The sequence below is a fragment of the Eptatretus burgeri genome, chromosome 1 (assembly GCF_056783735.1).
Source record: "Eptatretus burgeri isolate ZD-2024b chromosome 1, Ebu_testis_v1, whole genome shotgun sequence".
NCBI lineage: Eukaryota > Metazoa > Chordata > Myxini > Myxiniformes > Myxinidae > Eptatretus > Eptatretus burgeri.
The window spans coordinates 130,487,238-130,550,082 of NC_140961.1; the positions used below are offsets into that span (position 1 = coordinate 130,487,238).

The following is a 62,845-nucleotide window of genomic DNA, read 5'->3' on the forward strand; positions in this document are numbered from 1 at the left end:
TAATAAAGTTACTTATCATGAGTAGTGTACAAAGGGTCAAACATGTCACCCATATTGCAAACACAATGACTTTTCAGTGATGGGATAGCGTTTATAGCGCACCGGCGGAGCATGATGAGCACTAGCGTGGCACGCTTGTACAAGTTAGCTGCTTATGCGACATGGCTATACAAAATGGCTCCCAAATAGCTTAAATATCAATATTATTATCGATGAAGTCCATTAATTGACAAAAAAGAGATAATTTACAAACTATGCTTTCCAAGGCACAAATGAGAGCATATGGAGAACGATTGCACTGTCTGATATTTATCTTCAATTCCAAACAAAACAGCCTTTCAAATGGAGGATCTGCACCTTGACCTTTAGATCATATGACCTCGACCAGCCAATAAGAGAACAGAATTATATTTGGTGTTATTCTTCAAATTGACCAACAGATGGCTGCCCATTCTGGCTGCAAGACATGACGAGGCCCTTTGGCCATCATTTCTGTGTTGCACTGCCATGTTAATCTTAACTGCAAACGATCTTCTTGATGTTTTCATACCTAAGTAGAAATAATCCGATCTTGGATCAGGTGATTTAATTTGCGTATCATATGATAATCTCATCCATACTTCTGTGGGAATTAATCTGGGAAAAATAATATCTATAGTCTATACGATAAGAGAGATGTTTGTTTGTCTGTCTGTCTCTCTGTGTGTCACCACTTTTTTCAGAGATGGCCAAACGGATCTTCGTCAAACTTTCTGAGAGTCGTCGTCAGTGAGTGTCTGTGAGTGTTTTAGGTAAAACCATGTTTTTTTTTTTAAAGTTAGGTCTTTTTGGATATTCCTTTTTTAAAATCATTCCATAGTGTCTCGTCCTTTATGAGCCTGGTGTAGCTTAGTGGTTAAGGTGGTGGCTTGGGATCCATGGGGTCCTGAGTTCGAGCCCCGCTGGCTGCTGAGTTAGCATCAGGGGGGTTGACTCAGCCTGTCATCCTTCCGAGGTTGGCGAAATGAGCACCAGTATACTGATAATTATCCCTGCATGTCGAAGGTGACTAAAGGGTTGACGTCAGGAAGGGCATCCGGCCGTAAAAACATTGCCACAAGAAAGGGTACCATGATTGGAGTCTGCAAAAAGCTGACCCCTGCTCAGGGAAAAAGGCTTTCAAATGGTGTGATGATGATGAGTGTCTCATCCTATGCAGCTTCAAGTAATAAAAACATTTTTTTAAAATGAAAAAGGATGTCGGGATGTTACTCGAAAAAGTATGTAAACAAGATAGGTCATGAAACATTATCATGTGAAACCATCCCTTTATCTTTCTTTGAATAATGGTGGTCCCTAGAAAAGACAAAATGATATTGAACACACACACACACACACACACACACACACACACACACACACACACACACACACACACACACACACACACACACACACACACACACTGTTTTGTCAGGACAACCATTATTCAAAGGAAGATGTGGGATGGTTTCACATGATCATTTCTTGTGACCATCCTTACCTTGTTTACATACTTTTTGGAGGAACATCCCTACATCCTTTTTCATTAAAAAAATGTTTTCATTACTTGTTCCTTCACAAAGGAATGCAGTTTTGCATACTTTTCTTGGAATCCTTTCAAGCTATTAAAATTGTGATAGCAAAGGGTGTTTCACCAAGTAAGACTCTGTGGGATGTTACCAGAGCCATTGCCATTGAGAGAGGCAGCTCGGAAATACGCCATCTGAAGAAGATTATTATATTTATTATTGTTTTTATTATAATTATTATAAAGGTGAAGAATATTTGCCGGTTTTGACCGATATCGGTTTTTGTTTTTTTTCTTTTGCCATCGTCAGGAGTAATGAAAATTGATCCCTGCCTAGACAATCAGCTGAACAGACGAGGTAGGTTCTCATATGTAGCCGAAGCAACTTTTTAGAGAAGATACTCCAACTTTAGTTTTGTACATAGTAATTGGGACCGACATTTTTTTTCCGCACCATCCCGACATCGAGAGTACAAGTACACTCTGTGATGTAAAAGGTAATATTAAATGATCCCTGACCCCATTCTTTAGTGGGTGTAGGGAAGTGTTTTAGGCCCCCACAAAAATATTTGAAAAAACAAAATTTGATTTCTTCAAAATGCCAACAAGTTTAGAACAGCATCGTACAATGCCGGGTACTACACCCCTGATATTATTTCATAAGGAAGTGTTTTCTGCTTGTTTGAGAAAAAAAAATCAACAATGCACTGTATTATAAAATGGTGACAACAGAGGGCAATTAATTGCAAAGTTTATCATTTGTTTGGCTGTGGACAAAAGACCTTCCACACATGTAGTCCTGGAGGCATTTATGGAATTAACATTAATGATCCCATTGGAACTTTGAAACTGAGTTGAATATTATATGCAGGTACCCTGGCAAAATTTTCATCAAATGGAATTCCAATGTATAATTAGCACTACCTGTAATATGAGGAAGTCTTGTGATGGAGGTTTGGAGAAATAGCTTTTGGTTTGGAGAAATGGCCTAAACTTGTGCACTTATCTCCTTTTTTTTTTAAAGGCTCTTTTGATGCTTGAAGTACTTTATTTAATCGAAGCAGAGCAGTACTTCCGAAAAGGTAGTCCAAACTAGATGCAGTTACTAATTTCAGAGACGACTTGCAGGCATCATTTCAAGGTTGGCTGTGTTCTGGTTTGCAGCAGAGGGCGATGTATGCCAGGAAGATGAAAAAGATTTTTGCACAAGCGTCTATCTTTCAAATACCCATAAGAGTCAATCCCTTTATTATAAACCTCCTCCCAATATTCTCACATCCTTCCTTACATGCCTTTCTCCTATCATCCTTCTTCAATTTAGCCACGACACCACCCCTGGCCAAATCATACGAATCAAGCTCTTCATTTTATTGTCAATATTTGTCAAGATAATCAACCGAATCTGAATGTACTTACAGGGACTATGCTCGAACGAATCATGAATGTGTTCAACATCCTCACCACTTGCGCTTGGCCAGCTTGCCCCCCTTCCTTTGCAGGGATGCTACAAGTCTGCATAAACTTTTTCAACCACTCACGAATCGTTTTCTCGATGGTGGCTGCCTACCATGAGTTTGTGGTCCTGAAGCTTCGTTGAACCTGCATAGCTGATAAAAAAAACGAAGCGGCACGCTGTGCACGGTATTTGCAGTAAATGTGACGTCATGTCACAGGAGACATCTGGAAAGGTAAAGAAAGTGCATGAAACATTGAGAAATGTTCTTTCACAAGCAGTAAACCATATCATTATCTTCCCTTTCTTTATGGTTTTATTATGGTTTGAATTTGGAACGGTAATTTGTGGACACCTTGTAGTACTGATGCAGTATAATCCTCTGATTGCTCTGGAAAGTCTTCCTCAATAATTTGAAATTATTAGACTCTCCAGAAGGTTATAGACGGTGTTGATGAGCAGTCGCTCCTATGGTGAAATTTTTTTTTCTCAATCTGACAAGCAGTTGTAGAGGAAAAACATTTATATTCTGGTCAGACAAACAAACAGGCAATCAAACACAGACAGAAAAAATGGACCCAAATGTAATAATACCCTCTCCTCCGGTGAGGGTAAAAATTCAGAAACATGAAGGGATGTTCCTCCAAAAGGTATGTAAACAAGGTAGGCATGGTCACAAGAAATAATCATGTGAAACTATCCCTACATCTTTCTTTGAATAACAGTTGCCCCTCGAAAAGAGTGTGTGTGTGTGTGTGTGTGTGTGTGTGTGTGTGTGTGTGTGTGTGTGTGTGTGTGTGTGTGTGTGTGTGTGTGTGTGTGTGTGTGTGTGTGTGTGTGTGTGTGTGTGTGTGTGTGTGTGTGTGTGTGTGTGTGTGTGTCATGCTCACAAACTTTATAGACACGCTCACAATGTAATCGTCCTTGACATACCTTATAGACGATCTAACATTCTAAATAGTGCGTACTTTATAGAAATATGTGTGGGTTGTTGATGTCACCAACTTCCTAATAATATTCTGCCATTGACCACACCCATATAGGTCCGATTGGCCCTCAGGCAAATGTGTCTAGCGGCCCCGCCCCTATCAGGCTGATTGACAGTCATAGTCCCACCCACCCACCCCTCGATGCCTTCTTCTTCAATTAAAAAAGGAATGCAGTTTTGTGCACCTTTTGTGGAATCCTTTCAAGCTAATTACGATAGAAAAGGATGCTACACCAAGTAAAAACTCTTTCAGATGGTACCAAGTCATTTGCATTGAGAGTCAGATTGAAAATATGGCATTTCATTGATCATCAATGAAATGATGGCATCAAATATGGCATTGAAGATTATTATTATTATTATTATTATTATTATTATTATTATTATTATGATGATGAACAAGAAGAAGATTTTCTGGTTTGACCAATCTCGAATTTTTGCTTTTTACCCTTGCCGAAGGAGAGGGTATTCCATTTGGGACTGTCCGTCTGTTTGTTTGTTACTTGCAAATTCCAAGATTTTTCAAGTAAGAATATAGGTTAGTCGATTTTGTTATTCTGTCTGTTTGTCGCCTACAGGTCACAATTTTAAACCGATCTTCACGAAGATTCACCACATGATAGAGTTTGACATAAAGAAGAAGCCCATTGTTTTTGAGGTCAAAAGGTCAAAAGGTCAAAAGGTCAACAACTAAGGTGGTATTTCTAAAATCTTCAATTTTCATCCGATTGGCCTGAAATTTAAAAGGATTCATATTTCAGGTCACTGAATTTAACAAGCCAATTATTTTTGAGGTCAACAGAGACCAAAAGGTCAACATAGGCCCAAGGTCAACAACTAAGGTGGTATTTCTAAATTCCTCAATTTTCATCCGATTGTCTTGAAATTTGAAGAGGATTTATGTTTCAGGTCACTGAATTCAACCACCAATTATTTTTGAGGTCAAATTTGTTTTATAGATTTTGCAAGTATCGTGCTCTGTATGACGACGTCTTCTTGTTTGACTGTCTGTCTGTTTTTCTGTCTCTTTGTTTGTTTGTCTGTGTTTGTCCGCACAGAACTTTCATGGTTTTCTCCGCAACTGCTTGTCAGATTGAGAAGAAATTTTCAATATTTGTGTGACTTCCCTTGTAGAATGTTTTAATGATAATTATGACGTTATAGGTCACGTGGTGTGGCAGCCAAGTTGGCAAAATGGAAAAACGGAAAAACGTTGAACCTCTCTATCTCTGACACCACACCAAGGAAAAAATTGAAAATTGGCACATGGCAAGCACTCCTCAAGGGGAATTAGTGTGATTTTTAATGACATCATATGTGCTTTCGTTATGACGTCATAATTGCATATGTAGAACATCACATCCGATTAGTATGAAAATTTTTGATGCTCATCTAGGGATAAAATGGTCCACAGAAAAAAAAAATTGATGATGTAATCGCTCATGTGATTTGGCAGCCATATTGTTTGAAGAGGATTTATATTTGTTTACTGTTCGCCAGGATACTTCTGCTAACCACAGTACTTTTATCCTTTCATTTTAACCATCTGTTAGCCAATCAGCTCAACAGGTTTTTTTTTAAAACCTTCAAAAATATTCTTCTCTGAAGTTGCTGAACAGATTGAGGTGAAACTTTACAAGTATAACTGCCTGTGCACGAGGAACAAAAGGTTTACACATATGATGTCATTGGTCACATGGTTTGGCAGCCATATTGCATTTACCCTCAAACCTATAAAAATACACCACTCAAAAGAAGTCCTGGCAAGGGTCTGCAATCTCTGATTGCCCTTTCTCTTGTCTTGCTTGAGCCTTGGTCTGGACTCCTGAAAATGGTCTAGGCAGGGATCAATCAGTTAAACAGAGCAGGTGGGCTCTCATATGTAGCCTAAGTGACTTTTTAGGAGAGATACTCCAACATAAGTTTTGTATATAGCTGGTGGGACCGACATTTTTTTCCACGCCATCCCTACATGGCTCTCTCTCTCTCTGACGCACTCGCACACTCTCTGACAATATAGAGGATAAAGACATCAGTATATATCAGTTTACATGAATTTCAAGGACTTTGGTCGACAATGGACCAACATATTTGGTCTATTGGATTTGAAATTGAGTTTGATGCATCATGAATTAGGGGATTCTGATGGGAAACACTAACATGCCAACCCAATATGGGACTTTCAAAATGATGTATGAATGCTAACTTGGCCTGTGTGTGCGTTTTCAGTTACTCACTTCTGCTCGCCAGGGTACTTTTAACCTGCTGTTTTAGCCTTCTGTTTTAACCTTCTTCTAGCCAGGGCACTTCCGCTCGGCACAGTACTTTCAACCTGCAATTTTAACCATCTGCTAGCCAGGGTACTTTTAACCAGCTTTTTTAACCTTCTGTTTTAACCTTCTTCGAGCCAGGGTACTTTTAACCTGCTGTTTAAACCTTCTGTTTTAACCTTCTTCTAGCCAGGGTACTTTCGCTCAGCACAGTACTTTCAACCTGTAATTTTTACCATCTGTTAGCCAGGGTACTTCTGCTAGCCAGGGTACTTTTAACCAGCTTTTTTAACCTTCTGTTTTAACCTTCTTCGAGCCAGGGTACGTTTAACCTGCTGTTTAAACCTTCTTCTAGCCAGGGTACTTTCGCTCAGCACAGTACTTTCAACCTGTAATTTTAACCATCTGTTAGCCAGGGTACTTCTGCTAGCCAGGGTACTTTTAACCAGCTTTTTTAACCTACTGCTAGTCAGGGTACTTCTGCTGGCCATGGTACATTTAACCTGCCATTTTAACCTTCTTTGAGCCAGGGTACTTTTAACTTGCCGTTTTCACCCTCTGTTAACCAGAGTACTTTCAACCTGCTGTTTTAACCTTCTTCTAGACCAGGAACTTCTGCTAGCCAGGGTACTTCTGCTGAACATGGTACATTTAACCAGCCATTTTAACCTTCTGCTAGTCAGGGTACTTCTGCTAGCCAGGGTACTTTTATCTTGCCGTCTTCACCCTCTGTTAACCAGGGTACTTTCAACTTGCCGTTTTAACCTTCTTCTAGCCCAGGAACTTCTGCTAGCCAGGGTACTTCTGCTGGCCATGGTACATTTAACCTGCCATTTTAACCTTCTGCTAGCCAGAGTACTTCTGCTGGCCAGGGTACTTTTAACCAGCTTTTTTAACCTTCTGTTTTAACCTTCTTCGAGCCAGGGTACTTTTAACCTGCTGTTTAAACCTTCTGTTTTAACCTTCTTCTAGCCAGGGTACTTTCGCTCAGCACAGTACTTTCAACCTGTAATTTTTCCATCTGTTAGCCAGGGTACTTCTAGCCATGGTACATTTAACCTGCCATTTTAACCTTCTGCTAGCCAGGGTACTTCTGCTGGCCAGGGTACTTTTAACCAGCTTTTTTAACCTTCTGTTTTAACCTTCTTCGAGCCAGGGTACTTTTAACCTGCTGTTTAAACCTTCTGTTTTAACCTTCTTCTAGCCAGGGTACGTTTAACCTGCTGTTTAAACCTTCTGTTTTAACCTTCTTCTAGCCAGGGTACGTTTAACCTGCTGTTTAAACCTTCTGTTTTAACCTTCTTCTAGCCAGGGTACGTTTAACCTGCTGTTTAAACCTTCTGTTTTAACCTTCTTCTAGCCAGGGTACTTTTAACCTGCTGTTTAAACCTTCTGTTTTAACCTTCTTCTAGCCAGGGTACGTTTAACCTGCTGTTTAAACCTTCTGTTTTAACCTTCTTCTAGCCAGGGTACTTTCGCTCAGCACAGTACTTTCAACCTGTAATTTTAACCATCTGTTAGCCAGGGTACTTCTAGTCAGGGTACTTTTAACCAGCTTTTTTAACCTTCTGTTTTAACCTTCTTCGAGCCAGGGTACGTTTAACCTGCTGTTTAAACCTTCTGTTTTAACCTTCTTCCAGCCAGGGTAGTTTCACTCGGCACAGTACTTTCAACCTGTAATTTCAACCATCTGTTAGCCAGGGTACTTCTGCTAGTCAGGGTACTTTTAACCAGCTTTTTTAACCTACTGCTAGTCAGGGTACTTCTGCTGGCCATGGTACATTTAACCTGCCATTTTAACCTTCTTTGAGCCAGGTTACTTTTAACTTGCCGTTTTCACCCTCTGTTAACCAGAGTACTTTTAACCTTCTTCTAGACCAGGAACTTCTGCTAGCCATGGTACTTTTCACCTGCCGTTTTACCTTGTGCTAGCCATGGCACTTATAACTTGCCAGCATGAAATCTCTAAGTCAAGTTGTCATTTAAACATCATTTTCAGCATTTAAACGAAAGAGTGGCACATAATGTATCATACGCATGAGTTATTTCTGTTCATGGGCAGCAATGTCCTGCGGTCAGACTCTTGTCATCAAAATTGATTCAGAATCTTCATGTAATTGCAATGGTGATTGTCGGAAAACGATGGTTCCGTCGTTCACACCATTCTTTATGTGCATTGTTTGACTTGACAGATCCAAAGTAGAGACCACATGCAAAGCAAACTCTTTTGGGTAGTTGATTCTGCATAGGTGGATAAGCAAAATCATAGGGTGTTCCTTTGGGAATCTAGGTCGATGTTCTTGCCAGAACAATGGTGTCATTTATGACAAGATTGGTGAACAGAGATACAAATGTGTGTTTATCACCCCTCCTGTATTCTCGTTCATCGGTAGCTTGGTTGAGAGGTGAAGGGGAAGGAGAAATCCATATTTTAGAACATGGAATAGTGAATTTCTTCTCGGGTCACAACAGCTTACATCGGCACATTTTGACCACTCGCAAAATAGGTAGACTATCATGTACATGCATTGATTGCCACCCATGGTTGTCTGCGTGAATTTCATCATCCTTTTCACTTTCACTTGGTGTTATGAACTCCGCAATAGTAGGATTCTCATCTCTCACCATTTGACTTCATATCCCACTCAATATCTCACCAGCTTTGGGAAAATTCGTCATCTTTAGGTCACCAGCGATTGTATCACATCTATCGTTGAGGTGACTTCCCAAAGCATCATGCGGTAACACCAGCCAAGTCATGGTTAAGTGGTGCCATGCGATGCTCGACTCGATTAGAAGCATTCCGCCTTGGCACATTGGTAGCAATAAAAAGAACATTTGGATGTATGAATGCCCACTGTTTACATGTATGAATCTCTGTTCCCCACTGTTTTGTCCTTCCCACGCCCGCCCCTCTTGTTACATGCCCCCTTGCTGTGCGTTGTGTGTTAGCTCCCATACGAGCCTCAAGAAGGTATACAAAAAAAAAAGATCAATTTTTTTCAAGTAGATAATGGTGCACTTGATTGTCTTCTCATACCTGTGAAGATAAAAATTTGAAGACAATCATGTCAGCAGTTAGCAGTGAAACGTTAGCACAAGAGAAACTAGAATGGCACTCGATAGAGTAGGTACCTTCACCAGACTGAACAGTATACGTTTTATATCCCACTGACAGGCCAGACATGGATCTGAACCAAAATCGAATGGGCTTGTTCTTGTTCTTGTAACCTAACCAATTCATCCACCTTTTTATTTTCATCCAAATACGTCCAATTTTTTGAAATATTGTGCTATATATCGTTTTTGGCCCCATCTGTCAATGGTGAAGAATCACTTGAAAACTCGAAAAATTCTCGATTCTGGATCCGGATCCAGATCTTCATCAAGAGCTAAACGATTCTTCCTTGTCACACACCCGACCTGTCCACGAAGATTTGCCCAAATCCGTCTGGAACCTTTTGAGATATCGTGCTATGTATTGATTTTTCGAGCAACTTGTTCAAGGTAGAATGACCGGGTGTGAAACTGAACTGATGATCTGAGATCAGGCCTTTGGAGAAAAGGAATTCAACCACACGTATGGAAATCACAACTGCAGATTCAACCGGACGTGCAAAAATTCCTGAAGCACACATGTAAAAAAAAAAAAAACGTGCAAATATCCCCAGTTCACTCATGTGTTTGAATCTGCAGCCTCCATTTCCACCTCATCAGGACCAAGTTTTCCAAACTGGATCCATCATGTTATTCTGATGTATTGCATCTCTGTGTGTTTGGTTGGTGTTTTCGTCCAATTTTTCGTGTTAAATCGTATCTTGTCCTGCGTTGTAGAATTATTTTGTTGTTGTTCAAGGCCTACTCCTCAGATAGCCATATTTAAGAAATCTGTCTCTTTTGTCTGTTTCTCTGCTTCTCTGAAAAATATGTTTCTTATTCAGCTTCTTCCTCCCCAATGTTTCTGTTCTATTTCCTCTACTCACTTCAAAAATAAATAAATAAACAAATAAATAAATAAAACATGGTCCACCATAAACCACGATCTGGTGAAACTACCTAAATCCAGGATCACTGATCACCTTCACTCATTTGTTGGGTCGCCAAAATAGGTGACCCTTATTGTCAGTCATTCTGACTGTTTGTTTGGATGTTTGTTCGTTTGTCATCAGCATAATTGGTAGTAAACGTGGGCGGATTTTGACCAAACTCGGGTGGTAGGTACATCTTATGACCTGGTGCTTTGGAAATTGTGATGGTTGCTAGGGACGCTTTGGTTCCCTGGCAACAACCGAAAAACTTTCAAAATCGGTACCGTTCACGTGAAATCAATTCCGAAAGCCATTATCCCACATAGGGTTATGAAATTTGGCACGAATGATCTACAGCTGATGCTCTATCAAATATATTCCGGTTTTTATGATATATGGAATACTTTACCCGCAGCGCCCCCTACAATTAGGGTATGCATGAAAATTGGCAAATTGAAGTCCCCCTAGCGACCAGGTGAGTGCATCGATATGAATGAAACTTTGCAGGTTCATGGTACTCAATGAGTACTATAACTTTGCCTCAGGACATATTGACCGATTTCGCTTAGGTCATGGATCAAAGGTCAATTAGTGCAAAAATCGATAATATGCGAGAGCTGGAGGTGCCTTCGCGCCAAATGCTACTCCCCAAGGGTTATGATCAGATGGTTCTGAAAATTCACGTTATTTGTCTGGAATACATTGTGCACAAATGATCGAGCCGGATTTTCGATCTAGATATTTGTTCATCCACAGCATCCCCTCGAACTTTGGGGATTTCCGATTTCAAAACGCATTTTCGGTACTTTTCATTCAAATGGATACCAAGTAGTTATCAGTAGATGGAACTCGATGAGATTTGATATGCATAATCTTAAGGTGATTCCCTATCCGCTATATGACATCCATTTTGCTCTGTATCTTATGGTTTCCATGCTGGGCTACCCATCGCCGCCTACCGGCTTGTTCCTCTTTTTTTCCTCACCTGCAGAACCAACTTCCAGATCTTCTTCAATCTTATTCATCCCTCTGGGTCTTCAATTCAGCTGCTCATCACCATCACAGATCATCCCCAATCCAAAACCATGATCTTTTCTATCCTTGTTAACCTTTAAGAAAGAGACAGGTTTGAGAGTTCTGCCTTGAAGTTGGCCAGATGTTTTGTTTTGGGTTTTATTGAGAGAGGACAGTAGTTCTGGGCTTTGTATAATTATTTGAGGTTGTAGTAGGTGGGGGTTAGCCTTCCAGGAAGAGAAGGCAAATTGACTGAAGGTAACTGCCTCACCACAGGATCATGTTTCCCATGGATGAGAGAATAGGTACGGTAACTGCAGATGAGATGGTATAAATGTGTACATAAGAGAGAGCAAGCTTGTGTGGAAGGATTCCCAGGTATAATTAATATCAGGAGAGGTGGAAATGAAGGACCAGTCTTGACATGAGAGGGCAGCTTGCAGTCCCGACCAGTCAGCTTGGATAAACTGCTAGATTCTATGGTGCTGAGGCAGCTCTCTGACAATAGCTCGAGAGATGCTGACTCTCACAAGCACATGATCAGATTAACCTATTGAAGCACAAGAACAGGAGACATTTGGAGGAAAATTCATCATACCAAATCCAGAAGAGAGGATGTGCTACTGGGAGAAATCCTGGTCAGAAAGTTCACTGATTGGGTGAGATCCATGGAGTCACAGAAGTCTTTTGCTGCAATGTCATGGTTGGGTAAAGAGGTACCAACACCCATCAAGTTTGTGTTCTCTCTCTCTCTCTCTCTCTCTCTCTCTCTCTCTCTCTCTCTCTCTCTCTCTCTCTCTCTCTCTCTCTCTCTCTCTCTCTCTCTCTCTCTCTCTCTCTCTCTCTCTCTCTCTCTTTCTCTCTTTCTCTCTTTCTCTCTCTCTCTCTTTCTCTCTTTCTCTCTTTCTCTCTTTCTCTCTTTCTCTCTTTCTCTCTTTCTCTCTTTCTCTCTTTCTCTCTTTCTCTCTTTCTCTCTTTCTCTCTTTCTCTCTTTCTCTCTTTCTCTCTTTCTCTCTTTCTCTCTTTCTCTCTTTCTCTCTTTCTCTCTTTCTCTCTTTCTCTCTTTCTCTCTTTCTCTCTTTCTCTTCTCTCTTTCTCTCTTTCTCTCTTTCTCTCTTTCTCTCTTTCTCTCTTTCTCTCTTTCTCTCTTTCTCTTCTCTCTTTCTCTCTTTCTCTCTTTCTCTCTTTCTCTCTCTCTTTCTCTCTTTCTCTCTTTCTCTCTTTCTCTCTTTCTCTCTTTCTCTCTTTCTCTCTTTCTCTCTTCTCTCTTTCTCTCTTTCTCTCTTTCTCTCTTTCTCTCTTTCTCTCTTTCTCTCTTTCTCTCTTTCTCTCTTTCTCTCTTCTCTCTTCTCTCTTTCTCTCTTCTCTCTTTCTCTCTTTCTCTCTTTCTCTCTTCTCTCTTTCTCTCTTTCTCTCTTTCTCTCTTTCTCTCTTTCTCTCTTTCTCTCTTTCTCTCTTTCTCTCTTTCTCTCTTTCTCTCTTTCTCTCTTTCTCTCTTTCTCTCTTTCTCTCTTTCTCTCTTTCTCTCTTTCTCTCTTTCTCTCTTTCTCTCTTTCTCTCTTTCTCTCTTTCTCTCTTTCTCTCTTTCTCTCTTTCTCTCTTTCTCTCTTTCTCTCTTTCTCTCTTTCTCCTTCTCTCTTTCTCCCCCTCTCTCTTTCTCCTTCTCTCTTTCTCCCCCTCTCTCTTTCTCTCTTTCTCCCCCTCTCTCTTTCTCTCTTTCTCCCCCTCTCTCTTTCTCTCTTTCTCCCCCTCTCTCTTTCTCTCTTTCTCCCCCTCTCTCTTTCTCTCTTTCTCCCCCTCTCTCTTTCTCTCTTTCTCCCCCTCTCTCTTTCTCTCTTTCTCCCCTCTCTCTTTCTCTCTTTCTCGCCCCTCTCTCTTTCTCTCTTTCTCGCCCCTCTCTCTTTCTCTCTTTCTCGCCCCTCTCTCTTTCTCTCTTTCTCGCCCCTCTCTCTTTCTCTCTTTCTCGCCCCTCTCTCTTTCTCTCTTTCTCCCCCTCTCTCTTTCTCTCTTTCTCCCCCTCTCTCTTTCTCTCTTTCTCCCCCTCTCTCTTTCTCTCTTTCTCCCCCTCTCTCTTTCTCTCTTTCTCCCCCTCTCTCTTTCTCTCTTTCTCCCCCTCTCTCTTTCTCTCTTTCTCCCCCTCTCTCTTTCTCTCTTTCTCCCCCTCTCTCTTTCTCTCTTTCTCCCCCTCTCTCTTTCTCTCTTTCTCCCTTTCTCTCTTTCTCTCTTTCTCTCTTTCTCTCTTTCTCTCTTTCTCCCCCTCTCTCTTTCTCTCTTTCTCCCCCTCTCTCTTTCTCTCTTTCTCCCCCTCTCTCTTTCTCTCTTTCTCCCCCTCTCTCTTTCTCTCTTTCTCCCCCTCTCTCTTTCTCTCTTTCTCCCCCTCTCTCTTTCTCTCTTTCTCCCCCTCTCTCTTTCTCCCTTTCTCCCCCTCTCTCTTTCTCCCTTTCTCCCCCTCTCTCTTTCTCCCTTTCTCCCCCTCTCTCTTTCTCTCTTTCTCCCCCTCTCTCTTTCTCTCTTTCTCCCCCTCTCTCTTTCTCTCTTTCTCCCCCTCTCTCTTTCTCTCTTTCTCCCCCTCTCTCTTTCTCTCTTTCTCCCCCTCTCTCTTTCTCCCCCTCTCTCTTTCTCTCTTTCTCCCCCTCTCTCTTTCTCTCTTTCTCCCCCTCTCTCTTTCTCTCTTTCTCCCCCTCTCTCTTTCTCTCTTTCTCCCCCTCTCTCTTTCTCCCCTCTCTTCTTTCTCCCCCTCTCTTCTTTCTCCCTCTCTTCTTTCTCCCCTCTCTTCTTTCTCCCCCTCTCTTCTTTCTCCCCCTCTCTTCTTTCTCCCCTCTCTTCTTTCTCCCCCTCTCTTCTTTCTCCCCCTCTCTTCTTTCTCCCCTCTCTTCTTTCTCCCCCTCTCTTCTTTCTCCCCCTCTCTTCTTTCTCCCCCTCTCTTCTTTCTCCCCTCTCTTCTTTCTCCCCTCTCTTCTTTCTCCCCCTCTCTTCTTTCTCCCCCTCTCTTCTTTCTCCCCCTCTCTTCTTTCTCCCCCTCTCTTCTTTCTCCCCCTCTCTTCTTTCTCCCCCTCTCTTCTTTCTCCCCCTCTCTTCTTTCTCCCCCTCTCTTCTTTCTCCCCCTCTCTCTTTCTCTTTCTCTTTCTCCCCCTCTCTCTTTCTCTTTCTCTTTCTCTTTCTCCCCCTCTCTCTTTCTCTTTCTCTTTCTCTTTCTCCCCCTCTCTCTTTCTCTTTCTCTTTCTCTTTCTCTCTTTCTCTCTTTCTCCCCCTCTCTCTGTCTTTCTCTCTCTTTCTCTCATATGCTCGAACTTCAAGCTTATTCTTGCTAAAATAGCAATTTCCTTCGCTGATCTATAAAATATGCATCATTACACTGAATGTATTGTCTTGAAGGGGATGTTGTGAATAAACTAAGTAGTAAATGTCATAAGATGTCATCAATTTTTTTTATACTTGTAGCACAGAAAATGATTGCTTGTTCATGGGAATTTTAAGAAACAAAAACAATCAAAATAGTCAACATGCATGCTGCATTCACAAATGGAAGCTCCCAAGCATGTAAATGTTAACCATATACAACGAGAGATTGTAATTATAAACTAGTCGTTAAAATACACCTGTGCAACCGACCCTACCACTCATCCAGTAGCTCTCCCTCCACGAAATAATCTTTCAAATTGTCGATTTAACACTTCACCGTAATGTGACCAATGGGTTTTGGAGTCCACATTTAATCTTTCATTCGTTTTGGCTGCCACTGGTACAGAAGAGATGGCTTGAGGAAGGAAGTGTGTTGGAGAGAGGGGTGGGGGTAAAGGGGAAGAGATGCAGTATTTGGTTGGCTTTCTTTGGTTCACTTCTATTTTTTTGTTAAGAAATGTTTTTTTTTTTTGTTTTAACAAAAAAAGATGTTTTATTGCAGGGCCTAACTCAGGGAAGAACTGCTCAATAACTGCACCGGTGTACCGCGTGATGATGCCAAGTGGTTGTACCGCAAGAAGACTTCTTACTGGTTCAATCTGAGTTTACATCTTTGGTCCCAAATGTGATACATGCCAAAATACTCTATTACCAGAAACAAATTTATGAGGCTGGGTGATAACTACGATATAAATGTGATTGTATCTTTCAAGGAGGTGAGGAGGGCTTTTAGATGAGGTCCAAGTCAGAGTGAAAGATGTGAAGAAGCAGAAAGAAATGCGAAGAGAAGAGAAGAGAAAGCTTTGGTAACAGAGAATATGTATCCAAGTGTATTGCGGGAAGTGCTGGAGCAGATAAGCGAGATGTTAGCCAATATCTTTAACAGCCCATTGGGGTTACGACAGGTACCAGAGAATTGGAGAGTGGTGAACGTAACACCGATAGTATACTTAATAACTAGCAGGGACCCACGGAACATCCATGCAATGTAGAGTGTGACTTCAAATCCTCAACCCTCCCCCCCCTCACAAATCCCAAATCATCAACCACCCCACCCCCATTCCCAAACCCCAATTCCTCCCTAAATCACCACGCACTCCAACCAAACCTTAAGGCGTCAATCCCCTCCCCATTTCAAGCCTTCAAACTCTCTCCCCACCCCTTCCCCACAACTCCTCAACCACCTCCCACTGAAAGTCCTCAAACTCCCTCCCAAAGCCTCAATCTACTCCTCACAACTCTGTCCCATCTTTGCTCTCACTCCCATCCCCCTACTCTCTAATCCCAACTCTGTCCTCCCCTCCTCACAAACGAGCATTCCCATATCAATACAGCGGAATATTTAAGGCTCTCCCATCCTCGATAATGCTATCACCAACTTCACAGCCACTGTGATGGAAACAGCTCCAACATATCATGGCCCATCATGGTCACCTGTCCAATCCACAATCCTGTGAGATACGCGGAAACCCTGTGGAATTGCAACTGTCAAGCGACCATGAGTCTGAAACCAATTATCTTCTTCCTGATGCATACATTGTATAGGCTAAACATCGTGAAAAGTAAATAATGATGGATTTTTTTTTTCACTATGTCGCGAGATTCCCGGAAGTCCTCAACAAATCCCTTTATAATGACGTGTTTTATGGTCCCTGGTCGGAAATAATAGCAAGGACCCTTGGAACCTCCACGGTAAATGCCCTACTTGAGAGAATGGCTCTTAGTTATTTGGGCGGTGTAAAAGCTACAGACCGCTTGTAATGTAAAGCCGGCACCTCTCTTTACAAGGCCCGTGACACCTTTCGGCTCAAAATCCCTTTAACTGTTGCTTTGGTCATTTTACATTGAAGGAAAAACTTATAGGGAGAGCATGGCGATTGTGAATGTAATAGCTCCGAAGATGTCTTTGACATTGAATATCAGTTAAGTTAGCACTTAGGTGGTGGCTTGGGGTCCTAGGGTCTTGAGTTCAAGCCCCGTTGGCCGCTGAATTAAAAATACACCAGGAGGTTGACTCAGTCTGTCATCCTTCCAAGGTTGGCAAAATGAGTACCAGTGTACTGGTAAGGGGGGCACTGCATCAGCGGCATATCTGCGTCCCAACCAATGACGCAACCAGCAGCCACAGGCTGCACTCGATAGAGAGTTAGCACCAACATGGCAGCCGTAGTATCGTCATGCAACTTCAACCAATGGGTGGAAATCGGATGGATGCATGCACGCACGGCTCCTTTTTCAAACAAATACGTTGGAGTTCTATGTAGTTTCTAACGAGGTGGATAAGGGAAGTGCACTGGATGTAGTATATTTAGACTTCCAAAAAGCATTTGATCAGGTACCACATTGGAGGTGATTACCTTCTTCTTCTTTCAAATGCACCACAACGCTCCAAGGTGGCATCATCGGCTGAGGGTGCAGCTGTGCTGCTGATACAATGTCCTCTCTAGGTTATAGCAGGAATTTATAATTCGGCCATGTAATGGTGCAGGCAACGGTTCACCTACTCTTCACGAGGAACACCATGAGATCTTCAACATCCGTCAATTAATACTAGCAGATGGGACACTGCTTAATGACCATCTGAGGGAGAGTGCACACCTACCTTGATAAATCATCCTGCCTATGAAACACCAGGATGACAGTTTATAGCTATGTTGGGATTCGAACGCAGGATAGACAGCTTAGAAGCGAGTGTGCATACCTCTGGGCCATCCGGTCAGCCCAGTTATTATCTAATGTTAGGGCTTGCAGAGTGGTTGGTAGAGTATCTAACTGGTTTGGAAACTGGCTTAGTGACAGGAAGCAAAGAGTGGCTGTGCATGATTGGCTGGGAAGATGCAAGTAGTGGGGTACCTTAAGGATCATCAGTACTGGGACCATTATTAGTGCCCGGCATGTTTCACCGGTGAGGACTCTCGGTTTGTTCTCCGTCCGTCCGTCTGTCCGTCCGTCCCACCTGTGGTTTTCCAGACGTTGTCCCCCCACACCCTTTTTCCATATTCAACTGAAACTTGGTACATGGCTTTATTATGATAAGTTCGAGAACAAGTTCGAGTTTCAGTGTGTTTCGTCAATTTTTCACAGAGTTAAGCCCTTTTTGGATTTAGAAAAAGATCACATCGGTAGGGGACACGTATGACAAAGCAAATGTCTCTCATTGTTATTCATAATTTCCATCAATGATTTAGATAGTGGGGCTTAAAGAGTAGGCTTTCACAATTTCCAGATGACAAACTAAGCTTGGAGGTAAGGTATGTAGACACAGACAGCAGAGAGGGATATGATCTGATTCAGGAAATTCTCGATTCATAGAGGGGGCAAAACATTGGCAGATACAAGGATATATCATAAAGAAGTGTAAGCTGATGAGGATGGGTAAGGATTATGAAAATAGGGATTTATACACGATATACGAGGGACAATCTTGGAACATGGTGAAACAGAAGGTTCTGTGTCGTGGTAATAGATGCAGGGAGTACATGAAGCAGACAGCACAATGCCAGGCAACTATAGGCCTAACTACATCGATTCTCATCGATGAGGAGCAGGTGAGCATATGAGGAGACAATATCTTATCTATATATAATTCCAGCAATCTCTGTGTGTCTGTCTGTCTGTGACCGCTGTTTTTCGACAACCACTGGTCCGATCTAATTGAAACTTGCCATGTATATTGCTCGGGCCCTGTGGATGTGCCTTTTCAAGGTTTGATATTAATTGGACAAGTGGTTCCCAAGTTATGGCCATTTATTTACCAAACCAATGACAGGACACGGTGTTATGACGTCACAATTGACATCACAATTCTTTCTTTCTTTCTTTCTTTTTTGCACATATGGGCACGCGAGAGCGAAGGAACGGCCTGTGTGGTTGTTGTTTCTGGCACAAGGTTTGAAAGTTTTTTGGTTTTTATTGCACGCACGGGCACGCACTAGTATATTAGAAAAGAGGAAATTATATGGAAATCTGATGTAGTTGTTTCAGATCATGAAGGCTAATGGATGGAATAATTGCAGAAGTTTTTGTTGCAGAATTGAGTGATGGTCTTCAGGGGGCCACAGCTTGAGAGTAAAAATGGAATGGAATGGAAAGGTCGTGGCTGCAGAGACAGCGAATGGATTTAAATGGCCTCCGCCACAATGGTTAAAGGGAATCCCCAACGGAGCACCGAGGCCAAACACCAGTCTCGGTGAGGTTGAAATCAACTTTAATAACACACATGGTACAACGTGCCCGGCTTGGCCAAACCTTCCACGATACAGCACCCCTGCACGGAAACCCCGTACACCACGCTCGCACGACGGATTAAACGACGTGCTCCACTGGCGCTCCTCATTTGTCATGTAAGGTTGCTTGTAAGAGAATTCACGTTATTATCTGTTTTGGCGTTGTAATAATGAAAAAACATCAACATGTGCAGTGTAGTAGGTGGTACTACGTAGGCGGTGTAGAGATTTTTTTTAAAACGTAATTCTGTTTTTATTTGATTGCCTTGTAGTAGGTGATACCACGCACACGGTGTATAGATTTTTTTAACGTAATTCTGTTTTTTTTTTTTTTAGTGCGGAGTAGTAGGTGGTCCTACGTAGGCGGTGTATAGATTTTTTAAACGTGATTCAGTTTTTATTTGAGTGTGGTAGGTGGTTACTACGTAGGCGGTGTATAGATTTTTGTTGACGTAATTCTGTTTTTATTTGGGTGCCGTGTAGTAGGTGATACCACACACACGGTGTATAGATTTTTTTTAACGTAATTCTGTTTTTTTTTTAGTGCGGAGTAGTAGGTGGTACTACGCAGGCGGTGTATAGATTTTTTAAACGTAATTCTCTTTTTATTTGAGTGCGGTAGGTGGTTACTACGTAGGCGGTGTATATATTTTTGTTGACGTAATTCTGTTTTATTTGGGTGCGGTGTAGTAGATGGTACTATGTAGGCGGTGTATCGATTATTTTTAAACGGAATTCTGTTTTTATTTGAGTGCGGTGTAGTAGGTGATACTACGCAGGCGGTGTAGAGATTTTTTAAAACGTCATTCTGTTTTTATTTGAGTGCGGTAGGTGGTTACTACGTAGGCGGTGTATAGATTTTTGTTAACGTAATTCTTTTTTTATTTGGGTGCGGAGTTTAAGCTGAATTTTAAATATATAAAGGTAAATGTGGATTTTAATAAACGTGTGAAAGTTTCTAACAGCTAATAAAGAGATTGAACGTTGGAGTGCGAGGGTTGTGGTGCGGGATAAACGGCCGATTGCGCGCGCTGAGCGATATCCGGGCTTGTTGAGGCTTGCCCAAAGTTGGTGTCTTGCAGGAATTATTTTATTTTCCTCGTCGCTCCTTGTCGCTCGTTTTTTAAACCAGACCCTCAACGAACTCTTGCTGAATCTGCACCCTTACGAGTGAGTATGATTGTGTGAAAGTGGGAAACCGCTTTGTGAGAAATTTTACAAGACGTGTGAGGTGATGGCGAAGAGCAACCGAGGAACGGGTCACGTGAATTGGGTCCATTTTGGTGGGAGACCCGTGGTGGATGGAACAATGGGTCCTTTTTCATTGTCTGTTTTATCCCTCCTGTCCGAGATTATGTCCCGTTTACCTTGTTTCCTCTCACGGTTGTTTAAGTCGCTTTTCGTGTCTGAAACCTCTCGGTTCGTCGTTTGGTTTCTCATCCGCCGACGTGGTCCGTCCGTGTCGATGTTTCTTTGTTTCTCATTCACTCCACCTGTCTGTCGTTGGGGGTGGTGGGATCAGTTGGGAGCGTGACCACCATTGGGTTTTATAACTTGGGTCGATCCTCGATGAAGTCGAACTTCAATTGTGTCTTCGTTCTTCACGACCTGCATGAGAAGGTAGTGTTGGTGATGTAATACCTGTGTTGGTGATGTAATACCTGCATGAGAAGGTCGTGTTGGTGATGTAATACCTGTGTTGGTGATGTAATACCTGCATGAGAAGGTAGTGTTGGTGATGTAATACCTGTGTTGGTGATGTAATACCTGTGTTGGTGATGTAATACCTGCATGAGAAGGTCGTGCTGGTGATGTAATACCTGCATGAGAAGGTCGTGCTGGTGATGTAATACCTGCATGAGAAGGTCGTGCTGGTGATGTAATACCTGCATGAGAAGGTAGTGTTGGTGATGTAATACCTGCATGAAAAGTTAGTGCTGGCGATTTAATACCTGCATTCCAAGGTAGTGTTGGTAATGTAAAAACTGCATGAGAAGGTCTTGCTGGTGATGTAATACCTGCATTAGAAGGTAGTGTTGGTTATGTAATACCTGCATTCCAAGGTTGTGCTGGAAATGTAATACCTGCATTCGAAGGTAGTGCTGATGTAATACCTGCATGAGAAGGGAGTGCTAGTAATGTAATACCTGTGCTGGTGATGTAATACCTGCATGAGAAGGGAGTGCTAGTAATGTAATACCTGTGTTGGTGATGTAATACCTGCATGAGAAGGGAGTGCTAGTAATGTAATACCTGTGCTGGTGATGTAATACCTGCATGAGAAGGTCGTGCTGGTTATGTAATACCTGCATGAGAAGGTAGTGTTGGTGATGTAATACCTGCATGACAAGGTAGTGTTGGTGATGTAATACCTGCATGAGAAGGTAGTGTTGGTGATGTAATACCTGCATGAAAAGTTAGTGCTGGCGATTTAATACCTGCATTCCAAGGTAGTGTTGGTAATGTAAAAACTGCATGAGAAGGTCTTGCTGGTGATGTAATACCTGCATTAGAAGGTAGTGTTGGTTATGTAATACCTGCATTCCAAGGTTGTGCTGGAAATGTAATACCTGCATTCGAAGGTAGTGCTGATGTAATACCTGCATGAGAAGGGAGTGCTAGTAATGTAATACCTGTGCTGGTGATGTAATACCTGCATGAGAATGTAGTGCTGGTGATGTAATACCTGCATGAGAAGGTAGTGCTGGTGATGTAATACCTACATGAAAAGGTAGTGCTGGTAATATAAGACCTGCATTCGAAGGTAGTGTTGGTGGTGTAATACCTGCATTCGAAGGTAGTGTTGGTGGTGTAATACCTGCATTCGAAGGTAGTGCTGATGCAATACCTGCATGAGAAGGTAGTGTTGGTGATGTAATACCTGCATTCGAAAGTAGTGCTCGTGATGTAATACCTGCATTACAAGGTAGTGCTGGGAATGTAATTGCAAAGTAGTGCTGGGAATGTAATACCTGCACTCCGTTGTCGTGCTCGGATGTGGGTATCAGCAGACAGGATGAATCAAATGACCCCAAAGGAAAGGGGATTGGAACCTTCCTCAAGGAAGTGGTAAAATTGATCATGTGTGTTGGTTCTTGATTGAAATTGATTGATATCTTGCATCCAAAAGTATTGAGGGAGGTGGCAGAGTGAATGGGATCCGAACCCTAACAACCCCCCCCTCCCCCTTCTCCATCCTCACTTACCCTCCCAATTTCATGACATGTTGCGGTTGTTTATGTACTATCTGTGATGTATCCATGTCCATTGAGTGGATTTCTGGTTGGTGTGCTCTTTGGGGTTGGGGAGTGTGGAGGTGGTGCGGGCATGATGGACCAATAAAAACTAATCATCTGGGTGTCTCATGTGCCAGCATTAGCTGATGGATGTTAAATATCCCACAGTCTTATGCCATTTTGTGCCGGCTCCCCACGCATAATCCAAAGTCCTGCCTGACTAGTTAGGAAGGCAAAGGCAAACCACCCAGTGTGATCTTTGAGATGAGACTGCTTTGGTAGCACAACCTGCCTTGAGTCAGAGCACCACTGACAGACTGCCCCAAACCATATGATACTCATGGATACTTTCAAAGGAAACATCGGCTGCTGCTTGTTTGTTTAAGCTTGAACAAGGGTTATGGAAGTGGCTTCTGTGCTGTCACGTGATTGGGTTTTCGTATATCATGCCTCGCCCGCTAGGGGTGGCAGGAATGTGCTTCTGGTCGCGCAATAAAGCGGAGTTGATGCTGGCACGCTTGCTTCTCGTGTTCTACTGCACCTCGTACACTCTAGTTGGCTGACTAGGATGGTTGAAAACGAGGATGGTTGAAAACGGACGACACCTGCGCCGTGCGTGCCCGTATAAAGGCACCGTGTCTTTGAATTGTCACAAGGTGGGTCATCTGACGCGTGTGTGCCGTGGGGCGCCGGCCACCGTTAAGGTCATGGACGGTGATGTGCGAGGCGACCCGGGGCGGAACCGGCGGCCGTTGATGGGCCTGTTTTCAATTGGCCCGGCGGCGGCGCGCCCGATGACGGTGGAAGTCGAAGTGAACAAAACGCCGATCACGTTCCAGGTCGATACGGGAGCGGCTGTGTCGATCATCGGCGAACAGACCGCGGCGTAGACTCAACGGCCTGAAGCTTATCAGGTCCAACCTCACGCTGTTCACGTACACCCGCGAGAAGATAACGCCAGTCGATGTGGCAGACGTGTCTGTGCGATACCAAGGCCAGGTCGCCACGCTTCTGGTGTACGTCATGCGGGGGAGGGGACCATCTCTCCTCGGCCGAGATTGGCTGGCCCGCATCAGGCTAGACTGGGCCGCAGTTCACCTTGTGCAACCCGTGCCGAGCCGATGGGAGGATCAGTTGGAGAAGATTCTTCAAAGACATCAAGGGTTGTTTGGCGACAACCTTGGGAAACTCAAGGGCATGGAGGCAAAGCTCTTCCTGAAGGAGGGTGTGGTTCCTCGGTTTTGTAAACCACGATCGGTGCCGTATGCCCTGCGGGACAAGGTCAAGGGTGAACTGGATAGGCTGGAGGCCTGTGGAGTGATCAAATGGGTGTCGTGCTCAGATTGGGCCACCCCGGTTGTCACGGTGCTGAAACGGAATGGAGACGTCCGATTGTGCGGGGACTTCAAATCCACGGTTAACCCGGGGCTCAGCGTGGAGCAATATCCATTGCCGTCAATCGATGAAATATATGCGCGATTGGCGGGGAGTCGATACTTCACGAAGCTAGACCTGCGTGATGCATATTTTCACCTGCCGATGGATCCCGGGAGGAGCGAGCTTTTGACAATCAACACGTGTCAAGGACTCTATCGATATACCCGACTCTTTTGGGATTGCTTCGGCCCCAGCTTTGTGGCAGAAAGCCATGGATCAGGTTTGCATTGGCCTGCCCGCTCAGACCTACCTGGACGATGTGCTCATTGCGGGGAAAACGGCGGACGAGCATCTTGCGAACATTGCCCAAGTGCTGACAAAGCTAGAAGCGTGCGGCCTGCGCTTGAACAGGGACAAGTGCGCGTTCTTCAAGCAGCGCTTGGAATACCTCGGGCACATCATCACGCCGGAGGGGCTGTTGAAAGGTCTTCGGAAGGTGGAAGCGATTCAACACATGCCACCGCCTCGCGACAAGACGCAGCTGCGCTCGTTCATTGGTATGGCCCAGTATTACCAAAGGTTTGTGCGAGGGCTCAGCTCACAACTTGCGCCGTTAACACGGTTGCTCAGGAAGGACGAGCGCTGGGCTTGGGGGCCTGCACACCAGGCGTCGTTCGACCGCGTCAAGCAGCTGCTCACAGAGGATACGGTCCTCATGCACTACGAGCCTGCGCGTCCGCTCCTATTGGCATGCGATAGCTCTGCATATGGCATCGGGGCAGTGCTCTCCCACAGGATGGACGATGGTTCCAAGCGGCCTGTTTGTTTTGCATCCCGGACCTTGTCCGCAGCAGAGCGGGGATGTGCCCAGATCGAGCGCGAGGCTCTCAGCCTCGTCTGGGGTGTGCGGAGGTTTCATCAATACCTGCTGGGGCGGCATTTCACTTTGCAGACGGATCACAAACCGCTTCAATTCAACCTGGGACCCGAACGCGGGGTGCCGGTGGTAGCGGCCGTGCGAATACAGCGGTGGTGTCTGTTTCTGGGTGCTTACGATTATGATATTCAGTTCCGAAGCACTGAGAAGCATGCTAACTGCAACGGGCTCTCACGCTTGCCATGTGCAGAGGGTCCAGCTGCGTCTGAGTTGGCCGACCGGGTCGATGTGTTCGCGCTGGGCCAGGTCCAAAGCGGGCCGGTCACGGCCAGACAGGTCGCGGTGGAATCGGCTCGTGATCCGGTGCTTGCCCGTGTCATCTAGGCGATTTCTACGGGGAATTGGAGCGATCTGCCTTCGACACCGGCATTTCAACCTTTCACGTCACGCGCAGCGGAGCTGTCGTTGGTCCAACGGTGCATAATGTGGGGAATGAGGACCGTGATTCCACCGAGGTTCAGGCATCGGTGTTTGGAAGAACTGCATGTCAGTCACCTTGGCATCGTGAAGACCAAGAGTCTTGCTCGTAGCCTGTTGTGGTGGCCGGGGTTGGACAAAGACATTGAGCAGTTGGTTAAGCGTTGCGCCACGTGCCAAACAGATGCTGATAACCCGCGTCGAGCTTCGGGATTATGGCCTGCGCCAGACAGAGCCTGGCAGAGGGTCCATGTAGATTTTGCGGGGCCGGTTAATGGCAAAATATTTTTGATTGTGATCGATGCATTCTCTAAATGGCCGGAGGTTGTAGTAATGCAGCATACATCGGCAAACATTACAGTAGAGAAACTGCGGACGATCTTTGCTAATAAAGGGTTACCGGAGATCCTGGTCTCTGATAATGGTCCGCAGTTCATCGCGGGTGTATTCGATGAGTTTATTCGACATCTAAGGTCCGCACCGTATCATCCTGAGACGAATGGGCAAGCTGAATCGTTTGTTAAGATGTTGAAACGGGCTTTGCGCAGGGGGGGGGGGGTTGCACCTGTGCAAACTGTGGTCGATGTCTTTTAGCTCCATTACAGGAACGCAGTTCATCCTGTCACGGGTGATTCGCCTGCCATTCGTCTCTATGGATGGGTATTGCGGTCCAGACTGGATTTGCTGCGACACCGGGCGTAGTGGCGTGCGCCTGTAATCCGGCTACTCGGAGGCTTGGGTTGGAGGATCGCTTGAGGACGGGGGCTCTGCACTGGGCAGGGTGCAGAGCAGCCTGGAATCATGGCGAAACCCAAATCCTGATCCCTGTGTCGTAAGAGGCGACCAGGGTTGCGTCAGGAAGGGCATCCGGCGTAAAACCTGTGCCAAATCAGTATGCGGATCATAACGGATGATCCGCTGTGGCGACCCCTAACGGGAGCAGCCGAAAGATGAACAACAACTGGATTTGCTGCGACCTGGAGGGTCGGGGAGTGGGGCGGTGTCGCGTCCGACGCGGCTGCGCGGCTTCGATGTCGGACAGCGTGTAATGGTGCGCGATTATTTCCACAGTTCCAAATGGGTGCCGGCGGTGGTCTCTGTGGTGCTGGGGGCCGGCGAATTGCATGGTGCGGACTGATGGTGGGGATGTGTGGAAGCGGCACGTGGACCAAATGCATGATTGCTGTTCAGCGTCACACCCCCCCCACACCTCCCCAGGCCAAACGATGTGGGACCCCCACCCGTAATGTCGCCGGCACCTGACGTTGTATCGCCAGGGCCGGATGTGCCGACGCCCAGGGGTTTTCGCCTGATGCTGTCCTACCCGGGGACGTCTGGCAGGCTGGTCGGCCGGGGGCGGTTGGTATTGCGGATGGCGCGAGTCCGGCGAGGGTGTCACCTCGACCGAGCCGGGATGCGTCTGAGCCTGGACTGTCTGGCGGCGCTTCCCGCCCGAGACGGGTCAGGGTGCGGCCGCGGTACTTGGAGGATTATGAGTGTTGATGGGTTTCAGGTGGCCATGTTATGATTGTCCTTTCATCATTTGACTTGTCATTTTACGAGGGGAGGAGTGTGCTGTGTCACGTGATTGGGTTTTCGTATATCATGCCTCGCCCGCTAGGGGTGGCAGGAATGTGCTTCTGGTCGCGCAATAAAGCGGAGTTTATGCTGGCACGCTTGCTTCTCGTGTTCCACGGCACCTCGTACACTCTAGCTTCAAGTTGTTTTATGGGAAATACGACAAAATTTACAAGGTTGACAGTATAACCCAGACTCTCAATTGGTGAACCCACATTTTAATAGCTTATTGGCTGGTCAAGAATGAAACCCAGATGAGACTGTCACCCTGCTGCTTTGTTCAAGTAATGTGTTGCATCAATCGGTCGGTTGTCCCATCTACCATTCAATGGTGGACATTAAGATCTCATTGCCTTTTGAAAAGAAGAGGTCATTGTGTACTGTCACCCTTGTCAATTTCCAACTTCCTGTTCTAGCTTATGAGGGCAATGCATCAGTGGAACATCAATGACTTTGTTAATCAGGCAGCTTACACATTGACAACCATTGAATCCTTGTCAACTATGCATTCATGAGAAGAATAACTACAATTTGATGGAGATCAGACCAGTTCTGAACAAGGTCAGGTCAAGTACGGGAGCATGCGCCAAAGCAGCGCGTCACTGCATCCACTTTCCGCCGGTACTCCAGGGGCCTCCGTCCGGCCATACCAGAGTATAGTTCAGACATCAGATCGATCAGTTTTGGTGGCACCCCACGAAGACCAAGAATCCTCCAGAGGGCATCCCGATTCGCTGAATCGAACGCTTTACAGAGATCGACATAGGCTGCAAACAGCCCCTGCCGAAACTCTCATCTGCATTCGCTGAGGACCCGAAAAGCAAGGATATGGTCAATCGTTGACCTCTTTGGTGTAAAGCTTGACTGCTCTGGACGCTGGTGCTCAAGCAGATGGTGGCGAACCCAATCAAGAATTATCCGAGCAAAGACCTTGCCCGGCACTGAGAGCAGCGTCACCCCTCAGTAGTTGTTCCAGGTCTTGGCGATCACCCTTCCCTTTCCAGAGAAGGACAACAAGGCCCCTCTTCCAGTCGGTTGGGATGATGTCTGTGTTCCAGTCAGAGCACAGAACTGCATGCAACAACACAACTGCAGCATTTGTACCAGCCTTGAGAAGTTCAGCATGGATGCCACAGGTCCCTGGAGCTTTAGTCCATTTCAACCAGTTCACCACAGCCTGTGTTTTCACAAGCGAAAGTGGACCACAGGTGATTGGAGGGTCAGAAACAGGGATTGTAACACCCCTGACGTCAAACTTGACAGCTGGTGGATCTGCCTGGTACAACCGCTCAAACTAACTGGCCCAGCGGGCCTTCACTTCAGACTCCTCTGTCGAGAGCCTACCACCCTCTGCTCTAACTGCAGTACATCAAGGGTTGGGCTTGGATGAACGCAATGCGCGAATTCCACTGTAAGCAGGACGAGAATCACTTAACCACAGGAGATGCTCTACCCCCTCACAGATTCCTCGCACATAGGCCTCCTTGTCCACCCTAAGTGCACGTACAGTTTTACGCCTCAGCTCCCTGAACAGCTCAGTTCTGCCATTCAGCCTGGCCCTGCGACTCTGATCAATGGTATCCAGTGTCCCTTGAGAGACAAAATTCTTCTTTGCCCTTTGGTGAATTCCAAGACATCCACCGGCAACATCAAGGACGGTGGTCTTGAAGGCATTCCACAACTCTTCAGGACCTCCCAAAGCACCCAGACCCCCCCCAAATCTCCACTCAGCTTGTTCGCAAACTCCTCAGCTACCCTCTCATCCTTAAGCCTGTGAACGTACAGCCTAGGCTAGGATGGTACCATTCTCCAAGATTTAAGGTGCAACTTCAGAGTTGCGACAACAAGCCGGTGGTCAGTATTGAGGAACTGAGCACTCCGGTAGACCCTGCAGTTCTGGATCATCCTCCAGTGACCATCAACGAGGACATGGTCAATCTCCTTTGCCACACCGCCAGTGTTGGAATACCAAGTCCAGCGTTGAGCTTGTGGGCGCTGAAACCATGAACTGGCCACCCAAAGTCCATGACTTCTTCCAAAGTCAAGGAACTTTGTGCTATTCTGGTTCATAGTTCCTGACCCATGGGGACCAACACACATCTCATGACCATCCTTATCAGTTCCAGTCGATGCATTGAAATCCCCCAAGACTAGAAGTGTATCTAATCTCGTCTGGGGCACTGATCAACCACAGACTTGAGCGTGGCGTAGAATGCATCCTTCACGGTGAGATCACTCGCCTCAGTCGGAGCATAAACAGAGACCATGGAAATGACACCGAAGGAGTGACAAATCCTTAGTCTCACAATACGCTCATTGACCGGTGTTACCTCTATTATCATTGGGGTCAGCTTTTTGGACACAGCTACGCCAACTCCTTGGGAATGGTAACCAGCAGAGCAACCAGACCAATAGTAGGTGTAACCTCCCACTATGATCTCGCCGCAATCCGGTCTCCGAACCTCAGAGAGTGCTGCAATACCGATGTTCAGATGATAACAGAGACAGGTGATTATCCTCTCTTAGGGATAGGACATTCCAGGCAGCCACCTGAAGGGACAGCCTCAGGTTAACCCAAGGAGACTGCCGTCTGGTGGACAACACCTCAGCACCACTCTGACACACTCTCCCGCAATCTGACCCGGGAATGTTACCCCGTGGTTTCCATCCTATCATCAAAGATTGGGGTTCCCGAAGGCTTTGCCCCAATCCCGTCATAAGGTGAGCTGCCCTGCTAAGGGAAGCTGCACAGGAGGTACTCCCACGGAGTGGGTTTTCAGATTTCTTTGCGTTTTTGTATTTTGTGGAATGAAGGGTTTTACAGTGGCCGGAGTGCAAATCCTGCCACCAACCTCCTAATAAGAAGTAACCCAACTGCAGGAGGATGTCCGCAGACGCAGTCAGGCACTAGATATGGATGGCCTTTGGCTCACAATGAGCTCCTCCGCCCTCCGCCCACAAGGAGCATACCTGTAGCAAGTCACAGATCTGATCTGGCCCTTGACAATACATCTGAAAAAGAATCAACAGAAAATGATGACTTGATACACTACATGGCCAAAAGTATGCGAACACCCCCCTTCTAATTGGTGGATTTGGCTATTTCATTCTCACCCATCGATGACAAAATCAAGCACATAGTCCTGAAATCTCCATAGACAAACATTTGCAGAAGAATGGGTCATACTGTCGAGCTCAGTGACTTTCGACGTGGCACCATCATAGAATGCCACCTTTCCAACAAGTCAGTTCATCAAATGTCTGCCTGCTTGAGCTGCCCTGGTCAACTGTAAGTGCTGTTATTGTGAAGTGGAAACATCTACGAGCAACAACAGTTCAGCCGCAAAGTGGTAAGCCACACAAGCTCACAGAAGGATCTGCCGAGTGCTGAAGCATGTAGCATGGAAAAATCATTTGTTGCAACACTCACTACCGAGTTCGAAACTGATTCTGGAAGCAACGTCAGCACAAGCACTTTGTCTCGAGCTTCATGAAATGGGTTTCCATGGCCAAGCAGCCACACACAAGCCGAAGATCCTGCACAATGCCAAGCGTCGGCCTGAGTGGTGTCAAGCTCACCGCCATCGGACTCTGGAGCAGTGGAACACGTTCTCTGGTGTGATCACGCTTCACCATCTGTGAGTCCGACAGACGAATCTGGGTTTGTGGGTGCCACGAGAACGCTACCTTCCCGAATGCATAATGCCAACTGTAAAGTTTGGTGGAGGAGGAATAATGGTCTGGGGCTGTTTTTCATCATTCAGGCTCGGCCCCTTGGTTCCAGTGAAGGGAAATCTTAACGATACAGCATACAATGACATTCTAGATAATTCTGTACTTCCAAGTCTAACTTTGTGGCAACAGTTTCTGGAAGGCCCTTTCCTGTTTCAGCATGACGATGCCCCCATGCACAAAGCCTAGTCCGTACAGAAATGGTTTGGTGAGATCGGTGTGGAAGAACCTGACTGGCCTGCACAGTGCCCTGACCTCAACCCCATCTAACACCTTTGGGATGAATTGGAACGCCGACTGCGAGCCAGACCTAATCATCCAATATCAGTGCCTGACCTCACTAATGCTCTTGTGGCTGAACGGAAGCAAATCTCTGCAGCAATGTTCCAACATCTCATGGAAATCCTTCCCAGAACTGTGGAGGCTGTTATAGCAGCAAAGGGGGACCAACTCCCTATTTATGCCCATTATCTTGGAATGAGATGTTGGACGAGCAGGTGTCCACATACTTTTGGGCATGTAGTGTGTGTGGCCAAGAACAGATTGTATCGGAAAACCCTCTACAGTCTACAGGTACGTCCTGTGATGTATTTTTCAATCCAATTACAATCATTTGGACTTGCAAAGGCGAGACATAATTTATTGAGTAATCAATTGAATTGTATTTGCTATTTAATTGTTCTATTTTGATTCATTATTGTTTTAAACTTTTTGTTGTTTTTGTTATTAAAAAAAAAAGTTTTGGGGCAAGAGCTTTCCAATCATACCGTTGTATTATAGTACCTAAAAAGTACTCTCGAGTACTACAGTTTAAATATTATAGTATTACTGCAGTGCATTTTGTAGTTGTACTACAGTAACAAAAACGTATTGTACTCTAATTGCTCTGCAGTTCAATTGTAGGTCACAATGGCTGGTAGGATGGCCAAGAGGTACACACACTCACCTCTAAGTTGTCTCGCCTGGGCTCAAATCCTGACCCAGCTCAAAACCGTCATCCTGTTGTTTCACACCAGTGATTGGTGGTGATTAATCAATGTGTGTCGTCCCTTGCTTGGACATTAAAATGTTAAACTGTCTGTCGTCCTGTCTGCCAGCATTAGTTGGTGGATGTTACAGATCCCATGGTGTCCTTTGCGAAGAGTCAGTGAGGTATCACCAGCATCATGAACAAATTCCAAATTCCTACCGTAACTGCTGCTGGGAAGGCAATGGCAAACCACCCAGTATACTCTTGCTAACTTGTATAACCAGTAATTACTTTGGCAACACCGATGTACTGTAACATGGTATGGTACATCAGAATCAGAAAGTTGTACACTGGTAAATTGGAGGAAAAAAATTAGTTCGACTTCCTTTCTTCAATAGTATACTCTATGTAAAATGGCAACACACTTCACTTCACTAGAATACAACTACATTATCACTGCAGTTATACTTTATTAACTACAGTACCAGTATAGTTTTTCACCCCACTGCAGTTTTTGTTTATACCACCCAAGTCCTAAAACCTTCCCGGACACCCCCACCCCCGTACAAGTTCATAAATTTTTTTTGTCGTCATTCCATCCAGCAGTTTAGGAGTGCATACAAGTCAAACCACAAACAAACAGACCTACAAACCAAACTATGATACTATAGTGAATGGTTTTATACTGCAGTCAATTGTCAACGACAGCAATTTTTTAATATATTTTTTTGGTATACCTTGTCGAGGCTCGTATGAGAGCGAACACACAACACACAGCAAGGCGGGCATGAGACAAGAGGGGTGGGAGTGGGAGGGACAACAGAGACATTAGGAGATCTGTGGAAGGGAGAGGGATGGGGTGGGGAACATGGGGAATACAAGATGGACATTACAGGGACTTTCAGGAAGGAAAGCAGGAAATTTGAAGGAGGTGGGCTTAGGTCGATTAACGGGGGTAGAAAAGATCGAGGATTTGGATGGGGGATGATAAGAGGTGGTGGTGAACAGCTGTTTTGAAGGCCTGGAGGGAAGAATAGGATTGAATAGAGTGAGGGAGTTTATTCCAAAGATGGGAAAAAAGAGGAATGAAAGAGTGAAAGTGAGCAGCGATTCGTGATTTTGGTAGTTTTTTGCAGAAGGGGGTTGTTGGCGGGCCTTGAGTGCCCTGTGGAAATGTTGTGAAGACAAATCGCAGAGAGAGCAGGGGGGCGGTGAGGCTGGAGAGGAGACTGTAGAAGACAGAAAGACCACCGACCTGCCTGTGGTGAGAGAGTGAGAGGCCCAAAGACTCAGCCTCATCGCGGGAGATGAAAATGATCCGAAATGCCTTGGTTTCCACAGCGTGAAACCGAGAAAGGTGCAAGGCAGGAGCACCAGCCCATAGGGGAGAGCAGAACTGCATCAGGCTGCGTATGAAAGCTTTATAGGTGGTCAGGAGTTCAGGTGGGCCGAGGAAGGACTTTGCACGACAGAGGATTCCCAGTCGGCGACTGGCTTTGGAGGCCAGGTTTGAAATGTGGCTTTCCCAGGAAAGGTCAAGGCAGTGAGATCCAGAAGCTTCAAAGAAAGGACTTCCTCCAGAGGATTGTTGAGAAAGTGTTTGGGGGGGGGGGGGTTCTGAACGGTCCTTTCGGAGAGACATAGTGATAGTGTGAGATTTGTCTGGATTGAAAGACATGTTCCACGTGTTGGACCAGTTTGTGATTTTACCCAGATCTGCAGTGAGCGAAGAAGCTGTTACTTGCCGGTCTGAGGGATGACCGATGGTACTGCAGAGGGTGGAGTCATCAGCAAAGAGATAAAGAGGATTTTCCAGAGAGTCTGAGAGATCATTGATGAAAACCAGAAAAAGAACAGGGCCCAGAATGCTGCCTTGAGGAACTCCAGCCTGGACAGGAAGTGGGGATGAAAGAACTCCATTTAGGGCCACACGTTGACTGCGACAAGAGAGGAAGTCTGTGAGTCATGAGTGGAGATGGCTTTGGATATCATAGGAAGAGAGTTTGGTGATCAGGGCAGGGTCCTAAACCGTGTCAAAAGCACGCGATATGTCCAGGGACATGCCTCTGATTTCATGTCTGGCATTGTGGACCTCCATCCATTGTTGGGAGAGCAGAAGCGGCATATCCAGGGTTGAGTGACCTGGTCTGAAACCAAATTGATGATCGGAAATCAAGCCATTGGAGAAGAGGAAGGATTTAATGTCTGAAGCCATGATGGATTCCATAACCTTGCTGATGATTGGGAGAAGGCTGATTGGTCTGCAGTTGCAGGGATCTATTTTTGCACCTTTTTTATGCAGGGCAGTAATGTTTGCTGATTTCCAAGCAGATGGCAGATGACCTTGAGCAAGTGCGAGGGTTAATAGAACAGAGAGAGGGTGAGCAAGAGCAGAGGAGCGGGTTTTTAGGACACGTGGGCTGATGCCGTATAGACCGGTTGCAGAATCTGAGTCGAGGATTGACAGCAAGCTCTCCACCTTGCCAGGAGAAAAGGACACAGAGTCCTGGGACGGTTGGGTGCGACTGGGTAAGGTGGGTAGAGAAAGCGATGGGTTTTGGACACAATATTTCGATGCAAACACCGAGTTTAGGCATTCAGCCTTTTTACGTGCGGTATCAGCAGTGCGGCCATTCGAGGTAAGTGAGGGGATGGAGGGGGAACATACACCAGAAACTGATTTGATTCGATGCCACCAGGATTTTGAGGAGGGAGAGAGGTTTGAAAGTTCAGACTTCAGCTTTGAAAGATGTTGTTTTCTGGCTCTCCTGAGGATAGATACACACTTGTTCCGAGCTTTATGGAAGGAACTGAGATTACCTTCAGTTGGGTTTGCTTTTCCATGAGGCAAAGGTAAGTTGTTTCAGGACAACTGCCTCGCCACAAGCTTTAGTGAACCATGGGTGGGAGGAAGGGTAGGACAACTGAAGACTCGCGGGGATAAATCTGTGCATGAGGGAGAGCACGTTTCTTTGAAAGAATTCCCAGGACGAGTTGATGTTGGAGAAAGTAGAGATAGGAGACCAGTCTATAAGTTTGATGGCTACTTGGAGACCCTGCCAGTCGGCTTGAGTGAAATGCCAGACTCGACGGTGGTGTGGTGATTCTCCAATAATAGCCAGAGAGATGTCCACTTTGACAAGGACGTGGTCAGAAGAACCAATCGGGGTGGAGGAAGAGCAGCAGATATTGTCAGGGAAATTTGTCAAAATCAGATCCAGAAGAGATGGAGTACCATTGGTTGAGATCCGGGTCGGGAAATTGACCGATTGAGTCAGTCCCAATGAGTCGCAGAAAGCTTTTGCTGAAGTGCCATGACAGGTGACAGAGGTACCCACACCCAGCCAACTGGCATGATGACAATTGAAGTCGCCCCATATGAGGAAGAGAGAGTTTGGACGAGAATATGGAAGTTGGTCCATGTTTTCGGATAGTGAGGTGTAGATGGATTCATCTCTGTTTGGTGGACGGTACAGTACACCGTCCTTCCATAGAGATCGAAAGGATACAAGGAAGATTATTATTTTTTGATGTATTTTTGAAGAACAGGTAAGATTCGGGAATGGAAGGTTGTCGGAAGAAATCGTGAAATTAATGGCGAGACAGGGTCATCTCAGTAGAATAAAGATTGTGTGCCGGCAGGAGGAAGAAGAAGAAGAAGAAGAAGAAGAAGAAGAAGAAGAAGAGTAAGAAGAAGAATGATCAAGACTCATGAGTGTATAAGGAGAAAGGTTTTTTTTTTTTGAGGAGGGGGGGTTCAAGACAAGAAACAGTGTTTCGTTGGGAGGGATCGGGGACGTTGGGAAAGTGGGGAAGATAGGAATTGAAGGTAATGGGGAGAAAATACAAATAAATACGATCGTACACCGAGAGGGGAAGGATGGGTCGGCCCCAAGCAACCCGATAAGACAAGGTCAATGAAAACTCACAAAATAGCATGATTTTTGAAACAAAACCAAACTCTGAACACAGTAACATGCAGGTGAGAAAATAAACAGTTAAAACGGGACAGATAACGACCGGAAACTTAACTTTGAGATCGTCAGCAGAGAGCCATGAAAGAGACCTGCCGACGCTCCAAACCCAGAACCGGAAGGTTTAAGAGCTTGTCTTGACTCCTTCATAGATGAGCTAAAATTGTACACCATATTCTAACTATATTTAATTGAGCATCGATTATTACAATGAATAGTCCCAAGCAGGACAGACTCTCATCTCTCGATGGAGGGCGGTCGTAGTTGGGGTGAATTGGGTGATAAATTTGATGGAAATTTAGTGGCCTGTGGGGGCTGAAAGGCCTGATAACGCAATTGTATTCGCGCAGTGAAGTCTTTGAACGATGAGCGGATCCTGAATGGATGAAAAACATTGCATTAGTTTTTGTCTTGTGAAAGGACCCTCAAAGGGTCTAAGAGGTCTGAAGGATGTAAGGGTATAAAGGGGTTTAAAGTGTCGAAAGGGTCTTAAAAGGTCTAAATGTGGTCTAAAGGTCAAAGGGTATACAGTAAGGGGTCAATAGGGGTTTAAAGTGTCATAAGGGATCTCAAGGTCTAAAGGGTATGTTCCAAAAGTATTTCGGGTCTAAAGGGTCTTAAAAGGTCTAATGGGTTGAAAGTGTCGAAATGGTCAAGGGGTCTGAGCAGTCTAACGGGTCGAGAGGGTCAATGGTGCTGAAGAGGTCTGAGGTGTCTATCGGGTCTTAAAGGGGCGAAAAAATGGACTAAAAGGACTGTCTCCTCTCTGCCCACACCCCCTCCCCCTCTCTCCCCTTCTCTCAACTCTCTCTTCTCACCTCCCCCTTTCTTTCCCACTGTCAAAGCAAGAGGGCATTAATGACATTAAAAAATTAATAATAGAATTAAATTAAGAGATTAAAAATTAAATGACAAAACGTCGCTTTAAAATCATTTTAAATTCACCCTTGTATGAGATGATTGAATCTCGCGATATGTGATGGACATACAAATGTAATTTACATTTTGAGTTTAATTATCTAATTATCTCACCACCTGGATGGATTTTTTTTTAAAAGGGCTCCATGATTTTTTGCACATCGACATGATGAATCGTCATGCCGAGTTTCAAAACGATCCGTTGAGCCGCCTCGGAGGGGTTTGGAGAAAAAGGAAAAAAAGTGTTAATGGACCCACTGACTGAGTGTCTGACTGAAGGACATCGTTTGGGTTTTAGAGCTCGTCTTGACTCCTTCATAGATGAGCTAAAAATTGTACACCATATTCTAACTATACTTGAATGAGCATCGATTACTGCAGTTAACTGGAGTTTGTGTAGAGTTGCTGTGATCTTATTGCTGTGTCGCTCTTGTCTGGTCATGATTTTGGGGTTTTTAATTATAATGAAAGACGTTAGCTCATTGGATATCCAAGTCGTCAGAATAATCTGTCTGCTTGAGGTTGCTGGCATTGTACTGGCTCCAGGCAGCCTAACAGGCTGGACTTGCACAGCTCATGGAATTACCCCGCACGCGCGAAGTGAAAAGTGGGGTTAAGCAATTGGTTCACTTTTGTCTGTCCATCCATCCATCTGTCGACAGACGTCAGTTTATGATCAAAATATTACATTTAATTTAAACTGGAGGGGGAGCACTCGGTGGAGTGCAAAACCTCCGCCGTCAATACTGCTTGGTCACTTAAGTGAACCTGATATCCCATTCATTGCAGGTCAAAACGGATCACTCTACTGAACCACGATTGAATAAACAAAACTAGATCGACTCGCATGTAGAAATGCCAAAAAAAAAATCTAAATTTTTTTTGAAAAAAAAAGTTGCAAAATTTCTAATTTTTTTTTTCTCTAACAAATTTTTTTTGTGGTTGGAAATCTCTTAAAACATGTAGAAATGCAAAAACAAAAATTCAAATATTTTTTTTCAAAATGGCCGCCATAGCGGCCATATTGGACTTTGGACCAAGTCCAAAATCTAATGGCATGATCCTTGGACCATACCTAATCCCCCACCAAGTTTTGTCGAAATCCGTCCAAGAGTTTTTCTGTAATACTGTTCACAAACAAACAAACAAACAAAGACAGGGGTGAAAACAGTAACCTCCGTCCATCTTCGATGGCGGAGGTTAATTAAGTTATTCCTCGATCACAAATGGGAACATGAATCCGAAAACGAACCTGTAGTTTAGTAGTACTTGGTCCCTGAATTAGTCTTGATCACGCAAGTGCAGAGAGGAGTGCATTTATATTTATTTGTTTTTTGCTCTGTCTGTCTCTGTCTGTCTGTCTGTCTGTCTCTCTCTGTCTGTGTCTGTCTGTCTGTGTCTGTCTGTCTGTCAGTTAAACAAAACAGAAAATCATTCCAAACAGGAAAGTACTGTTTTTAAGGACATCATAAAGGCACGAAGAATTAATGTAACTTGTTAAATAAGGTGATGTAACAGCCACTGCGTCGATGGTGCTAAACTTCCGGAATTTTAAAAATCATTTTATTTCATTTGAATAATATATTTGAACACTGTGTGGGGTAAGGCATTCGATGAACTCTCTCGTTTGTGTACGCAGTGATATTGATTTGCACCTTGTTTATCACAGATTTCACCAATATGGCTGACGGCACGTTTGAACCGAAAACGTTGGGGCAGCGTTGCTTCCAAAGGCAAGACTTGGTGAGGGTGACATGAGACATTTTCATGCAACATGTTTGGGTGATTCAAATGTCACCTGGACTTGTGTTTATATGAGTTTGCCCTTGACATCCCCATACTCTGCAGCCAATAATTTGTAAGCTTCAACAGGATTGTTGTTGAAGCTTGCAGAAATTCACAATGTAATTAAATCGTTCATTAGCATCATGTAACTCCTGCGAAACACAAGGGTGATTAATATTTCCCCGTACTTTTATTTACATCAGGTAGAATCGCGTATTTTTTATACCTTGTGACTGCAGGTGAAACCGAGCCCTCTACTGCAAAGAGTGCTGCATTTGGGTGGAGCACGGGGTGATGTTTTATCCATGCAACAGGTAAGACCTTTTTGGAAAACCACACACTTCCAAGGTATTCTAGTTTTGCAGTATGCTATCATATTTTGCTATGAATGGAAGATGGTTGTGTACATGATGAGTTGATGTATCGTGCTCGGTGATATATATTGCAGTTAATCTTGGGTCGTAACCTCCATCTTGGTGGAAAACTTGTATCATGATTGAAATCTGGTTGGCTGTAAACAGTCTTTCCACAGTATGTGATATTGAAAACCGGTATTGTCTGCATCCTGTATTTGTCAATAAATGAAACTTTTTTTCAGGAAGCCATTGCACATGCATGCGTGGCTTTGATATAGTTTACAAGCCATGCAAACTGTCAAAAAATCTAACAATTCTTTTTTGTTTCCTGAAGGTAATTGATTTCCTTGGACAATACATCAAGAACAAACACCTTTTTGATAAAAAGCAGCATCATATAGTATACTGTAGGGGTGACCTCCTTGAAGAAGTCTTTGGGGTACAAAGTTTTTCCATAAAAGAGCCCAGGTATGCTTGACCTGTATTGATAATTGTGTGTTTCTGCTGAACTATAATTGGTTAAACATGTGGTGGCTTCCATTCTTGGTGAAAGAAATGTTATTGCAAGCATCACTCCACTATGATGGGGTACTGGCACTCTACACAAACTAGTTGGTGTTGCTGTTAAAGAGAACACCTGGAAATCCATAATTCAACCATGCAGGGTTTAAGCTGTCATTTGCCAAATAAAAGTTAAATTTGCTGAATATGTGTTTTTTTCTTTCAGGATTTTCCAAAAAGCAAATTTGGAAGCTTATTATATATGCACACACCCATACCGTTTTGAGGAAGCACGAACGTGCGGTGTGTTTGTAGGGGTGTTCTTGACACACACACACACACACACACACACACACACACACACACACACACACACACACACACACACACACACACACACACACACACACACACACACACACACACACACACACACACACACACACACACACACACACACACACACACACACACACACTTCAACTGGAACATCAAAGTGTTTTTTATTTCTACCTCGTGTGAAGCAAAAACTGGGGTTAAGCAATTGGTTCATGTCCGTCCGTCCGTCTGTCTATCTAAACATCGGTTTATGATCGAGGAGCAACTTGTTTAAATTGAATGTTATATTTTGAACATTAATCGGAAAACAAACCTGCCATTTTTACCGTGCTTTGTCTCTGAATTCTTACCGATTGCACATGCGCAGAGAGGAGTGAGGTAATATTTTTACACTGTCTAGCAGTCAAAATTTACTAGAACTACGTTGTCGATGGCACACCATCGCATATTCCCGCGCGCACTGCTTTGTCCCATTAACGCCAGGTGAAATTTTATCTTGCAAAATGGATTGACTATTCTTTTCTATTTCATGTGCTTTATGACCAAAGACTTACTATATTTACTAAATCAGAAGTCATTGCAAGCATGTCAACATTTCATGAAACATTAATTTAACACTGTCCAGCAATATAGAACTGTGCATCAATTTAATCATAGGAATGAACTGTGTATAATATTAATTATAATTATTCATAATCAATTAGATAAATACAGTAAAACCTGTGACTGTTTGTCACTCATGGGGGCCACATAAGTTCTTTATAAAAGAATTTACCATGTACAATGGTAAATACACTTTAAAAAAAAAAATCAGCCCCCATGACCCCACCCCCTCTGGCCCGGCCCCTAGGGGTCATATCAAAAATCTGACAGTGTTGTGCACTTCCCCATACATGTATCTACTATGTCCCAAATTTCAAGTTCCTATTTCAAACGGTGTAGGAGTTACAGGGTAAGACGGACGGCGGAGACAATCACAATATACCCGCTTTTCTTCGAAAGCGCGGGAATAAAAATCTTTCCAAACGGGAAACTTGCTGTTTTTTTTTTTTCAGGACGTCGTAAAGGACACAAATAGGCACAAACAACGAACGTAATGTGTTGGATAGGATGGTGTAATAGACACTGCATCAATTGCGGTAAATTCCTGAATTTATTAATTGATATGACTTTTAAAATCTTTATTTTCTTTAAATTGACTTGTGTACTTCAACACTGTAGAACACAAATCGCCATCTTGTCACTTCCAAGAACCTCCAGCTTAGCAGTACTTGGACATGTTAAAAAGGGTGATGTATAAGACTGCTTCAACGATGCTGAACGTGCTGGTTTTTATTATTTTTATTATTTTTAATGATATTTCAAATCATTATTTTATTAAAATTGAAGTGCAGTATATACTTGAGCACTGCGTGGGGTATCATATTCAATGAACTCTCTTGTTAATTATGAGATAGAGGGATGGTTAATCAGGAATTCAAGGAAGTGAAAAAAAAGAAAATAAAAAATCCAAAAAAAGACCGAGACAGGATAAAGTTTAAAAAGTGGTGAGCTTCTTATGAACAGGAACTGGAGGTGGTTGGTACATTTGGGAGGAAGCTAAATGTAGTACAATAATTGGCTTTACATTATGTGTGGTGAAGATTGCCAGCACATGTTTAGAGACCAAATGGAGTTATGTTGAGTAAAGACATTTCAAAAACCATTAATGTTTGAGGATGGCTATTTTACAACTCTTTACGGTTGCTTGGACATGTGTGTGGTATTCTGATTTGTGAAGTACTATTTTAATTTATTGCATGTTTGTTTTCCTTGTCCCAGATTAAACTCTGATCTTGTCCAAATCGTGCATTATTAAGTCGACAGGAATTGTGGAAAACAAATTGCATGCTATAATTTATCCATTAGAGGCATGTTGCGATTATGTCCTGGAGCTGGGTTTGGACAATAAGTCGAGACAGCTCAGGCTCACTGTTTCTAAAGATGCTTTGCAAGTTTGGGCCATCCCATTGCGAACTGCGTGTTTTGAAATTTCCTTGCCATGCTTATTTGGTATGGGACCGTCTTCACATGTAGCGTGTAAAACAACAACTGTTGGATCCTGACATTCGTAGTATTTTTTTAGGAAGTATCCAGATCTTCATAAAAATTGAATCAATTCTTCCTTGTCACACACCTAACATATCCACCAAGTTTCATGCGAATCCATGCGCAAGTTTTTGAGATAGTGTGCAATATATCGTTTTTGGCACCATCTCTCAATGGTGAAGAATCACTTTAAAAATTCTGGTATCAAGATGTGGATCTTCATGAAAATCTAAACAATTCGTCCTCATCACACACCCAACCTGTTCACCAAATTTCGTCTGAATCCATCCACAACCTTTTTAGATATCCTGCCCACAAACTAACAGAGAAAGTGGTGACAACATAACCTCCTTCACCTTCGGTGGTGGAGGTAATAAAACAAGCTTGCTTATAATGCCACGTTGTTTTTACCTCACAAGCATGGCTATCATCTATAGACGACCGAAAAGGCAATAGATCTGTATTCATCAGTTCATGACTCCACAGCCGAAGGTCGAAGGCATTATGTTGTCGAGTCAGTGGGTTTGTCCATCCCTCTAGATATTATCGGATTTTTGTTACTACATAACCTTGTCCTTGTGAACCACTGAGGGGATTTAAACTAAACTTAGCACAAGTATAGACTGCAGCACAAAGATTGACTGATTCAACCTTGGGTTCAAAAGATTCAAGGTCAAATGATTGAAAATCATTTTCTTACCGCAATACCTTGTGGACCAGTGAAAGTAATTTCAACCAAACTTGGCACAAGTATGGACTGAAATACAATGATGAACTGATTAGATTCTGGGATTAACAGGTCAAAGGTCATGTGCCCTATGAAAATCACTTTGCAGACCATAACTGAAGGTGGAAGCAACTGATGTTGTCTGTCTCCTATTTATCTCTTTTGTCTCTCGTGCTCTCTCATGTGACCTTTAATTTTTTCATGTGACTTTCAATTGAGATCAAACGTGACAATAGGTTGACTTGTAACATGAGCGGATGTGTATTAATCAACACATTCACGTCAAATTTTATTTTTTTAGTGATTTTTTTGTTCATGGTCGAGCTTCTTGTAATAAACCATACACTACGCACAAGACGCGTCACATGTACAGGAAACTCACAAATGTGGTAGATTGATGAAACGTGTGCAGTACGCATTTCAAACAAATATTCTGGGTCATAAATTTTTCTTTAATACATTTTGTTTAACACATCCTGTATCAGCTGGCAATTTTACCAGGCTCTGATTCTGTTCAGACTCTTTCCAGCGAAAGTGAGCTGCAGTGGGATGGCTCGAAGCGCGTCACGACACTGACCAACTAAATGACAAGTGGGACTTCAATTATGTAAACTTGAGGTGTAATAAAATGCATTAAATATTACTTGATAAAACCACAAATCTGAAAGCATCGTTGTGCAGATTCTGTTGTTTGAATTTCATCAACACACAAGGATGAGGGAATTTGAGGGGGGTAAGGGTGGGGGGTGTCATGTCAGGTCAGATTAGATCTGTGACTTACTACAGGTACCATGTAAACCTGTACTAACCTTTTCCATGGTCGGGTTGTCGGTGACGAAACTGTCTCCCCACCAAGTTTCTTGGTGAGGAGGGTGAATGATATGGACACCCAGCAGGATGAAGAATAAAACCTGTCAAAGGGCGGAGGAGCTCCTTGTGAGGCAACGGTCATCCATGTCGAGTGCCCAACTGTCTGTGGACGTCCTCCTGCAGTTGGGTTACTTTTTATTAGGAGGTTGGTGGCAGGATTTGCACTCCGGCCACTGTAAAACCCTTCATTCTGCAAAACATACGAAAAACATTTTAAAAATCTCAAAACCCACTCCGTGGGACTACCTCCTGTGTAGCTGACCTTCACAGGGCAGCTCACCGGATGATGGGATTAGGCTTGGGCCAAATCCTTAGGGACCCCCAATCTTTGATGATGGGAGGTAAACCATGGGGTAACCTTCCCGGGTCAGATTGCGGTCGTGTATGTCGGGGTGGTGTTGAGGTGTCGTCCACCAGACGGCGGTCTCCTTGGGTTAACCTAAGGCGGTCCCTTCAGGTGGGTACCTGGAATGTCCTATCCCGAAGAGAGGATGATCACCCGGTCTCTGATATAATCTGAGCTCACGCGTTTGGACATCGGTATTGCAGCTCTCTCTGAGGTTCGGAGACCGGATTGCAGCGAGATCATGGTGGGTGGTTATACCTGCTATTAGTCTGGTCGCTCTGATTGTTACCATTCCCAAGGAGTTGCTGCAGCTGTGTCCAATAAGCTGACTCCAATGATAATTGAGGTAACACCGGTCAACAAGCGTATTATGAGACTAAGGATTCGTCACTCCTTCGGTGTCATTTCCCTGGTCTCTGTTCATGCTCTGACTGAGGCGTGTGATCTCACTGTGAAGGATGCATTGTATGCCATTCTCGAGTTTGTGGTTGATCAGTGCCCCAGACGAGATACACTTCCATTCTTGGGGGATTTCAATGCATCGACTGGAACTGATAGGGATGGTTATGAGACGTGGTACTCCCCATGGGTCTGCAACTGTGAACCTGAATAACACTAAGTTCCTTGACTTTGCAAGAAGTCATGGACTTAGGGTGGCTGGTTCATGGTTTCAGCGTCCACAAGCTCATCACTGGACTTGGTATTTCAACGCTGGCGGTGTGGCAAAGGATATTGACCATGTGCTCGTTGATGGTCGCTGGAGGATGATCCAGAACTACATGGTCTTCTGGAGTGCTCAGTTCCTCTATACTCACCACAGGCTTGTTGTATCAACTCTGAAGTTGCAGATTAAATCAAGGAGAATGGTACCATCACAGCCTATGCTGGATGTTGACAAGCTCAAAGATGAGAAACTGATCAATCTGATGTCTGAATTATACTCTGGTACTGAGAGTGCTGTGAGATTTGGTGGTACCATCTCTGACTTACTTCTAGTTGTTACTGGAGTTCATCAGGGGTGTGTACTGGCCCCACAGCTTTTAAGCACTTGTATGGACTGGATTCTGGAGAGGATGTCTGAGAGATCAAGCTGTGGAGCATAGTTTGGGAATGTCAAGATCTCTGATCTTGATTTCCCAGATGATCCAGTCATCTTTGCAGTGACTGGATATCCTTCTGGGGTCCTTGGGTGCTGATTGAGGAGTCAGTCACTGGGATTACGGGTTTTCTGGGTCAAAACTAAGATCCTGACGCTGATACTGCTTACCAGATTCTCTCAGTGAGGGCGGTTCGTGAGTGGAGGAGGCCAAAGGGCTGACCACGTGCCTCATGGTTGCGGCAGGTTGATCAGCATCTCAAGCAGATGGGGATTGCCAGACGGAGGCCCCTGGATTACCGGCGGAAAGTGGACGCAGCGACGCGCTGCTCCGGCGCATGCTCCCACACCTGAACTGACCTGGGGGGGGGAGGGATGTTCCAAATTCCACCACGTAGTTGAAATCAATGTGTTTTTAAATTGGCTGATGAAACCATCGAGCCTTTCTGCCATATTTCTACATCTTGGTGACTTGGATCACCAGCCCAACACAATGCTGATGCAGGTTCATACTCTGCAGTGTTGTAAGTAAGAATGAGAGAGCATTGGCTGGATGATGCTGAGATGACATCATCATTAATTTGTGAAGTATCAAAGCAGAGTGCAGTGAAGTAATTCATTTCTTCACATTTTGCTTAACAGGTCTTCGAATAATTCTGTTGCTGCTCTCCTTTCTAAGCATCTGAGCCCTGTTTGTAGAAGAGCCCAAACGAAGGGTGAGTTGGAAAAACTTGTTCATTGTAGCATTTTCGCACATCCTTGGTCTGCATTCGGAGAATAGTGAGCTTCAATTGTTTGTTTAACCATGATAGTATCATAGTATGTATACGTGAGGTGGAAGGTTGTTTTTGGTGATTTAACTCAAAAAAAGTTTCTTTGACAAAGTTGGTTTCTCTCCCTGTTTCAAAGATCGTGCACTATGCTTAAACGACGAAGTGTAACCATGATAGTAATTTTGTATCATTTTCGTAATCTGTAATACCACCTATGTATTAAGGATTTGGATTATAAGCTTTTGGAAGTAAAGTTGGTTTCAAAAGAATTACAACGTGGCTATCAGATTGTTGATGGGAAAAAAAAACCTGCCTGGCTCATTCCTGACCACCTGGGAGAGGGTAATCTGCCTGCTGTACCTGATCTGGTCTGCATGTGCTGTCAGGCCACATATTGTGGTCAAATGTTTTTACCATCCAAAGAGAAATTTCTGATTGGCACTAAATTATTACCTGTAAAAGTGAAGTGCATCCTAAATTAAAACAGTAAAGGTGTGTGTGTGTGTGTGTGTGTGTGTGTGTGTGTGTGTGTGTGTGTGTGTGTGTGTGTGTGTGTGTGTGTGTGTGTCTCGGGATACTATCATTGTTTTTTTTTTAAATTTCTAACATTTTACCTATCATTAGTACTGTTCCGATTTGCAAAGCAACATGTTTGGCCGTCGTATAACCTTTTGAGAAGGCCCCATAGATTGCCACACCTTTTTGTGCAACTGGCTGTTCGGGGAAAAGGTCCTTGTGCGTGTCTTTGTTCATGATAACAGATGCAGAAGAAGCTTCCACAGTTGTGAAGCAAGGTCATTGTTCCTCAACTGAAGAACGCTGCCAGGAGGTAATTGGGACTGAGTGAGCCGTGGTGCCTGTGTGGTCCTGTGCAGAGTCCCTTCTCTGTACTTGGGGGCAGAGACTCCTTTTCTGGAAACTCAGTCCCTTTTGCCTCGTTTCTATGCACCATTCAACCTGGGTTGCAAATTAGCCAACCTGCATTGCCTGGCAATCCTATGCAATTGGGGGGGGGGGCAATCTCCCCCCATTCTTTTCAGACCCTTTCTTCGAGTGTGATAGGTGGAAGTACGTCACAACACTGACCAATCATGTGACGAGTGTGACTAAACCTTGACTACCCAGCATTTAGCTCACATCACTTCTTCATATTTTAAACCTCTCTCTTCTTTGCTGCTTTTTCTGTGCTTCAATATTTTTACTAACAAAACCTCAAAATCATTGTTAGGATTGTCAGAAGAAATTCAATGACATCCTTCCTATTGGCTTTGTCATAAGGCTTGCTGGGGAAGAACCGTCCATATCTGTAGAAAATTGGTGTTGCATTAAAATGGGAGCTTTTCAACCAAGTTGGTGAGAGAACGCAAATCAGCTCGAATCTGTGCTTTGAACCAGAGGTTGTGTGGTGCATTTGAAATGAGGTATATGTGGGACACTGGGACAGCATTGAGCTCCTCATTCCATTGGGTATCACTCCTTGGTCCAGATTCTGGAATGATGCCCATGTTGTTTGTTTTCCTTTGCTTTCCACACAGGATTCCATCATCTCAGAATTGTCCCAGGTTAGTGAAAGTGCTGCTTGTGGATCAAGGGCCTCACCACCAGCAGACTCTGCGATAGCCAGGCAGAAACGTAGTCGAGATTTGGAGCAAGGTATGTTTGTAGTGCAGCAGTAATTGGAGTGGTGCAGGTTTAAGAGTGTTATGTCACTTATTGCAACGGATGTTCCATATCTGTTGGCAGAATCCAAAGATGAAAGCTGCGTTTCCTCTGGGCCCTCCCAGAAGCGATCACGTAAAAGCTTGTCGGAGACGGAGACTGAAGTGCCAGGGTGGTTTGTGAGTGCTCTGCCACGCGATTCGGACTGTGACAGCACGACATCGACAGAGCCTGCCAGTTGGCAGGTGGGAAATCCTTCCACCAAATGTGTTTGGTTTGGTTTTAACTCGGATAAATGCTGTTTATGTTATGGATTGAGAACAAAATTAGAACCCCTTCCAACCTTTCCTGCTCTTGCTCAGCTCCCCATGTCTCCTCAGATAATTTCCTCTTGAAAGTATATTTTGCTGGCTGACTTCAGGGAACCGCATTGGTGCTGCTGCGCATCTGAAAGTTTAATCCAGCAGATTTGTCTGGCCTGCAAGCTGTCATTTTTTTTCCCCCCACAGACCGATGCACCATCTCTTCAACTCTTGACATAGACAATGTATGGGGCGTGTTTCTCAACATTCCACTCTCCTTCATCAATGCCTACCTTCACACGTCCTGCTCTGCTGTCCAACATCCCATCTCTAGTATAACAATACCTGTGTGAAGCATTTGCCAGAAAGAAGCTTGCCTTCTCCTTCTAGAAAGGAGAATGGGATGTTCCCCCACCAATGGGATGTTGCAGTCTCTCTGTAAAGCTCTCATTCAGTGCTTCACTTCAGAGATGTGATAGAGATGAATATCAGGCTCACTCGAGATCAGAGTTTCATGTCTCTCAGCATCGACCAAAATTTGCTGGTTGTTGTTCAAGTCCGTGTACCACATCTGTTCCTTTGTTCTTCAAGGATGGGGTCATGGTGGATGCTGTGTATATAAATGTTGATTGCCTTAATTGTGTCATTACAGAAATGGCCAAGGCCCCAAATCCTTCTCTTCCTGCACCAATTCTACTTTTCCACACTGAAAATTGCATCCAGATTACGAATTTTCCCATCCACCAAGGTCGAGAAAGGAACAAACTGGTTAGGGGGAGAAAGCAGTTTGTTGAGGAAGGAGTTTGAAGAAGTGTCAACATCATCAGCTGGTCAGATAATGGACTATTCTCAAAGGCAACCACTGAAAACCAGAACAATCTACGTTGCTGAACAGCCAGACATGATGATGCTTCCTTGGTGGCTCTCTTATGACTGCCATTGAGACAAATGGTTTCAAAAGGACATGATCTGAAGAGCCAAGTGGAGCTGAGGAGAAGCAAGATAAGTTGGATGGAAAGTTTTACATTTCCAGGTCTAACAAGGAACGATATCCATTTGCAGAGTTGTCAGTTGGAAATGCAACAGACCGAGTAAGGCCTGCTTATAGCTGAAAATACCTTAGCTACATTATCGTGGACTGTGTTTTGAGGACGGACTCCCAGCTAACTGCATTGGTGGCAATTTAAGTCTCCACAGATGAGGAAAAGAGAACTGGTGTGGAAGGACAGCAGAGAATCCATGTTTGAAGAAAGAACCTCATCAACGGAGTGTTTGGAGCTGCGGGGACGGTAGACCATTTTGAGTTCTGACCTCAGATATTAATGATTGTCACATGTCTGTTTCTAATTCTGATAACTAATCGTACAAGTTGTTAGTGGTTTTATCTTGGGTCATATTGGAGTAAATCACATGCAGGGCAAGGACAAATTAGGAGACATCAGTGCACTTTTATTCGAATTACAAGCGACAGTGATCAAATTATTATTGTATCTCGGATTCCAGTGTTTAGATGGGAATTTCCAACAGACCAACCTTGTTTATTTTGAAACACCTCATTAGTATTCGTATTCCATATTTACAAAAGCCATCTGAGAGCAGATATAGGATTTGCTTTCATTTTATCCGATGAGTGTTTAGTTTATTTGCTTGAAACCATTTGCAATTTCTCATAAATAAAGTCTTTATATATTAAATGCAATTTATGACATACTGCACTCTGAGATTTTGCTGTGGCCCCAATTTTTTTTTTTTTTTTTTTTTTTTTTTTTTTTGTCTCTTATGCCTCAATATCTTTTTTGCTCCTCCTTACATTGTAATGTATTATCCTATTGTCACCATATCTTGTGCATTTGAGATGGTACAAGTATGTTTAAAATTTAATGATCTCATGTATAATAGAAATGTGTTGACAGGGATCACATCTGAATTTCAGGGTATCCCGAGGTGCCGCGTGTGCTTTGTTGATTGATGGATGTAATTTTTCTGGAGCATTTGCTTTGGGAATGTACAGTTGGCAGTGAGTACGTACCTTATACACACCTACTCCGAACTAGAATAAACCAAAGGGGCGCTCTGCACCACCCTCTTGGAATTCTCCCTACCAGTTTGATAAAGCACCTTGCCCTTCCAAAATTCTGACCCTGGAAATGCAAAGAATACCTGAAGTAAAGTTTATTTCTCCTCCCAACTGCCAGGACCACCTTTGGGATCCACCATTTTTGCTTTGCACCCTCAAAATATTTGGCAGTGACGTGTATCTGGATGCTGTGTCCAGAGGGAGAGTGTGACGCATATCTAAAATTTACAAATAATTTATGCTAATCGGGAATAATTTGCACATAGGTGGCCACCCTCACCCCGCGACTCCCTCTCTTCCCAGATGACTCATAGTTAAGGTCCTATACCGCTCACAAGTGCCCCTCCTGAATTTGACTTTCACCCTATCTATTTTATTTCGGCTAGGTGTCTGTATAACTGTGGTTCTTTCAACTCTGATGATAACGGTTTTCATCTCGGATATGAAAATTGAAATGAGCAAGGGAGTTGGAGCAGCATAGAAATAATTATAATTCAGGTCATAAATTGAATCGTTATTTAACAATTGATCATTAGTAGGAGAGCCAATGCCCAGATATCATATAACTATCCCAAAAACGTTTTTGAAGTTTTAAAATAATTATTTTTCAGTTTGTTTTAACTTTACCAAATGTATTTACAAGCATCAGAAGGTATATTTGTTGAGATGTTTTTGCGATCTTGGAAATGATATCATGTGATCTGTAACGACATCGTGAACCTGACTGAAATGTATGTACAGGGCTACGAAACGGTACTGGTGACGGACTCAAGTGATGATCTGTGGTTTATGGAGAAATCAGACTCGGATTCAGATCGTTTCAGTGTGGAGTACGAAGTAGCATCTTTGTCGAGTTCTGAGTTTGGAAATGCAGAAACGGATCAAACGACCAGTGATGCAGAAACTGAGGCAGTGAGTCACCTTCTCAAACTCGCGCCTCTTCTTTTTTTAAAACTTGTTGGGAAACGTGATGAGTAAATAAATGTCAAGGCTGCAAAAAAAAAATAATGAATAAAATGTCGGTCCCACAAATTCATTCCAAAATCTTCTCCTGATTCACCAGTCAGAATGCTACCAAATTTGGGTTACAACATTAGACCATGGCCCAGAAAAGCTACGGGTCCATTGGTCCTATTTTATTTTAATTTTTAATTTATCCTGGTTGAGAATAAATGCTTATACAGTCCTCTGATGCTTTGAGTCGTTGTCATAATGTTGCATCAAAAGTTTCTTCTTTGGTTACCTGAGCTGCATCTTTGGAAACAGATACAGTAATGATTGTTATAAAATTAGGTTTGCTGTGTTTTTTTAAAGAAACTGATACACATTCTTGGAATATTTAGCTATTGTACAATTAAAGAAACGTTAATTACCTCTGCCACTGAGGATGGACGGAGGTTATGTTTACACCCCTGTCTGTCTGTCTGTCTGTGAGCAGGATATCTTAAGTTATCAACAGTTTTGGATGAAACTTGGTGGACATGTTGGGTGTCTGACGAGGACCAATTGATTCAATTTTGGTGAAGCTCTGGATCTGGATCCAGATACTAGTATTATAAAGTGATTCTTCACCATTGAGAGATAGGACCAAAAACTATCTGCAAACAAATTCTGCCTGCCATGCTAACACATTGTCTTCTGCATTAGTCCTCTATACAATAATAAAAAGTAGCCCTATTGGGGACTGACTTTTATTTCCCCAACAAGCGAGTGACCTTATTGCCCTGATACAAACTAAATAACACAAGGAAAACTAAATAACATCATGAACTTAAAAACTACACGCAAGAAAAAGTCAACAGAAGAAAACCCCCCTTTAACCCAATGCATATGGAGAGCACAACCCCGTGAGACCTTGCTGTCCTGATGCATCGTGCAAAATTTGGTCCATATCGGTCAGGTAGTTTGTGAGGAGAGCTTGGTGTTGGCTTAGCAGTTCGGGTGGCTGGCTGGCTTGGGATCTTATGATTTTGAGTTCAAGCCCATGTCAGCCATTGAATTAACACCAGGTGGGGTTGACTCAGGATGCTCTTTATGAGTTTATTTCAGAGAAATAACCTAAAAATGGAAATTAACATTAATTCCTGAAAGGCTGGCATCGATGTAACTCGTATTGGTATATTCTATGGTGTAGCAAAAGTTGGGTTTTGCCTTTTCTCTATTTACCCCCGACAGTCGTGATGTGCACTTGTGTATGTAATTGATATCCTTCCTTTGCATCCTTCCCTGCAGGTGTATGAGGTCACAGTGTACAACTCAGACACAGATGCATCCTGTGATGGCGACTCGGAAACGGACTTTCCTCAGGAGGTAAGGCATGCACTTCTTTCTTTACTGTCGGTCCTTTCCTTACTGTCCTATTTTTGTTGCCAACCTGCTCTTTTGAATGGTATTCTTTGTCGGTGCTGAAGTCCTATTTTAGCTGTGATCTTAATTCACCATGGTGTGCTTTTTAAAAGAAATTTCACAAGGCCTCATTATCGAGAGGCTACTGGGGTGGAGGTGTTGATAAATTGTTTAGGATTTTTTTTGACTCTTTTATCTTGACTTGCATACTTATGAGTGTTTCAAATTCACTTTATGAAGTGAAATTACACAGGCTTCATTTTCCAAGATTATTTACTTGATGTGCTATGGGTTGAGCAGTTTGGCGTTGAACTGGGTTGAGCCTCATTGCTTAAGGCCCGGTCACACCTTGACGTTTTAGCCAGCGATGGCAACGTATTAAAATGTATGTAAAACGCTGGCTTACGTTGAACTTTTGATGTTTTTTTTAAAGATTCGGACGTATTCATAGCGACTTGGTCTTATGTATAACGCATTGGTAACTACACAGAACGTTTCGTTGTGTTATAGATAACACAGTCTAACACAGATAACGATAGTCTAACTCAGGCATAGCGCGTTGCACGCATCGCCGACGATGTCGTGGTGTAGCCTATTAAAAGGCTGACGCACAACGATTCAAATCATAACTGCCGTAGTAATGGAAGGGTCAAAATTGCGGTCACACCTTGGCGATCTTGCCAGCGTATGCCGACGTAACAAAAAGTGTGTCTAAAACGTTGGGGCACGTCGAATATGGTATGGGTAAGTTTGGTATGCGCGAGTAGAATGCTAAATACGCTATCATAAGTCGTAGTAAGTAGAGTACGTCAAGAAATTTTGAACATGTTCAAAATTTTACGACGTACTCGGCGTATGACACACGTTCGCATGCAATGAGGATAAGTTTTACACACGATATGTGGACGCTTACACACGTCCATAAAGGCTACTTATAAGCTACTCATAAGTCGAAACACGTCGCGGTAATGTCTTTTTTATGCGAAACTTATTTCTAACTTATGTTTGACGTGCTTTGAACCAATTCTTTACGTAGTCCCAACTAACATCGACGTATGTAGACGTATTCCAATGACGTCTTCCGGTCGACAAAAAAAAAAAAAATGAATGTGTTTCTAGCTTACAACTGCCATATAAAGACGTGTTCCCAGCGGTTTTGGGAATTGGTATATAAAAATGGTGTTCATAAAAGGGGAACCCAACAGTGTTTTCGAGTCCTTTTTGAGTCGATGTCCATGTCAGCAGTAACAGTATTAGTATTAGTAGTAGTTTGTTCATGTTGGCAGTAGTAGGTGGGTGTGAGGGGGAGGGTGTGGGTTATGATGGATCGTCCTTGCGTCCGCGTGTCCACGGGTAGGTTCATAGGCTGCCACTCAACGATTTAAATGGCTGCATCTCCACTATTGAAAGTAGACGCTTGCGCTCAACAATTGGATTTTTTTTACACTCAACGACTTTTAAACGGTACCACTCAGCTAGTTTCATTGTTTACAATGAACGATTTAAATTGCTGTCACTCGCCTTTCTTTTTTTTTTGTTTTTGTTTTTTTGACGCTGGGGTTTGGAAATTTGAAACGTTTCTTCTGAACGTGTTAAAACGCTCAAACTCGACTATTTTAAATAGACGCTGCCGATGGACAATTGGAATCATAGCCAAGCTAGACATCGAAGTGTGAACATCCTCGTCATGCCGAAGAAAAGTTTGAAGAATGCTGCAAATAAGTGTCCTGGCTGTGGCCGTGGACGCTGACGCAAGGACGATCCATTATACCCGACGTCTTTCAGCCTATGAGTAACTTAAAAGTAACGTCTGTCGACGTGTGGCAACGATCGCGTAACGTGCCAACAACACGTTAATCATAGGTAGGAAATAAGTTTCGGGTACTCTAAACATTACCTCGGCGTGTCTCAACTTATGATCAACTTACAAGTAGCATGTGTTGACGTCTGTCAACGATCGCAGACCGTGCCTACAACTTGTGGCCAGCGTAGCGGAACGTGTGAGTCATACGCCGGCATACGTCGTGAAATTTCAAGCATGAAAAAATTTGAGGACAACCGAAAAGTACAACGACGTATGGCAACGTACTACGACGTATGCCAGCGTGCTCTCAATGTTATCAAAACTTACCCATAACGTATTTAACGTGTGCCAGCGTTTTAGAAAAAAAATTCAAAAATCGGCATACGTTGGCTAAAACGTCAAGGTGTGACCGGGCCTTTAGTTGAGGTTCAGCCTGAATATTTGTACGCCTGTTTATTTTGCTCAAGAGATGTACACTTTGTTCACTTGGACAAATTGTTTGGTGAAATGGTTCCACTTTATTGAACTGTGCTTCTCCTGTATGTTTATGCATTTGAAGGGGTGGTGGGGGAGAGATGGAGCTAGTGAGCTCACCTGGAACATAGTTCTGGGGTGCTTATGGGATGGCGCGTCATCCGTCCATTCGTTCACAAATACTTTCAACTTCTCTGAAACTATACGTCGGATTTCGATGAAACTTTACCACAACATTTAACACCATGTATGTACCAAAGTTTGTTTATGGCATTAAAAAAAATCGGGCCCTGAGGGGATCTACGGGGGTTGCCCCCCAAAAAGGCATTTGCTTTCATCTTAGAAACTACACATGCAATTCTGATGAAACTTGACCAGAACCTTCATCACCCATGACATACCAAAGTTTGCTCACGGCATTACAATAATTGGGGTCTGAGGGAGTTTACAGGTGCGGTTGCTCCCCCTAAAGAGGTATTTGCTTTCTTCTCAGAAATGACACACCCAATTCCTACGAAACTTGACCACAACCTTCACCACCCTGATGTACCAAAGCTGGTTTGCACCATTAAAAAAAATATTGGGGTCTAAAGGGGTCTACAGGTAGAGTTGTCCCACAGGGGAAGCATTTGTTTTCTTCTTAAAACTACACACAATTTCGATGAAATTTGACCAGAACCATCATCAACTGTGATGTACCAAAGTTCGTTCATGACATTTAAAAAAATCGTGCCCTGAGGAGGTCTACGGGGGTTGCCCCCGAATAGGTATTTGCTTTCTTCTCAAAAACTACACATGCAATACTGATGAAACTTGACCAGAACCTTCATCACCCACGATTTACCAAAGTTTGTTCACGGCATTAAAAAAAAAATCCAAAGGTATTTCTTTTCTTCCTCGTTAAATATTTTGTGTATTTAACGTTAAATATTCCTCGTCATGCATGCCTACCAGTGGTTCCCTGGTTATCTTCTCCAGCCACGACCAGGTGAGCGCCCTGAGGTATTGCCCCTGCTTTTTGTTTTTTTTTCATTTTGCTACAGAAATATTTGTCATCTGGATTTTATTTGTTTCTTCAAGTATAGTTTGCTTGCTTTATATTAGTACCAAGCATTATAAGGTCCTCATCTGATTTTGCATTTAATTCCAAGTCATGAAATCTCTTCAATTGCTTATAACCTGAAGTTTTTAGGCAATACTAAAACATTTTATCTTCAGACGTTTTACATTTAAAAGTTACTAGTGCGTGCAACCCCCCCCCCCCAAACTTTTAAACTGCGAGCCAAAACAACCACACAGGCCGTTCCTTCGCTCTCGCGTGCCCTTACGTGCAAACCCCCCCGCTCCCAAAAAAAAACTTTCAAACAACCACACAGTCCGTTCCTTCGCTCTCATAAACGACGACTGGATTGGGCATTGTGTTTATCTATAAATGCGCATAAGAAATCGAGAAATTATTAGAATACATTTAAGTCATAACTATCCGGAAGTGGTGCGTGCCCGTACAGAATGTTCACATGCATTCCACGAATTATTGCTTGCATTGAAGTAACAACTGCTGTGATACTTGTACACACAGAGTTAATTAAAATCAAGTTTACTTCTCTATTTGCTTGCCATGACATTCGCTGCCATTGACCATTGCCACTCCTACGCGACGGTAACTAAGGCACCTATCCCCATCGTAACCGGCACGGCATGTGACGTCATCATCGGCCGGCCGCGCACCGGCCTACGCAGCCACGTGTCCTTTCTTTGGTTGCTAAATAAATGGCCATAACTTGGGAAGCACTTGTCCGATTAATATCAAACCTTGAAAAGGCACATCCACAGGGCCCCAGCAATATACCTGGCAAGTTTCAATTAGATCGGACCAGTGGTTGTCGAGAAACAGCGGACACACACACACACACACACACACACACACACACACACACACACACACACACACACACACACACACACACACACACACACACACACACACACACACACACACACACACCTACCTGGAATTGTATATAGATATATATAGTATGTGTATATGCATGTACATATTGTATTTAACAATGTGTTTAATAACAGGTGCTTCAAGCAAACCCACCTGTGTTACTGGTGATTGATTTTATTATTTTTTTCAGAAATCTCTGAGAATCCTTATTAATAGTTGAATGGTATTGTTTGGACACTGTTCTAACTGAGTTGCTTGGTTAACACAGGATCGTTGGCGATGTTCGAAATGTCATGAAGTCAACCTGCCGCTGCACCGTTTTTGCTTACGCTGCTGGCACCCTCATAAGGCCTGGATGCCCATTGCAAAGCAGCATGGCAGTCATGGTGTGGACGTGCCAGATGGGGCCTGTGGGAAGAACAAAGTCTGCACAGAAGCTGAGCCAGCAAAGATTGGTAAGGTGAAGGGATTGCAGGCGGAAGAGGTGGTGAAGGAGGAGGAGAAGTATGATAATGAGGAAGGAAGAGGTGATGACGCGGGCACATCGGGCCTGTCGAGCCAATCTTCATTCGGGAGCCAGGACGGGACGGCTACGGTTGGCTTAGTAAAAGAAAGTGGACGAAGCCCCCTGGACTTTGGGGGCAGCCAGAACAGCTGCGTCATTTGTCAGCTGAATCCCAAGTCTTGCACCATTGTTCATGGCAGGACAGGACACTTTGTAACTTGCTATCCTTGTGCCAAGAGGCTCAAGCGTTTGGGCCATGTGTGTCCTGTGTGCCGCAGTCCTATCCAAGCTCTCATCAAAACGTATCTTTGATGGACAAATGGTCATTCTCCCTTGTCTATTTTGATGTGGATTGGACCTTTTTCTGTTTGCCCCCATCCCCCACCATTTTTAAATTAATTTCCCGGGTTTACCAGGTCGTGCTTTGGGGGGGGGAGCGGTACCACAACCTATTCCTCAACTTGAATTGTTTGCATCCTATTCGGCAATTCCTAACTGTGCTGCACTTCTTACACTCTGCACTAAAATGATAGGCATGAACTTCATCCTGGCATTTTGAAGTTGTTTTTAGTTTTGGGTAATTTTTTTTTTCTTCTCCATCTTCTCCATCTTCATTGTCCGGATGAAATTGCTTCGCTCAAATTATTGCTGTGTTTCAAGTTGAACTTTTCATAACAAGTTTGAACAATGTTATCGGCTATTCAACGAGAGAGAGAAAGAGAGAATTCAGTGAAATTCACAAGACCGAAATGGGTCCCAATAGACATGGGTGATTACAGTGTCTCACTTTCGCTCATAAATTGCAATCGAGGGATGAAATGTATGTTTATTTTTTTTTTATGACTGAACACTTGTGCGTACTTAGTTTTACCAGTTGCAGTGTTTCAAGTTTCTTTACATGACGTGAAGACCCCAGTGCAATAATTTAAAGTCGCATTTTGTGGTGTTTTATTTTTTTGGTGCAAAGTGAAAAATTATATCTTTTATTTTTTTATTTCTGATATCAAATTAATAGGAATATGTCAACGGGTTACCGAGTTTAACCCCGCCCCCCTCCCGCGGGCCCCCTATCCCATACCCTAGCACCCCCACTGAAAGATATTTACAGGCATCAATCTGCAAATAATTTACTCAATAATAAATATTGCAATGGTTGGTCAGTGCTCTTCATAACCATCAATTATAAAAATGCGAGATTGGTATAGTCTTTTTTTTTTGTTTTGTTTTTCAGATTGTCATTGTCATTCTATGTTTGCTTAAACTAGACCGGTGTGATAGCCGAGAGGTTTGCACACTCGCCTCTGAGCTGTCACACCTGGGTTCAGATTTCAGCCCCGGCTATAAGCTGTCATCCTGGTGTTTCGCTTGCAAGGCGAGGCATCATTGTGTGCACCGTCGCTCAGAAGGATGTTAAGCTGGAGGACCCGTCTATCAGCCCTGGTCAATGGTGGACATTTAGCGATCACATGTCGTCTTTTCCGAAAAGTCGGCAAGTTATTGCCGTTCACCCTAGCTAAATTCCAAATTCCTCACTGCTGGGCAGGCAATGGCAAACCTCCCAGCTTAACTCTGGTCAAGATACTGCTTGGGCATCACCAACGGTCTGTCAAGAATATGGTATATTTGTTATTATGATTGCTTAAACTCCTGCTTTTCATGAAAAAGGAACAGATGCAACCATAAGTGCACATCATCATATCCATCAACTCTTCCACCATGAACACACTAGTGAAAGGGATCTTCTACAGTCTCAGATGGGATGAAATCCAAAATGTACTTGGCATCATGAGCTGGCTTGCCCATTTATACAGGCAGTGTTTCATCACCAATAAATTGTGCACGAAGGTGTTCATATACTTTTCCACACCTTTTGAGCAATACCATTGAAGAAGATATTCTGTTCGGCCTGATTGTGAATATTTTGTAAGTGGACAAGATGATCCTTTTGTTTTATTGTGTCCTTGATCTCTGACTGATACATCGATCACCTCCATCAAGACCCATACTGCTAGTGAAAGGATGTTGGACTTTTAATTATTTTTTTTCTGTCGCTTTCATTCAAGGAACTTACTTTTTGCATATTTTTTTTTCCCTCGAGTTTGCAAAATAATAATCACCGGGCATCATGGAATGGTCTGGGATATGACAAAATATAATTATCTCTGCAAAAACACCCGCACCAGTAAGACCTGCTAGTTCTACCTATCGATATTTGTTTTTGTTCTTTGAAAAGCAGTTGTCACACAACATCCCTTACCTGTCAAAGCTGTGGTTGGCTGGCAGGATACCCTAGCTAGAGGTATGTGCACCTGCCTCAGAGCTGTCCGATTAATATCAAACCTTGAAAAGGCACATCCACAGGGCCCCAGCAATATACCTGGCAAGTTTCAATTAGATCGGACCAGTGGTTGTCGAGAAACAGCGGTCACACACACACACACACACACACACACACACACACACACACACACACACACACACACACACACACACACACACACACACACACACACACACACACACACACACACCTGGTATTCCATCTGCCGATATTTGTTTGTGGACATTGAAGATCTCAAGGTGCCCTTCGCAAAGAGTAGGCAACTTATTACCAGCACGGTAGAAATTCATGATCGAACATCAGCAGCCCAGCCGTGCCGACACCAAACGATGCGACCAGCAGCCATTTTGCTTCATACGAAACGAAAGGAGTAGCCGGAATGTTTTTTTGGGGGTCTGGATATAATTATCTAAGTTTGTTGTTGCCTCATTGTACCTCTTGGTTTATCAAAATATTATTGTCATAGCAAAATCATTGAGACAGCGAATCCCAATTTTTATGATTATTATTATTTTTATATATAGCATACAGCTGATGCTTGTACTTTTAGGAACTTGCATTCGCTACAGGCAGTGAGAGATTTAGAAGATGCAAATCAAAGCGAATATGCAGTTTCTTCTCTAGAATGTCTTATGTGTGGTCATGAAAGATGTGCTCAGTGGAAATGTAGTTCTTGCTGTGCATGAAAACTACTAAGTTCATTGATATTGTTGTTGGTCTTCATATTTTTTACAAGCTGGTCACATTTATCTGAACGAGGTGTTTCCAAATATTGCGTTGCATTGATGGTCGAAAACTGGAGTGAAAATTCCAAATGAACCTTCATTCTGAGCATTTAACTCTTCATACTGATGAAGCAGTTCTGCAAAACTGAGGTCACATTCAAGGAAAACACGAGTGGACTGGCCAGTAGATTATTTATTTTGTTTATTTTAAAGAAATTGTGCAATGCCTTAATTGTCTCATCTTTGGTCTTGTTTGCTCAATTTGTATGCCTGCTCCTATTTTTTCAGCAGATCGGCTATTTTTGATTACTGCTCCAAAGCCTTCTTTGCATGATACCATGAAATTCAATGAAGAGTTTTTGGGGAGACGTTAACTTCACAACCTTGTTGACCGTTAACTTCATTACATGGCAAGGAGTAGTTTGACAAAGCAATGGTGTTTGTCATATGTGCTTGAGATCAATGAGCCCTCACACTTTATTTTTTTAAGTAAAAAGTGTGCTCTTATCTTTCTTCTTTTTTGGGGGTGGGGGGTGGGGAGGTACAAAGGTAATGCGCTTGTGGAAGAGCGAGAACACGAAACGGATCAGGACGCAACATAACAAAAGGAACAGCAGAAGAACGGATAAATGCCTGCAGCAGGACCGGGGGAGAAAATCGACAGATTTAGACAAACGAAGGGTACAGGTAATGATGGGTAGGAGAGAACGCAAGGTTGGACAAGATGGATGCAGAAGCAAAATTTTGGGAGGGGTGGGGGTGGTTTAATTGGTGTAGAAAAGATCATGGTTTTTGATGGGGGATGATTTGAGATTGTGGTGAACAGCTGTCTTGAAGACCTGGGGAGAAATATTAGATCTAACGGAGCGTGGAAGTTGGTTCCATGGGCGATTAAGAATAGGAATAAATGAGTGGAGGTGAGCAGTAGTTCTGGATTTTCACTTGGAGGGAGTGGCTGGTGGACTGTGTGGATCCTGCAGATGCCTGGGTGGGGTGGGGGGGGGGAGGACAAAGCACTGAGAGGGCAGAGGGTGCAAGACTGGAAAGGAGGTGGAAGAAGACAGTGGGACCATCGACATGTCGGCATTAACGAAGTGATTGGTCCGGCTTCATCACGGGAGATTGCAATGATCTTGAATGCCTTTGTTTCCATGGCGTCAAGCTTTGCAAGGTGTGAGGCAGGGGTACCATCCCAGAGAGGGGGGTGGGGGGAGCAGTATTCCATCAAGCTGCAGATGAAAGCCTTGTCAGTGGCTAAGAGTTCAGGTGTGCCAAGGAAGAACTTTGCACATAGGAGGATATCCATTCGGAATCTGGCTTTAGAGGCCAACTTTGAAATGTGACTTGCCCAAGAGAGATCCTGGCTGACGTTGAGACCCAAGAGTTGAATTGCAACTTTTTTGAGAGGTTTGTTGAGAAAGAGAAAGTACAGTCCTTTCGGGGTGGGGGGGTGGAGGATGGAGAGGGTGGGGGGTGGAGGATGGAGAGGGTGGGGGGTGGAGGATGGAGAGGGTGGGGCGGGGTGGAGGATGGAGAGGGTGGGGGGAGGGGTGGGATGGAGAGAGAGGGGAAGAGGGATGGAGATATTTATATTTATATATATATATATATATATATATATATATATATATATATATATAATATTCTTTTTTGTGAATGTGTGTGATTTCTCGCAGTGAAAGACACATTCCAAGTGCTTGATCAGTTTGTGATTGTGTGATTTCATTGAATATATATTAACACGAGCGATTGTTTGGTAAAGCCATCACACCGGCACTTATCAAAAGCATTCATCTTGTGTCCTACAAAATATATGATGGTATAGTTAAGTCACGAATGACACAAAGGATATCCTTCTTATCGGAAAGACACAACATTGGTTTTGATCGTCACAATATTACATTTTTAAATGGCATGTATATTGTCGTTGAATGCAATCTTACATTTTAGCTCAAAGAATCGTGATAAGCTAGATATTCCTAACGCCCATTCCTAACAACAAAATTAATCCATAATACAGCAGATAGATGTCCCATGAACTTCTTGACCCCAACTAGCAGAATACCATGATATATATGCCATGATAGCCTTTTAATTTATTCTTATGCTGGTTGACAAAGCTCAAAAATTGGAGGTTATATATTTCTTTACAAAAAAGCAAAAAAAAAAAAAATTGGTGGTGTTCATGGCAGCAGTCTGTTTGCCTATACACTGCACAGGTTCAATTTCTTTGTCTGATTGAGAAAAATTGTAATGTTCTCATCGGTTTCTGGGAATTTGAAGCAACTTTTACGTCAACTTTTCCAACTTTTACTCCGATGAGCTTTTCCCTGTTTCAGGGTGGGACAAACAGACAAACAGCATTGGTATACGTATGTGTATATGTATATGTATATATATATATATATATATATATATATATATATATATATATATATATATATATATATATATATATATATATATATATATATGCTAATGCTGTTGGTCTATTTTGTGCCTCCCTGAAACGGGGAAAAGCTCGTCGTATGGATTAACCTTTCTTAACCCAACAATATTGCTATTCTCAGTGATTTTCCTCTTGTTCTGTTTGTTCCACTGTCGGGTCTACCTTGCTCTTCCATGAGCTTCGCTCATGCAAAGAAAAAGAAAAGGGTTTCGCTGTGATTGGAAAGACTTGCATTTAGTTTTGTTTCGTTATTTTTTTGTGTTGTTTTTTTAACAGAAAAAGATTCATTTTGATATTGTACACTTATTTAATGCAATTTCATTACCTGGCCTTTTGAGCATTAGTTGAGGCCACAAAGTTTGTCTTTGTCATTCTCTTAGCTCAATACGACATCAAACATGAATCATAGATGATGATAACGTTGCTTTTGAAATGATCACCTTGTACCAAGTCTTTCTCCATAAAAGGTAACTGATCTTGTGGGTTTTTTTTTTTCTTCTCGATATTTGATTGATTTGATTTACAATTGATGTGCTCACCACTAAAATAAATGTCAGCCAAATTGAGAGCAATCCACTGTGCAAGGTGTTGATTGGCTGGTGTGTTTTAAAAGCTTTGAACCACATTGGATTTCTTGCACATTTAGACTTCTTGCAAGAGAAAATGGTAAAAACACACAAACACTTGCTGTTAGTTCTTTGCCTTGACAGCACATTCCAATGACTAAATGTAATTAGTATTTGGAAACGCTTCAAGAGATCTTCAAACTGGTACTATTTCAATTTTGGTAAAATTGGACTTTTTCACTTTTTGCACTGGGGTCTTGCGTTATTTATTTATTTATTTATTTTTTGTCGTCCAGGTGAGTCCAAGCAAATGTTTTAAAAAAATTATTGTTTAGAGTTTGAAATTATAAAAGTAAGTTATATTTTGCAAGCTAAGGTCCTTGATTAAAAAGTTTTCACTTTTATTGATAACATTTCCAGCAATTATTTATTTTTTTTACTGATGCATTTGATAGACTGGGTTACATTATTGAGCAGGCGTCAGTCCCATTCCCTCCTTGTTTTTTGCCTTTTTGCGTGTAATCCACAAAAGTCGTCGATATTCTTTCGACAAATGGAGAGGGGAAAAAAATTCTCAACAGACATGCCAGATGTTTTGCCTCAACATTGGTTCGTGCAAAGTTGAGTAGTCAAGCTGCAGTTTTTATTTTTGAATTCGCTGACGCCATGATTACAGCGACTGGAGTTAAGGTGGTT

General features: G+C 43.5%; 1 protein-coding gene across 3 annotated transcripts; it reads left to right on the forward strand.

Moving 5' to 3' along the window:
- The first annotated feature begins 19,920 nt into the window (after positions 1-19,920).
- On the forward strand, positions 19,921-58,600 carry LOC147035419 (E3 ubiquitin-protein ligase Mdm2-like). 3 transcript variants are annotated; one of them, XM_085898027.1, is made up of 11 exons: positions 19,921-20,100; positions 37,739-37,812; positions 38,094-38,168; positions 38,545-38,678; positions 44,820-44,893; positions 45,712-45,779; positions 46,486-46,603; positions 46,694-46,854; positions 49,730-49,900; positions 51,221-51,298; positions 55,832-58,600. In XM_085898027.1, exons 2-11 carry the CDS (start codon positions 37,750-37,752, stop codon positions 56,378-56,380), a joined length of 1,491 nt encoding a protein of 496 aa, XP_085754153.1. In that variant the 5' UTR covers positions 19,921-20,100; positions 37,739-37,749; the 3' UTR covers positions 56,381-58,600. The 3 variants fall into 3 exon arrangements, with proteins under 3 accessions (XP_085754153.1, XP_085754168.1, XP_085754160.1); XM_085898034.1 differs by lacking the exon at positions 19,921-20,100 and adding an exon at positions 20,532-20,550; XM_085898042.1 differs by lacking the exon at positions 38,545-38,678.
- Positions 58,601-62,845: the final 4,245 nt, after the last annotated feature.

Excerpts from the sequence above, each read along its gene's own strand:
- LOC147035419 (XM_085898027.1), top strand. The coding sequence starts at position 37,750 with ATGGCTGACGGCACGTTTGAACCGAAAACGTTGGGGCAGCGTTGCTTC. Across the intron at positions 46,604-46,693 it reads TAGTCGAGATTTGGAGCAAG|AATCCAAAGATGAAAGCTGC; the intron begins GTATGTTTGTAG and ends ATCTGTTGGCAG. Across the intron at positions 51,299-55,831 it reads AAACGGACTTTCCTCAGGAG|GATCGTTGGCGATGTTCGAA; the intron begins GTAAGGCATGCA and ends TGGTTAACACAG.